The sequence below is a fragment of the Solenopsis invicta genome, chromosome 8 (genome assembly GCF_016802725.1).
Source record: "Solenopsis invicta isolate M01_SB chromosome 8, UNIL_Sinv_3.0, whole genome shotgun sequence".
NCBI lineage: Eukaryota > Metazoa > Arthropoda > Insecta > Hymenoptera > Formicidae > Solenopsis > Solenopsis invicta.
The window spans coordinates 19,525,217-19,597,305 of NC_052671.1; the positions used below are offsets into that span (position 1 = coordinate 19,525,217).

Genomic DNA, 72,089 nt, shown 5'->3' on the forward strand with positions numbered 1-72,089 from the left:
GACCAAGACATAAAAAAAGTTTGAATCTCCTCTTTTAATTGATATAGCTGATCAACTTTTTTAGTCAACTAGAATTCGAACGGCATGGCAGCAAAGTTTTGTTAGGGTCAATGTGATCCATATAGTGTGTAAGTGAAACTTTTTTTGTGAGTATTTTACATAAAAAAACTGGACAAAATACGTTTGAGCAAGTCAATTTGCAGATGTTACTCGCATATATTCTGTCTAAAGTTGGAATACTATAAAATGTTGTAGAAAAGAGTTTTTCCGAAATATATCATGAAACACATCAATTTTCAATTTTAGACACGATTTAATCAAAAATTCCTCATATTCGCCTTGTTACATAAATACATTTTTTAATAGAAATGACAATAATATAATTTTTTTTTTGAAAGTATGAATCTTTAGCTTTAAAACGCCGTATTGTAAAGTTCTTCAAAGTTTTTTGTTGCAAAGATATGATTTTTTTTTAAATTGGATTTTTAGATGCCCAAAAATACCTCATATTCTCTATGTTACATAATTATACTTTTTAAAAGAAATGACTTTGCCAAATTTTATTTTGAAAGTGTGACTCTTTAGCTTTAAAACGCCATATTTGAAAGTTCTTAAACGTTTGTTGTTGCGAAGATATGATTTTTTGAAGGAAAAGTGGATTTTTGACCAATTTCTCATTTTTGCTTAATGGTTTTGCTTTTATAACTTCACAATAAATTATTTGTCTGCAATGCCAATTATGCAGTCACACTCCTGAGATTTTGAACTTTTGTTTAAAAAAAAAAATCGAAGAAAATTGAATGTAATCAGAATTATAGTTTCTCAAAGTTGAAAAAGTCTCCCAGACCCAAAAATGTGTTTCCGTATTTTACATACCCGGTAAGCGAAAAAATTACTGATTGTATATTTAAAGTTCTAGTTAAAGAAGAAATTACCAACATTTCGGTGAACTGACTTAAACCGGCGTTTATAGAGGCAATACCAGAGAAGGAAAACGGATCATCACCCATGCAAGCAGAGTAGGCTAACAACTCGAGAGTATATCCAGACAAACGTGTTAGGTTTGTGATATAGTAGAAACCATGTCACTTGAGGGAAAGTATGTGGCAACTTTCCATTACGCCAACAGCCGACTAGACAAGTTCCACTAGACAAGCGAGACGGCTAATCAGTAAGTTACACGCATTATGGGGAAGTTCGCGCATGTTTTTTGGCGCCTTGCAGAGAGACGCTTCCCGGCGCGACTCACTCCGCTAGAGTCCTCGAAAGAATAAAGATTTAATCTGTGTTAGAAATATTTTGTTCCTATTATGTACGCCGTAGACTATTAAGCAGTGGGAAAGTTCCTTTATATTACGCTAACGCGCTCTAGCCCATGCAATCCTTTTTTTTGTCAAGCGTTGAGCCTAAAGACTGGCCTACGCTTATTGTTAGTTCGCCATGAGCGCTGTACTAGCTAATACGCATTCTTAAATAAATCTTTGATACGTAGACTTTGTTCCATTACTGCGCATATCCCAACAATGTATACCATTGAATAAACCCAAAGAAGAAAATTGATACTGTTGTGGGGGCGACATGCGGCGCTGCGGGCACGCTCGCGGAATCGCTAGAGATGCTACCGATCCCGAGAGGGAGCCAGGGGGACTCGCGGCGCAAGATGGCGACACGATGCCCGAGGTAAAGTACGTGTTTATTTCTCTCGCGACCCGATCCCATTATATGGTGCCAGCGTGGGGTACGGAAAAAGACTATTCGTGAAAAATGCTGAACAATGGGGATGTTAGTGGAGTTGCGGGAGTACAACCTCCGGGCGAGCTGGACTTTTCGAGGCCCGAAATGTGGCCAAAATGGCTCAAGCAATTCGAGAGGTATCTATCGGTGTCAAACGCGGTATCCAGAGGAGATAAAGAGAAGAACGACTTACTTTGTTATGTGATGGGGGAGAAATCAGAGGAAATTTTGTCTCAAATCATGCCCAATTTGAACGCAGAAACGTCATACAAAGCCGTCAAAGCCAAATTTAATGGATATTTCGCCCCAAAAAAGAACATAGTGTTCAAAAGGTACAAATTTAACTCAAGAGTGCAACAGGCCGACGAGAGCGTAGACTCTTTTGTCACGGCGCTATATGTCACGCTAGCAGAAACCTGTGAGTTTGGAGAATTGAAGGAGGACCTTATCCGCGACAGAGTAGTCATAGGAATTCGCGACACACGGGTCTCGGAACGAATGCAACTTGCAGCAGACCTAAAGATAAGCAAGGCTTTAAAAATGGCTCGTCAGGCCGAGATTCAAGCAAAAGGCAGAAAAATAAGAGAGGAGTTAGCAAGTTTACAACTAGCGGAAGTGAACAGAATCACCAATAAGAGAAGAGAGCATGCCAACGCCGACGTGAGAGGAAGTCGCGAAGGCGGGAAGTGCGGAAAGTGCGGGCTGCCGAGGCACATGGAGGCCCAGAGGTGTCCGGCAGTCGGCTCCAGATGTCGCAAATGTAGCAGGACAGGACACTGGGAACGTGCATGCAAGACAAAGCCGACTAGCAAAGTAGACAGAGTGGAAGAAGGAGAAGACGAGGAGGAAAACGAAGAAGAGGCAGCCTTCATCGGTGCAGTGAGTGGAAAAGACAGCGGAAGCAAGTTTATGTTTAAGATCTATGTACATGAGTTAGAAAAAAGCTTCAATTTTGTAATCGACTCAGGCGCGGACGTAACATGCATCCCTTTAAACGACGTGCCGGGAAACTGTAAAAACAAAATACCCAACAAAATGCCCAAGTAAGAAAATAATTCTGGGACCGGACGGAAAGAGGTTAGCATTGTTAGGTTATGTAGATACAAACATAAAAGCCAAAGCCGATAAAGCTAAAGCAAGAGTTTACGTTATAAAGAATTTAAAAAGCTGCTTGCTAGGTAAACCAGAAATAAGAAGGCTGGATTTGATAAAGATTATAAACAGTCTGAGCAAAATAAACGATCAAGGGGCAGAGGAATTTACCGAGAGATTTCCGAAGGTATTTAAAGGTATAGGTCAGTTCGATAAGCCGTTAGAGATTCAATTAAAAGAAAATGCAAGCCCCTATTTTCAGTCCGTTCCCAGAACCGTGGCGATTCCGTTGCGTAACAAAGTCAAAGAGAAATTAGACCGCTTAAAGAAAGCAGGCATTATAACTCCAGTCGATTTTCCGACGGATTGGTGTAGCCCGATTGTAGTTGTACTGAAAAAAAACGGCACGAGCGTCCGTGTGTGCGGGGACTACACAAAATTAAATAATAGCGTAAAACGTTCAAACTTTCCTATACAAAAAGTCGATGTAGCACTAGCTAATCTGAAAAGAAAAAAATATTTCTCAAAATTAGACGCGGAATCCGGGTTTTATCAAATAAAATTGGATGAAAAAAGTAAAAAACTAAACACATTTATTACGCCGTTCGGACGATTCATGTTTACGCGCCTACCGTTCGGTATAAACTGTGCTCCGGACTATTTTTCACGATTTAAAAGATGTTACAATACACATGGACGACGTGTTGATTCACACAGAGACCAAAGTAAAACACCTAGAATTACTAAACACTATTTTCAAAAGGCTCGAAAAAGCAGGTATAACCCTTAACAAAAACAAATGCGTGTTTTGCGTGAAATAGAATTTTTAGGGCATATAATTTCACAAAAGGGGATTAAGGTTCATCCAAGTCGAGTTTCCGCGATTTTAAACTACACGCCCCCTAATAATAAAAAATCACTAATGCAATTTCTGGGCATGGTTAACTACGTTAATAAATTCATTCCAAAGAAATCAGAGATCTTAGAACCGTTAAACGCTCTTTTGAAAGAGGACGTGCCATTTACGTGGAGACATTCAGCAGCGAGCTTTTCAGAAAATAAAAAAATTATTAACGCAAGCGCCAACGTTAGCATTCTTCGATTACAAAAAAAAAAAATCTTAATTCAAGCCGATGCATCGAGTTACGGATAGGAGCGGCACTAATTCAAACGGATAATAATGAAAATCGTGAAATCGTGGCTTATGCTTCAAAATCACTCACAGAGTGAGAGAAAAAATTTAGTCAAATCGAGAAAGAAGCACTAGCGTTAACATACGCGTGTGATCATTTTAGGGAATATATTCTCGGCATAAAAATAATACTTGAGACAGACCATAAACCCCTATTGCAAATTTTACAAACAAAGCCGGTCGACGATCTTACCCCTAGACTCCAAAGAATGCGTTTGCGGCTTATGAAATACAATTATAAAATAGAATATGTTAGAGGTAAGCAATTAGTTTTAGCAGATTGTCTATCAAGAACACCGGAAGTTCTCGCGGAGGACCACGGAAATGATCTCTCAGAAGAGATAGAAGGATATATCAGATTTGTAACAAGCAACCTTCTTGCATCAAAGGATATGCTGAGTAGAATTAAATAGGGACAACAGAGTGATCGCATCTGTCAAATTCTAATTAAGTATTGTTTAAAAGGATGGCCGGAGAAAAACAATCTAGCAGAGAGATTACTATCCTACTTCGCTTATAAAGATAATATATCGTATACCGAAAACTATCTGTTGTACAATTCTAGACTAGTAATACCACCAGCGTTACAAAAAGAAATACTTAACAGAATACATGGGGGCCACTTAGGAATAAGCAAATGTAGAGATAGAGCAAGCCAATCAGTATGGTGGATTGGTTTAAGCACTTAGTTGAAAAATACAGTACAATATTGCCAGAAATGTATAGAACAAAGAGCGAATCACAAAGAACCTTTTATGCGGGAAGATTTTCCTTCAAGACCATGGCAAAAAATAAGGTTAGATCTCTTCAAATGTGAAAAATGGTACCTGATAATAGTCGACTACTACAGTAGATTTATTGAGATACACGCCTTAAATTATTTAACGCAGAGGGAAATTATAGGAAAGTGTCGCGAAAACTTTGCGCGTTTCGGCATTCCCGAAGTTGTTAGGTCGGATTGCGGGAAACAGTTTGAATCCGAATTTCAAAAATTTGCAAAGGAATAGGAATTCCAGCACATAACAAGCTCACCCAAGTACCAACAAAGCAATGGTTTAGCAGAAGCCGCAATAAAAATAGCTAAGGGCATTATAAAAAAATGCGATGATGTACACGAGGGGTTGTTGGCGTACAGGACGACACCGCTTGAGAATGGGTATAGCCCAGCAGAGTTAATATTTAATCGGAAAATACGGTCTACACTTCCGATTCTTCCGTCTAATCTAAAGTCATTCAAAAACCACAGGGAAATAATTCAGCGGGAAAAAAGAAACAAGCAGAAACAAATCGAAGCATACAACAAGCGTCACCGGGCGAGTAAATTATCAGATTTAAATCCTTCAGACGCGGTCTGGATCATAGACCTACGTGTATACGGAGTTGTCCTGCGACGTTTGGAAACACCTCGTTTCTAATAAAAACGGAAACTGGTTCAACGGTAAAAAGAAATAGATGGCATCTAGTGCCGACGCCCTATAAATCGGAATCAGGGAAGGAAAAGCGTTTGATGTCGGAGCGCCGACATTTTTCGAGGAGGAGAGTGAAGACGCAATACCGGGTGACGACCAAATAGCGGAAGAACGGAGTGCGAATGATATAGGAGCCAATGCGTTAGCCGAAAATAACGAAGGGGGCAATAGTCACACGGAAAATGACGAGCGTATTTACAGACCTAGGAGAAACTGCGGACCTCCAAAGTTTTACGGCAAAGTGGTCTCATATGGACCTTGATAACTGTATTGAAACTTATAAGAAACTTATTAATAAAAGGGAGATGTTGTGGGGGCGACATGCGGCGCTGCGGGCACGCTCGCGGAATCGCTAGAGATGCTACCGATCCCGAGAGGGAACCAGGGGCACTCGCGGCGCAACATGGCGACACGACGCCCGAGGTAAAGCACGTGTTTATTCCTCTCGCGACCCGGTCCCATTACAGATACATTCTCTAATAAAGGTGTTATATAGCATAATCGCGTATTATGTATATATGTATGTTTGGAAACCCTCACCCCTCTACAGAACAAAAATAGATGATATATTCATAAGTGCGTTAACCAAAAAGCACTAGCCTGCTCAGTTGCCCTTAGAGATATTCCTCTTATCCTTCGTCTCATGCGCGACCGCGTGCCGCTCAACTTTCGCTCAAAAAAAGAATGTATAACGTCGAGTGAGTTCAGGTACCACTTCAGCATCCCCTTAAATACCGTCTTAAAAAATATTAATATAAATCTGTGATTGATTAAGGACATTTTAAAATTGTACTTGAGATGATTTTAAATTTAAAAACGGATTATGAATACCAACATTAATTAAGTTATTCTTAAATTTCTTAAGAATAGTAGAAAGCGTGATAGAAGACATAGATTGTTTAAATGAAAACTTTCAGAAAAGTTGTAAGGTAAAACTTACAAGTTTCAACTTTAACTCGTCCAATCCCGTTAATTCTTTTAATCCTAATCTGTTGTACTTTTGATTAAGCTATCGATACGTAGCTGGAACAAATAATTAAAATAAACTTATTGCCTTTTTTTAAAAGAAAAGTTGTTTAATGTTCTTACATTGCTTATAATCAAGATTCCTTTTAAAAATTATTATCCAGTTAGATTTTTAAAGAGAAAAATTATCAAAACTAATCAGAAACCAATTTACGCTTGTCGTTAAAAGCTTGATAAAGTTTCTTCTTACATTTTGACAGTTTAATTTTATCAGCAATTTTCCGCATAAATTTATTATTGACATACTATCAAGAATGGATTCTGTCTCTCTTAAATAAACTAACTCAAGCACAAATTAATTTAAAGCTAAATTCAAAACTTTATTTTTAACTAAATTTACTTTAAAATTTTAAAAATTTATACTTACAAGCTTGACTATTTCCATTTATTATTCTCTTGAGTGTATTCATCCTTATATCATTACGTTTTCAACAGTTACGAAGACAAATATTTGACATTGTTCATCATTTAGTTAACTTCATTTAACAAAAATTTATTTAAAATCTCTTCTGAAAAAATATCTTCTGAAAAATATAACATTTTTGGAAAACATTACACTAAAATAAAAAATAACATTGTATCGGCTATTAATACTTTCACGCTGTTTTTCATATGCGCATACGTTTTAAATAGGATACGTGCATTATATGAAATGTATGTGAATATAGAATGCAAATATTAAATCGCAATATTACTTTTTAAAGAACGATGGATAAAGTAATCCAATTTTGATTCGTAAAGTGGCAAGTAAAAGCAATGTTGTATTTTTTAGTTTTCGAACTGCTGAATTCGATTTTGATTTTTAAAACGTAATACTGTGCTTTTATTTTAAAACATTTTAATTTATCAAAAAAGTATTAAAATAAACATATGAGGCTTATTATTAAATCTGTGACAAAAGCTGTTATGAGAACGTTATGTTAATGAAACTATAACATTGTACTGTATAAAGCTATAACATTATACTGTATTACAGTTAATTATATTATACTAAAATAAACTATAGTATTAAGTAAAAATCGACTGATGTGTAAATAATATATAAATTAGTAAGTAAAAAAAGTTTATTCAATCAAAGCAAATCTTGGTGCTTAAAAATAATATAAAAATTACATAAATCTAACAATTTCCAGCAATAAAATACAGTACTTAAAATATAAAATATTCTGGAAATTGACAAGATTTTATCTTAATTTTTTGGACTACAACATTATCAAATTGTTTCAAGAGATGACATCATTAAGGGCCAGTTTCACAACTTAGTTTAACCGGAGTTTAAACCTTTAAACTTGGTTTACGGTAAATATCGTGTCTCACAACTGTCTTAAACCTCGGTTAACGTTGTTAAACTGCGATTAAAGTTGAACGGCGAAATTTGGGCGTTTAAGGTAGATAACCGAGGTTTAATACTGCAGCGCCACTGCTTTCAGTAATCTTTCGAGTATTGTACTTTATGGCTGATATCTCCACGGAATTGTAAAAAGGTTATGTTGCGAGATATGGCTCTAGAATATATGTTATCGTCATCTGACGATGAAGATTTTGTGCAAATAATAAATCGACGCCAGAGAATAATTAGAAGACTACCGTCATATTTTGAAGAATTTGATGACATTGATTTTTATGCTCGATTTCGCTTAACCAAGGAATCTGTTACTGCAGTCTTAAGAGAAATCAAAGAAGAAATTTCTCATAAAACAGAACAGTAAAAATAGTTTTGTAATATTATTAAATTAGTACTTATAGATTACATACTATAATTACGATGACCATATATGTGTTTTTCCAAAGAACAGTTTTTTTTTATTTCGAGTGGCTGTCTTTTAGATTTATTTATTTTTTTCAAAACTCAATTTTGTCTCTCATTTTAATCTGTTGTTCTTTATTTTATGAGAAATTTTTTTCTAATTAGTGTTCCAATGTTTAATGTACTTAATAAAGTGTAAATTTTTACAGTAACAATTGAATTTAATTGTTTAGTTCAAACTGATTTGGAAACATGTAAGAAGAAAACTTTAAAACTTTTAAATTTGTTCATTATTTTTTGCCTTGGTGTAGAACCTGTAATATCTCATTCCCTACTCTTCGGTAACAACCAATCACACTACTTGTTCTAGAAGAAAAATAAGTCTGTTGAAGTTTCTTCGCATAGATTATAGGTTTACGTAACCTAGAGTTAAAATCTGGTTGTGAAACGCGATAGAAGTTTAACCGTGGCGTTAAACTTGACGGTAGTTCAACTAAGCTCGGGTTAAACCCAAAGTTGTGAAACTGGGCCTAAAGAAAACATTTCACCAATATTGCAATTATACATAAGAAATTTGACATGCACCCAATGACTTCAATATTCAGTATTTTCATATTTATATTACGTTCAAGTTTTTGTAAATTACTGTTATTAGGCTGAGGATAATTTAGTAAAGTTAAAACATTCCTTTCATTATATAGTTTAATACTGTTTCATAAAATTATAATATAATGTTAAATCCTTTTAATTGCTCGCTTGTTGACCTATTTCTCTATACTGTTCTATTGTTTAAAAATAACGAGCGTATAAGAGTGTTATATATTTATATACTAATATAATAATTTACAAATTTATATAGGATGTCCCAGATCAAACGCATTATCTCTCGTGAAAAAATAGAAGGGATTAAAATAAGTCAAAATATCTTCATTTTGCAATATTTGCAATCATTTTCGAGTCATTAAATATTAAAGTCGAACAAATAAGAGCGCACGGAGAAAAAGTATTCTTATTCGTTCAATTTTAATATTTAATAACTCAAAAATTATTATGAATATCGCAAAATGGTATGACATTTTGGCTTATCTCGATCCCTTCTACCTCCTCACTAATACGTTTAGTTTGGGACACCATGTATACTAATATTATATTACACTTATTTGCAAATTTAATGAAGAAATAACATTATCAATAAAATCAAAATTTTTACACACTAATAAAACTAATAATTGTGCAAAAATTCATTTAAATGCACGTACTCATTTAAAAGTTATTTATTTAAAACTTCAATAAAATATAGTAATTTTTGTTGCAAAAAACATTAATCAAAGTTTTCATTTTTTTTCTTTGAAGCTAGTTTTAAAGTTTTAAATTCGGGCATGCAACAAAAATTTTTTATTATTGATTAGAAAAAAAAAGAAATCTAGAGCAGTCTATACTTTTTAAATTTCGATAGCTTTTAGCTCGTATAGCTTATATAGGATTTTATAGCCAAAATATTCCAGTACTACAATTATAAGAAGGTAAAGGAAAAGTCAAGCCGATTCAAATAAAGTAAATCTATAATAATAATTTAAAAGACGGGATCCGATAGCGCACGGTGCAATAGCCCACCAACCAATCATCTTGACTTATCTAACCTAACCAACGGAAAAACTCGAGGCATCGGCCGCTGTGAATAGTGGTGTGCTATCGGTCCCATGTGCTATCGGAATCCACCCTAACTTAAGCATTACAATTTATTTTTAAGTTTTTACAGTCCAAAATTTAAAATAACTGATGGCCAGATTTTTCGAGGAGAGGGATGATTTATAGATGCTAGTTAGTATCAATGTTATTAGGTACCAAATTAAATTGATTGTCAATTTGATTCAATGATATTATTTTTCTTCAATTTAAGACTCTTGATTCCATGTGCCATATTAAAGTTGTGACGTCATAAACGAGAAATAACATGTAAAAGTTTCCGCCGTGGCATTTGTAAATAAAGAGAATTTGGATAAAACAGAATAATAAGATCGCTTTAAAATGCTTATGAAAATAGACCTTGATTATTCCTTTTCCGCCTAACGGTCAATAAATAGTCGTAAAAAGCACGTAAAATAAAGCCTATTCAGATAAGAAAATACATAGAAATATACTTTTATGTATAAAATTCAAAAAAACTGTACTTGTGGTTTATTTTTACAAATTTGGTAAATCCGAGACAAGTTACTTTATCACAATGAAACATAATAACAAACAAGACATACAAGACAAAAATTCATCGTCAACCTATCACGTTTTACACCTATTAGGTTCTAATTTTTTCCGCGATGATACATATATCTCTATCGTTAACATAGAATTCTCGGCTAGAAAATTTAAGGCTCGGTTTTTCATTATCTGATTAACTGATGGTTAAAATTTTACCTCATGTTTTACTTAGTGGGTTTCATCCGTGATGATGCCATGAGTGAAGCTCATTGGCTAAAACTTCAAGTTAAGTTTAACCATAAGTTAACTAGATAATAAAAAACCGGGCCTAAAAGTTATGCTTGAAACAGAAAGTAACAAAAAAAAAATTCGGAAAATTGAAAATTTTTTTAATCATACAAGAAACATTCATTCAGCACTAAGATTTTACTGTGACTATTTATGGACCTGCCCCAATTTGAACTGAAATCATTTAATATTTGTGCACTAAGAAAAGTGGTCAGGAAAGATGAAGAGGAACAATTATATACCCATCTAGACTGATAAATTTCTATAAAAATCACATGGGAAGCGCTTGAGTAAAAAGAAATTTATAAAAATAACATTTTTTGCATCAAATTGCAGAGGAAATCAAGTTACATAATATTTTATATTTTAATTCAAGTTATTGTTAATATACCTGCTTAATGCACAATTCTTGAATTTTATAAGTTTAATTAATATTAATTTTTTTATTAAGCAGAAGATAAATTATTAAAAATGAAAAAATTATGTTTTATTAGCAAAAAAAAAACACAAATTAATATTGTAACGACCTGACTTCCGCGTACGGACGGTGTTGTATCAGTGGACGAGGACGCGGGTAGGCCGAGAGAACTAGACGGATATTACAGATGACAAATAAAGCAGTTTATTGTAAAAGAGAGAAGTGTACAAATAGATGTTTGCAAAAGCGGCGCGCGGACGGACAAGATGAATATGATGCTCGGACGGACAAACAGATAATCTATAAGTACGCACGGACGGACGGAACATATAATTCGCAATTAATGCGCAAACGGACGGATGACGGAAAGTAAACGCAAACGCTCAGACGAACGGAATAGATAAGTAACGCGCGGACGGACGAATACAGAAAATAATCGCAGCGCTCGGACAGACGGAAAATAATACAGGGTTGCCACAAATTTTTCATCCTAAAATTCCCTGACTTTTCCCTGATTTCCAGACAAAATTTTATGATTTTCCCTGACTTTCAATAATACATATTTTTTTGTTTTTATCAAAACTAAATTCTATTATTAATCGTTTATTGAAACCCCAATCTGCTATTATAAAGGTTCACATATTTGAAAGAAGTCACAAAAATATAAAATTATCATTTATTTTATTCGCTTGTTCATAAGTGACAGAGAACTTTCTTATAACAAGACTATCTTATAATACAAAAGAACAGACAACTTAAAATTTTTGATGTTCTTGGTAAAGCATTTTTAATCACAACAAGTTCACGTTAGCTTTTTAACATAAAAACTAAAATTTTAAATCTTTACAAAAACTTCAATACATAGTAATGTACATTACAAGTTAATATAAAAAATATTGCACAAGACTTTTACTCAAATGTCTTTGATCTTAATAACGCTATTTCATCATCGAGAGCACTTAGCTCATTAGTTTTATCTGTTAAAAGTTTTACCTTCTTAGCCTTCAATTCTGAAATTTTTGTAAACAAAGATCTTTTTTCAGCAATTTTTGCATTTTCTTGTTCTTTCTCAGAGCGCTGCTTTTCCAATGCTTTACCATACATATCCCTCGCATTTCGGTAAGATAAAATCATCTTTTTATCTATTGTAAGTTTGGTGAGACCACCAGCAGCTTTAAGACCATCATAAACTTGTCTCTGAGATATTAGAGATCTAGGTAGTTGATTTTCAACAATGCATTCCTTGTTTATTGAAAAACCTCTTTCCACAAATGCTTGACCATGACTCAGAATAAAGATCTTTTTCAAAAAGACATACAAATTCTGGAAATTATCTCGACCCTGAAGCAAGTTTCTCCAAAAATGATCAATTCTGTTATTTTCCCTAACAAACTGCTTGCATAAATCAATTACTTCTTTATTATTGCAAAGAACGTTAAATTCTTTCTCAATTTTATCACAAATCTGACTAGTAATCCAGTTTCTTGCGGAAAACAATTCTAGAGCATTAGAAAGCCTATTCTTACTGATACTTAAATTACTAGAAATTAACATAGGATCACAAAAACAAATTGCTTTACAGATACTATATTGCAAAGGAGACTTTTTCAACAAATGTATGCACATTTTGACTAAAAATTCTCTGCATTCAGTCTTGAATAACATCATCTCCTTGTCACTTATTTTCAGTTTTTTTAATTCAGCTCTGACTGCATGACCTAATTTCAAATTTTTTGATGGAATTAAGTTACTTTCTGTTCTTAAATCAATATTATAAATTGCCTTTTGTTTATCTAAAACTTCCTCTTTGACAATAAGAGACATCAAATCATGTAGTATAACGTATAGGTCATTATATAAAAATGGTGACATAGGAGCTTCACATTGATATTCTTTCAGGAAAGGAGTGACTTGGTGAGCAACATAACCAAAAAAAGAAAGTTTAGCAGTTAACAGTTTGTCCTCAAGACATGATTTCATAGTTCCAAAGCTCTTAGATATAATTTTAATTTTTTCTTCTTTAACTCCATTAATAAAATTCTTTAGATTGGGAATTATTTTAATTGTTGTTTCAATTATTTTCTCATTCTCTAACCAGCAAACAGAACAAAACTTTGCAGGGAGAGGTAATGGTTGTGACTTATTAAACCTCAGATAGTCACTCCTCCTAGAAGGAATATCCTTGAAAACATAATATGCTGATCTGAGAAAGGCAATCACATTCCAGCCAGTAGACTTAGCTGCCTCCTTGTAACTGTTATTGACAATGTGTAATCCACAGGAACCCATATTGATAAAAATTGGACTGTTTTCACCGTAGGTAGATCGAATATCACATTCAAGTTCTTTCAAAAAGGCCCAATTTACATTGGGGCCGTCCATGGATACTTGTAACAAATTTTGTAAATTCAAATCTTTTAGTTCTTCTTTAAAAGTTCTTAATAATTCTTAGCACGAGCGTGGTAAGCCAAAAAAAGCAGAAGAAAAATAGTGTGTTTCTACTTGATTACTATTATTATTCCAGAATCTCAAAGCAATATCCATTTGTTGAGTTTGTGTCATTTTATTTAAGCTTTCATCAAAAGAAACTACAAATGGACCACAGTTACAAACAGCGTCAAGAACTTTTCTATTAAAATAGGGCGCCAGAAACTATCCCATATGATAGCTTTCTACGAGCTAGACACAAGGAGGATGCTATTCTACTATCTGGGAACATAAGTGGAAACAGAGAGGATTGTTTTCCTGCCGATGAAATAGATGCATGATTTTCGACAGTTTGGAGACACCACAAAATTTCAACTCTAGTAACATCATCTTTAAAGAAATATTTGTCAATGCAACTATTAGCAAGAGAAGTCGTTTCTGAGTGCGAGGCAGTGCCAGCAAGACCCGATATGAATTGCGTCTCTGAATGAGTTGGAACAGACTGTTCATTCGTTTTTTGCTTCAAAACCGAGTTATCAGTATCTACATGTAATGTAGAAGAACAAGAATCCTGAAAAGCCAAAAAATAACATTCTCGTCATATAACAATGTAACAAACACATCTCACTTGATTTATGCTTATTATTTTTATTAGTTTTAATGAAATATTTTTCAAGAATCAAATTGCAAAATATGGCTTTGTACATGACTTCGTAACTTCTTAATTATAAAAAAGATGCTGAAAAGGTTTCGTAGCGAAATATTGTTTCTACAAAACAAAATATTTCAAGGTTATATTCACACCATGAGTAAGAAATATATCATTTTACTTATTATAATATTTTTAAAAGCAAAAATGCAAAATTTAGTTCTTTCGGAGACTTCATAAAACATGTCAAAGTTTCATGTCAAAATATTTCTCTCATAAGACAATATACTGGAGTGCAGATATTGTATCTGCATGGCCAATGAGGTGTAAATGTATTCTTGTTGCTCCTGCCAGCTCTTAAAACCTAACTCAATACTTCAAATATCAACTAAATGACGTACAAGACACAATTTCAAAAAACTTGGACACAAAGAGGATAGGCCTACCTTCGCTGTTGTAAAGAAATGCATGTTTGCAGATTTTTTTACATCCAACATTAGCTTGTTATGTTTGGTTCCCGACTTTACGTGACTTTTTAAAGACATTATACCCATATTACTTAATTGTAGAACCTTTTTACATATAGTACAGTAAGCCTCTGTCTTCACTTTGCCTTTTTGAATCCCAATAAATTCGGGTTTCAGTGTCCACTCGTCACGAAAAACAGTTTTCTTTAATCCACTCATTATTACAATATCTGTGAATAGAAAGCAAGAAATATTACACCAAAAAGAAAATCAAACGACAAGAATAATGACGAGGCTAATGATGTCTCCATATCATTTAAAAAATCTCAGGTCAATCAAATCAGCAACATATCACATAATTTATCATCAAACGATTATCAGTTTACCTTTGATGTGAATTTCCTTTCTTCAAAACAGGAAGGACATGCTCAGAGCTCAATGGCCAAACACTATAATATACGCAATGCACTATCTTTACAACGTAAATAACATTAGCAACATGTCCTAACACACGAAAGGCTTACCAGCGAGTAACACGCATGGTAACACGTCCAAATAAAACGAGTCAAAACAAAACATACACGCACACACAAGACAATGGTGCAAGCGCCACAAAGATTACGGCAAATTATAAAGCAAAAAATTATCGGCCGAGCCGTCTTAAAGAACGAAGGATAATGATTTTATCGACTGTCTGTGGCGCCCTGATATAAATGAAACAAGACACCGAGCTGAACAGATGTGAACGCGTATTTTAAACTTCTTTACAGTCATTTTATTTTTCCAGAAATTTTTGTTAAATCCCTGACTTTTCCCTGACCATTTTCAAATTCCATGACTTTTCCCTGACTTCCCTGACTTGTGGCAACCCTGTAATACGCGGGTACGAAACGAAAAGCAAATCGTGTCTATTTACAAGAACAAGTAATTCCGAGACAAATTTCTCCGAACTCAAAATCCCTGTTTACGTGTTTGCACGGCCTGTTATTTGCGCGGCTTTGCCGAAGGCCGTGGCTAAGACAATGGACGCGCGACCCGGCAACAAGATAGACGCACGCGGTACAGCTGTACTGTGATTCGATACGCGATCGCGGTGTATACAGTGTTACCGTTCGGGACACATTTTCTCGCACTTGGTCGTACACGTGACTTCTGTGAAGTATCAAATTCAGAGAAATAAAAGTACATTTAGACCCCGTCACAATCAGATGAGATAAAATTCTTTCTTTTTTAATGGCTCCTTTACCAATTTCGGAATTAATTTTTAATTATATTAAAAAAATAAAAATAAATTAATAAGTATTAATAATAAAATAACACACTTACCTAATCTAACCTATTCCTACTGCCTATATCCTACATCGGCTGCGTTCTGAAATTCACTGTCAGTACTGCAAATCTATAATTTACGTAACGTAAACTATATATTTTTAGTACTGATAGTGAATTTCAAAACGTAGCCATCGACGGAGCTGGACACCAAAAGAACTCATCATCACAAATGGCTAGACATGACTGGTTTACCGCGTATACGCAAGAAAACGCGTCCCGAACGGTAACACTGAGCGTATGGCGGTTAATACCGCGGTGTTGTTACGGCGGTGGCAACGACTCACGCCAAGATCTTTTGGTGGAGGCGCGGAACTCCACACCTCAGGTTGTGAGTCGGTGCCGACGGAGAAGAGAAAGGATAATGAATTCTCCGACTACCGAGATCTCTCGGTTGAGCCCAATATTTATTTGAGCCCGTAAATCAACGGTCTAGGAAGCGGAGGGCTAGTCGCCAAGATCGCTTGGCAGAGCTAAGATCTCTTAACTTTCAGGCTAGCTTAGGAGGCACTTCTTCACGGACGGAAATTCAGACGAAAAGAAGCCCTGTTTGCAGAAGCGGCGTCGCTTATATACCTGCATCTCAAGAGAAAGCGGTCAGTACATCGGCACAAAAGGGATCTCCGCCATTCAAGATCGGCAGCGACCGCCACTTCTATCGTTCTTATGGCACGTGCTCGACGCACGGATGCGAGTTCGCGCCAAAGTGTGTAATAGACATAGGGCTCCTGTAAGTGGAAGCGTTTAGCTAATAGTAAGAAAAAGAAAATGAGGTGATCCCCACTGTCCTTGTCTAATGTTGTGCGCGCGCATCAAGCTGAGTGGTGCTGAGTGGGTATGGTGTACTTTGTCTCAAATCCTTCCCACTTGACTGCAAAAATCAACAGCGCATGCGTGATTGAACAAGGATGATGAGGATCATTTCGTTTCTTGTCTCTATTAGCTTACGCATTCGTAGCTAGCTCTTCCCCTCTATAGTATAATCTCTTTGGTTTGCGCGCCATGCGTGTACTTGAATTTCTAATTGGCGCTATGCGCCTCTTCTTTGCTGTCCGGCGGGTGGTCGGCTGGACAGCACGGAGCAGTGGACGGTCCGAGAGGAAACGGAAAGGCGGTTCGTTACAATATGTTTGTCAAGTTTAACAATAATAATTTAAATCAATGAAAAGAAGGTCAATAACGAGTGACGCACTACGATGTCATTTGTCTATAATTGATAATTTATTTAAAAACAATTTGGACGTTTCAGTTTAACTTAACCCTCCTCAGCTGAAATTATTAAATAAACCTTTACATTATTTAAACAAAACCTTTATATTATTTGAATGAATAAAACTTTGAATAATTCTTAAATTACATTACATTATTTTGACAATTAATTAAATATCAAGCATAACAAGTCACATCACAAGTTCGACACAATTAGTACATAGAAAATCAAAAAATAAAGTCAAGTGAATAGAAGTCCTCAATATCAAAAATCCCCGAATAAATTCATCTAAATGTTTCATCATTTTGGCGAGAAAAAGTATCAGTACAAAATTACCTTTTTTAACCCTTAAACACGTAAGTGGATCTGAGAGACCCCATATAAAGTTTTGAACGCTTGCTATGTAAAGACGGAATGAGATAAGAGGTTCGGACCAAGACGTAAAAAAAGTTTGAAATCTCCTTTTTTAATTGATATAGTTGATCAACTTTTTTGGTCAACTAGAATTCGAACGGCACAACAGCAAAGTTTTGTTAGGGTTAATGCGACCCATATAGTGTGTAAGTAAAACTTTTTTTGTATTTTACATAAAAAAACTGGGTAAAATACGTTCGAACAGGTCGATTTGCAGATGTCACTCGCATATACTCTGTCTAAAGTTGGAATACTATAAAATGTTGTAGAAAAAAAGAGTTTTTCCGAAATATATCATGAAACACATCAATTTTCAATTTTAGACACGATTTAATCAAAAATTCCTCATATTCGCCTTGTTACGGTAAGTACATTTTTTAATAGAAATGACAATATAATTTTTTTTGAAAGTATGAATCTTTAGCTTTAAAACGCCGTATTGTAAAGTTCTTTAAAGTTTTTTTGTTGCAGATATGATTTTTTTTTTAAAGTGGATTTTTAGATGCCCAAAAATACTTCATATTCTCCATGTTACATAATTCTACTTTTTAAAAGAAATTACTTTGCCAAATTTTATTTTGAAAGTGTGATTCTTTAGCTTTAAAACGCCGTATTTAAAAGTCCTTAAACGTTTGTTATTGCAAAGATATGATTTTTTGAAGAAAAAGTGGATTTTTGACCAATTTCTCATTTTTGCTTAATGGTTTTGCTTTTATAACTTCACAATAAATTATTTGTCGGCAATGCCGATTATGCAGTCACACTCCTGAGATTTTAAACTTTTGTTTAAAAAAAAAATCGTAGAAAAATATTGATTGTAATCAAAATTATAGCTTCTCAAGTTGAAAAAGTCTCCCAGATCCAAAAATGTGTTTCCGTATTTTACAGGATCGGTGTGTTTAAGGGTTAAAAAAAATAAAAAAAGTGTGCGCGCCTAAAAATCTTTACTTTTTAATCAAAATAATATGTAATAATATCTTCTACAAAATCTTTTATTCAAACCTAAGTGGTATTTACTTAAAATAAATGTCAAAAAATGATATGCGTTTATTCAAAAAAATATATGAAATCTTTAAAGTGCACTTATTTAAAAGAATCAAAGAGAAAACACTACAAAATGAGAAAATTTTATTAAAATAAATAATTTTTAATGCAAAAAATATGGTGCTGCTAAAGATAGTAGCAATTAGGTTTTGTATAAAAATTATTCAATTTTTCTCATTGCTTTTCCCATCTAGCAGCGCCATGTTTTTGTGCATTAAAAATTATTTATTTCAATAAAAATTTTCTCATTTTGTATTGTTTCCTCCGAGGGGTCAACCACTAGTGGGAATCATTATACATTTCTCTATAAATATATTGCGGCAGTACAGAAATAGAACAAGCAATACTAGTAATACGTGCAATACATTAACAATACGTAGCAATAAATGGCAATACATAATAGCAATACATTAATAATACGTAACAATACGTTAGCAATAACTTCGCAATAAATGACAATATTTGAGTAAATTGTATAAATATCAGTTTAATGCAGTATTTCTACAGTAGTGTACGGTAATAAAAGAAGTGCAAAGAATGCCAAGAAGATAAACAATAACCTAAAAAACACGAACGTCTGCAAACACGAATGCGCACACACACGAGTGACGAGTTTTCTTTGGAAATAAAAATTACTATCTATATTTTGTAACAAAAATGTGAGTATTTATCAGCCAGACAGACCTATATTGCAAATGATTATCTACGAAAAAATACGTTCGTTTCTTTAACACACAATTAAGTAAGATTTATTTAAAAAATTCTATCTACTTTTTTCGATCTCCAATGAAATATACATTTGTAATAAAAAATAATTTTTATTATCAAGATTATATATTTCAGATTTAAAATGGAAGCTGAAGACTTTATTGATAAACTATTAAATAATTATCACACAAAATTACCAAGTTATATAAAATTACTTTTAAATTATGCAGGCTATGATAATATTATATCGATTTCGAAAATAGATGATGCTTCTATAGCGGAATTAGAAAAGTTTGCAAAAGAAGATTTAACTAAATTTTTAAATGAAAATAAATTAGTGGAATTATTTGGCAAAATATATCATCAAAATCCGTCATTTTTCAAGATTCTTGATGATTACAAGAAACTATTGTTACATAGGAAATCTGTGTCAAGGAACTATTGTTACAAAGGAAATCTGTGTCAAGGAAGTTGAAAATATTTCAAATAAATTGTATAAAATGTAATGAGAAAAATAGTACTCGTGAAGGAAAAAAAGAAAAGAGCCAAAAGAAAAGAAACTTTCATGACATGCAAAGAGAAGCAGAAGAAGTAATAATTGAAAATGACAAAGAAAATAAAACAGATAATGCTAAAGAACACGTAGAAAATTTAGCTAAAAAATATGTTAAAAGATGTATTGATGAGTACTGTGAAGAACACATTGAAAACTTTATTAAAAAAATTGATAATTTAAAGGTCATAATGGATACTAATAAAAATTATTGTGCAAAAATTAAATGCTGCTTCTGCGATTTTATTTCCACGGGATATTCGGTAAAAAATTCTGGAATTAAAAGAAAATGGATATTATCTAATTTTAATAAGCACATTTTAATTCATATGAAAAATAAAAAAAAACAAAAAACAGAGAAAAGAAAACAAACCTAACAGTACTTCACTTTCATTTATAAAAGTACAAAATAACAATTCTTTTGCGAGTTCACTTCCAAGTTCACTTCCGAGTTCAAATCAAAGCAAAAGTAAAATTCAAAATAACATAAATATTTCATTTAAAATTACTGATACTAATAGTTTGGCCAACACTAATACCAATACTATTCAAAATGCGGAAATTTATATTTTGCCAAATATAAATCCCATAGAATTAAATGCATTTTCTTTGACAAACAGCTCGATAAATTTACAACCTGAGTTACAACCATTATGTCCAAGTGTAACCGATTGCAGTGAAACTTCTAATTTATTAGAATTATCGGATTTTTACGAACGCAGAATTATTGAAGAGGCTAATAATTCTGCAACATTAAATAATGAGCCTCAACTACAAATGGAAAAAAATGCAAAAGTAGATGTCATGAGTAGACAACAACAAAAACTAAAAAAATTTGAAGCATTTGATGAATCCCAGACTAAAATTACAGATTATTTTCTTAAAACTATTACAAAAATTATTAAAGACCATCCTGATATACAAAATACTTTGTTAAGTATCGCTAATACAGAAAGTACAAGCAATTTTGCAAATATAAGTTCATTCTTAGAATGTTTAAAAGATACGGCAATGAAGACTATCAAACGCAAGAAACATGGAAACAAATTTACTAGCCCTTTAAAACTTTTTAGTTTATATATTTTCATTGTTGGTGGTCGTATGCTCTATGAACTTTTACATGCAAATCTACAAAATATATTATCATCAATTACAACAATTAACAGATTAATAGATAAGAAAAGTAATATATGGAATAGTTCGATTAAAAGAATTAAAGTTTTTCTTAATAAAACAAAATTATCCTTTAAATGTATTTATTTCTGAAGATCAAACCGCAATAATTAAGAACATAGCATATGATTCTAAAAGTAATCAAATGATTGGCTTTGTGTCTTCATGTAAAAAGAATGGATTTCCCAAAAATAATTTTTATGTAAATTCTGTAAAAGACCTTGAAAATGCCTTTTCAAAATATGTTGTTGGCTGTAACGCCTATGTGTACATGACTCAACCGCTTATTGATAACGCAACAGCATTTTGTTTAACAGTTTTTGCAAGTGATAATAGATTTAATCATAATAACGTCTTAGCTAGATGGACGTTCTTAAAATATGAACTTGAAAAACTTGATATATAAATAACTGGATTTTCAAGTGACGGTGATACAAGGTGCTTAAAAGCCATGAGAATATGGTCTAAAATTCCTTTATCGTCTAAAAATCCATATTCTCCTTACTTTCAGGGGAGTAATTCATTCATTTCTATTTTTTTAAAGCAAGTTGTTAAATTAACAATGTTGTCAATTAGAATCAATCAAATTTCTGTTTCAAATTGCAAATATAGAACAATAGAATAATTTTTTATATTAATAATATTACTATTTAACTATACTAATATATAACTAATTTAACAATTTTAATTAAAAAATAATGTAACAACCTGTGCAAATTATTTTAATTATTTATTTTAGATAGAATTTAATATAAAAAAACCAGTATGTATTCAAGATACAGTTCATATTGGAACAAAAATAAAAACAAAATTTTTAAAACATAATGTATTTTTACCGATGGGCTCAAAAATTGTCTCCAGAACATGTAAAAAAATTAATAAAGCAATTTTCTAAAGATAAATATTTATTATGTGACAGTAATCTTGAACGTATGTTTAATTTAATTTAATTAATATATGAAATATTGTATTAGGAGTATAAATAAGTTTCCGCCGTTTCACAAAAAATGGCGCCACTAGTATGTTATGGTTGAAATTGTCTGTTGTAAAACGTTATATCGTAAGGTTGGACATCTGCCAACAACATAACCTTAAAATATTAGCGATTTTGTATCAGCATCACATATCTTTTTTCGTACGAAAATGTCGAGTTTTGAGCCGAATAAGCGTCATTTGCGGGAGCTTTTGATTTATTTCTTAAATTTGAAGAAATCTGCAGCCGAGGCGCATCGATTGCTTGTAGAAGCTTGGTGAAGCTGCCTTAAGTGAGAGAAGTTGCCGTGAGTGGTTTCACAAGTTTAAAAACGGTGAATTTGACGTCGAAGACAAAGAACGTAGCGGAAGGCCGAAAGTGTACGAAGACGCGGAATTGGAAACATTATTAGATGAAGATTCGTGCCAAACGCAAGAAGCACTTGCACTTATATTAGGAGTGACTCAACCAGCAATTTCACATCGCTTAAAATCATTGGGAATGATTCAAAAACAAGGAAACTGGGTTCCATATGAACTGAAGCCGAGAAACGTTGAACGCCGATTTTTCACATGTGAAATGCTGCTTGCCAGGCATAAACAAAAGGGTTTTTTGCATCGTATAGTCACTGGTGATGAAAAATGGATCCACTACGATAACCCAAAGAAGAAGAAATCATAGGGACCACCTGGCCATGCTTCAACATCGACAGCCAAGCCGAACATTCATGGAAAAAAGCTCAAGTTGTGTATTTGGTGGGATCAGCTTGGTGTCGTGTATTATGAGTTGCTCAAACCGAATGAAACCATTACTGGGGCTCTCTACCGAACACAATTGATGAGATTGAGCCGAGTACTCAAGGAAAAACGTGCCCACTACTACTCCAGACACGACAAAGTTATTCTTCTGCATAATGCTCGTCCACATGTTGCGGCGCCGGTCAAAACCTGGAAACACTCAATTGGGAAGTTTTACCCCACCCGCCATATTCACCAGACATTGCTCCTTCTGATTACTACCTGTTTCAATCGATGGCGCATGGCCTGTCTGAGCAACACTTCACATCATATGAAGATACAAAAAATTGGGTCGATTTGTGGATAGCTTCAAAAGATGAAGCATTCTTCCGACGCGGTATCCGTATGCTGCCAGAAAGATGGGAAAAAGTAATGGCTAGTGATAAACAATACTTCAAATAAAACATTAGGTACCGTTCTTTCACAATAAATGCCCAATTTTTGATAAAAAACGGCGGAAACTTATTTATACTCCTAATATTATTTATCTAAAACTCTAAAAATTATTTTTCAGCAAAAGATAAGATAAATTTTGATGCAGTTAAAAATTTATGTGCGCCTCGAGTTACGGAATTATTATCTGCTATTCCAGATAGCAAGAGTACTAAACAATTTCTTATTTTAATTAAACACATATTAAATTCTTTTTTAAATAAAAAATTAAAAATTGAAGAGCGCATATATTCCATATGGCACGTAACATTTTTTTTAAGATTCTAGAGAAACTGGTTATAAGAAAATAACTACAGTATTGATAAAAATTTTATAACTTCTAATGCTTACACGTCCATAGAATTAAATGCACATGGTTTATTAATATTGATTGAAAAATTACGAGAAAATAATCAGTTTACACCTTGATTATGTAGTAATCAACCATGTGAAAAAATTTTCAGACAAATAAGATCCATGACATCTACTTTCTCAACAATAACTAATTTTAATTTATTGAGCATTTTGAGACGTTTAAATCGAGTGCAAATTTTAAACGACATAAGTACTAACTTAAATAAGTTTAATTCATAATACTTTAATTAAATTTATACATAATTATAAAAATTCAATTTAATAATATATTCTTATTTCAAGGCGATACATTTCTATTTCCACGAGAAGAAAATAATAGATTAGGAATTTCTTCAGAAAGAACTTTATATTCTGATGCAATTCCATCTACAGAAAAAATTTTACATATTTTGGACACCGTTAAAAATGATGCACTAAATATTGCAATAAAATTAGAAATAAATATGAATGAAAAAATAATAAAGTTTTGAAGAGATCAACATTCGACATTTAATTGCCAAAAAGGAAAATAAAGAAAAAGAGGAAAATAATGATGATATTATAGAACAACAAAATGAAGATATTGTACTTGCTAGTGAAGATTTTGGAAATTTTAAAGATTTGGAAAATTTGCCAAATAATATTTTAATATTTAAAAATCAAACAGAATTAAACTTAAGAGATTATATAACTAACTGTACAGAAAGTAATAAAGGTTTATTTTTAGATGTGAACGTTAATAGAAAAAAATATGTTGTCAGAAAATCTTCACTCTGTTGGCTATATCAAAATAAAAATAGATTGTCTAATGACATTATATCGAGTTCGTGGTATTAACATTGCAAATACAAATGAAAAGTCGAGTGAAAAATTGAGGATAGAATGTGAAAAATATTACTGTGTTTATTATGATGCAGGATGGTACATAGGAAGGATGTTACATGTAGAACAATATACATGTAAAATGAAATTTTTATGTGCTAATTTAGATGAATTTAAATGGTCAAAGAAAAATAATGTTCAAGAAGTAGATAAAAAATTTATAATGTATGGGCCGATAACTTTAAATGGCATAAATCCTTTTACAATTAATAAAGAAGTGCGTACAAAAATCCAAAGAAAATTAAAAAAATTAAAAAATACATAAATTATTTGCATTGTTAACAATCATTATTAACATTGTATAATGTTTATAAACAAACAAACAAAATAAACAAAATTTAAATAAACAAAATAAATATAATTTTATACATATACATACCAACCAATATTAGCAATATAAGAAAAAAAAGCAATATATTAGAAATACTTGACAATACCGGCAATACCAAAGGCAATACAATAAAATAAAATAAAAATACTGGGAATAATCAGCATTACCAGTAATACGAGAGTAATACAATAGCAATACAGCAATAAAATCTAATGCATTGTCAGAAACGGCAATCACTGTACGTTTTCCTTATTGTTAGTAGTGGTTGACCTCTCGGTTTCCTCTTTAATTCTTTTAAATAGGCGCACTTTAAAGATTTCATACATTTTTTTGAATAAACGCATATCATTTTTAGACATTTATTTTACATTCAAGTAAATACAATTTAGGTTTGAATAAAAGATTTTGTAGAAAGTATTAATACATATCATTTTGATTAAAAAGCAAAGATTTTTAGGCGCGCGCACACACATAGGCGCCTTTTTTTACCTTTTTTGAAAAGGTAATTTTGTACTTGTTAAGATGTCCCTGTGGGCTCATTGTCGATGCGTTGCGATACGCGCGTTTCACTGTCGTGCGCCCCCTGTCGTATTGGCTCGCGTCTGACTGTTGAGTCTACCGATCTAGCTTCGCCACACACTCTCTCTCTTGTTCTGCTCGCCCGCTTGTACGTGTCGTCCTGTCCATCCGCAAATAAAGATCTCCATTTTTTCTGTGAATACGCTGTGTACGAATTCATCAAATCTGCCTTCACCCAGCGTGCTCTAACAGGTTATGGGCCCAGAGCATTATGGAACAAGCGCAGGGAATAAATAAAAAGTACACGCTAGCAAAACGAGACGAGACCCACACACGCTTCTCGACATAAAAAAAAATGGCGTCTCATCACACCGTGCGGATCGAGCCTCTAAATAAAGACAACTTCGACACGTGGAAAGTTCAGATGGAAGCGTTGCTCGTTAAGAACAACTCGTGGGGATACGTAAGTGGAGAACACGTAAAACCCGAGGTTGTTGCGACGAATGTGGAATCGGTCGCGGCCGGCGCTGCATGGGACGCAGCAGATCGAAAGGCGAGATCGGACATCATCCTTGGAATCTCCCCGTCCGAGTTGAAACAAGTCAAAGGGTGCGAGACGTCGAACGCTATGTGGCGAAAACTATAGTCAATCGACGGAACCGGCGAGGAAAGCGACTCTACTGAAGCAACTAACTCTGCATCGAATGGACGACGGAGGCGACATCCGAGAGCACTTGCGCAAGTTCTTCGATACGGTAGATAAACTTAGCGAAATGGAAATCGAGGTAAATCCGGACTTGTTAACATGTTGCTGTATAGCCTACCGCCGAGTTTCGAAAATTTTAGATGCGCGATCGAGTCCCGCAACGAATTACCAAGTCCCGAAGCGTTACGCGTGAAAATCGTCGAAGAGAACGACGCACGGAAGGGCGATGCGCGAGCGACAATGCCGAACGCCCTAATTGCGAAAGGGCCTCGCGGTAGAAAACCGAAGCCGAAGTTGAAACAAAACGACGCGCGCAAAACAAAAAGTGCCGAAACGTTTAAATATAAGTGTCACCGTTGTCGTAAAGTCGGGCACAAAACAGCTGACTGCCGGGAAACGCTCGACAACGCCGTCGCTCAGAAAACAAACGACGTAAGCCTATACGTTCGATCGGAAAATACACACGTTGGACGTGCGTTCAGTACCGGAAGCGAGAAGCAGCGCGTGGGCTGGTGCTTAGATAGCGGTTGTTCGACCCATTTGTGTAACGATAGGCGCAATTTTGTAGAAATATTGGACAAAGCGGTAGAGAAATTGAACCTCGCGAGCAACGCGTCGACCGAGATCAAGGCAAAAGGAAAAGTCTCGATAGCGATTGAAACAAATGGTTACGCCAGAAACGTGAATATACATGATGTATCGTATGTACCGGATTTGCGAATAAATCTCCTTTCGGTCGGAAAAATCGCTGACAGGAGGTACACAGTGATCTTCGATAAAAATGTCGGAAAGGTAGTTGATAGACATAAGCGCACTGTATTAGTAGCCGATCGCGTCGACGACTTGTATTACTTGCGTGATAGAGAGCTGGCTTGTTATAACGCGACAAAAAGCGGAAACAAACGCGAATCGTTCGAGAGATGGCACCGTAGGATGGGCCACTTAAATGCGCGCGACTTAATGTTAGGCGTCCGAGACGGAAAGATACGCGGCATAGATCTAATCGCTCCCCTCGAAAAAGTAGACTGTGAAGTTTGCATTCTCGGTAAAATGACGCGCGCTCCGTTCACAAAAACCACTAATAGGAAGTCGGAACTCCTCGAAATTATACATTCCGACGTGTGCGGACCGATACGTATAGAATCTAACGGTCACGCTAGATATTTTGTAACATTCATTGACGATTACTCGAAGTGGTGCAAAGTTCGATTGTTAAAGGGAAAAGACAAAATTTTCAAGGCCTTCAAGGAATACAAGGCGTCCGTGGACACGAACCGGCAAGAGCATAAAGTACTTTCAGTCCAATAACGGAAAGGAATTCAAAAACGAAAGATTCGACGCCTTTTTGAAGGAGCATGAAATCGGACGGCGGCTAACTGTCACCAATACTCCCGAGCAGCTCGGGGTGGCCAAGAGACGAAACCGCACGCTCATTGAAATGGCCAGATGTCTCCTGATACAGTCAGCATTACCACCGTTTTTCTGGGGAGAAGCCGTAAATACGGCGAACTACATCAGGAATCGATGCCCGTCGAACAGTTTAAGCGGCGAGATCGCTTATCAAAGATGGACCGGAAACGTACCCAACGTTCGCCATCTAAGGGAATTTGGCTGCAATGTCTACACCTTGAACCGATCTTCGAACAAGGGGAAGTTCGCCGATCAATCTAAGAAGGGAGTTCTTGTTGGATATTCCGACGAGTCCAAGGCCTATCGAGTCTGGATCCCCGACGAAAGGAAAATAGATATAACTCGCGACGTGAAATTTTTGGAGAGAGACCGAATTTCACCCGCCGAATTTGAAGACTTCAGCGCACACGAGGATGGCCGCGTCGAGGGCCTTGACGCCGGCAACACGGATATACCCCGATCGCGACGGAAACAGAGATCGAATTAGACGTAGAGCTAACAAACGCACCAAATGGGGACGAAGAAAACGCGCCCAGAGATGATGCTAGAGACGCGGATCCGCCAAGAAGAGACCCAGGAAGACCAAAGTTTATACGGACTGGACTCAGGGGAAGACCGAGGAAGCAGTATCACGAGGCTGCACTCGCAAGTGAGAAGACGGAGTTTGCTTGCTCGACCGAAATTCCGATCGACACGGCGCTACAAGGACCAAACGTGGACGAATGGCTCGAAGCCATAGTATCGGAGGTCAAGTCGCTGCTGAAAAACGATACGTGGACCGTAGTCAAGCGTCCAAAGGATAGAGAGATCATCGGCTGTCGCTTCGTTCTTCGAAACAAGCACAACAGCGACGGGACATTGGAGCGAAGGAAGGCTCGACTTGTAGCAAAGGGTTACGCGCAACGCCCTGGAGTAGATTTTTGCGACACTTTTGCGCCAGTGGCCAGGATGAGCTCTATACGTGCCGTGTCGGCACTCGCAGCTCAGTTCGGATTAACGCTGCATCATTTTGACGTCACCACTGCTTACCTGAATGGCAAGTTGGAAGATATCTTCATGAAGGTTCCCGAGAATATTGAGGACTGCCTGGAAGAAATTATTCGCTCTGGTAAGAAAAACTGCGTCATTCGAAAGAGGGTGGTGAAGATGCTCGAAGAATTGGCCGACGAGGAAAACGTGCTTCTTCTACGCAAATCCCTATATGGACTACGTCAGGCGGGAAGGCGATGACACGTGAAATTGAGCGGAGTACTCAAGGAATTTGGATTTTCCCAATCGATCTCGGATCCGTGCGTGTTCCATCTTGGGCAGGGGGAAGATTCCCTCTTAGCCGTAGTGTATGTGGACGACATTTTATTGGTCTCCAAGGAAGAGCAGACCCTAGCGAATCTGTTCCAACACTTGACGCGTTTCGACATTAAAAATCTGGGTCCCGTGAAGCACTGCCTCGACATAGAATTCTCGCAGGGCCGAGGCTTCGTGGCCATGAATCGGAAAGGCTAGATAAATGACATTCTGAATCGTTTTGGTATGTCCGAGTCAAAGCCTGTTGGAACGCCTGTGGAGCTTGGAACTCAACTGCGACGAAACAAGAAAGTCAGCTCGGAAATAAAGGCCTTACCTTACAGAGAGCTTGTAGGAGCTCTGATGTACCTGTCCGTATGCACTAGACCTGATATCGCTCACGTCATCAGCTACTTGAGTCAATTCAACTGCTATAGTAGTATCATTGGACGGCGGCTAAACGCGTATTAAGGTACTTGAAAGGTACAAATAACACCGGCCTTTTCTTTAGAAAAACTTCGGATCCGCTCATCGGATTTGCTGACGCCGACTGGGCAAACTGCGTGGACGACAGGAAATCATACACCGGGTACGCATTTGTGTTTGGAGGATGTCCCATTTCGTGGGAGTCGCGGAAGCAGAAGACGACCGTTCTCTCATCCATGGAAGCTGAATACATGGCTTTAAGCGAAGCTACAAAGGAGGCTGTGCATCTCCGGAGTCTCCTAAGCGAATTAGGTTTTCCGTATCCCAAGATTAAACTGTGGAGCGATAATTGCGGCGCCATCAAACTGGCAGAGAATCCGGTGTTCCATAACCGATCAAAGCATATCGACGTGCGACACCATTTCGTCCGAGAGATGTTGGAAATCGGCGTGATCGATATCGACCACAGACCAACGGAATACATGGCCGCAGATGTTCTTACGAAGGGATTATCGGGCCCCAAGCATCGGAAATGCTAAGAGCTCCTGGGCGTAAAAATTAACGAGGAGCGCTCACAGAATCTCTCGCGTATCAAGGGGAAGTGTTAAGATGTCCCTGTGGGCTCATTGTCGATGCATTGCGATACCCGCGTTTCACTGTCGTGCGCCCCCTGTCATATTGGCTCGCGTCTGACTGTCGAGTCTACCGATCTAGCTTCGCCACACTCTCTCTCTTGTTCTGCTCGCCCGCTTGTACGTGTCGTTCTGTCCATCCGCAAATAAAGATCTCCATTTTTCCTGTGAATACGCTGTGTACGAATTCATCAAATCTGCCTCCACCCAGCGTGCTCTAACAGTACTGATATCACGCATTTTGTAGTGTTAAGCAATATGTTTTTTTTTTTTTTTTTGTAGGAAGACATAATATACACTATCAATTAGGTTTTATGGAATTAAATTAACATAAAAAATTAAGTACAACCACTTGGGTTAAAACTAAAAGATTTTTCAATGACAATACAAAGTACACTTTAATATAACATATAAATTAAATATTAATGTTTATTTAATTAAATATTAAATAAACGTTAAATATTTTCCCAAATCACTATTTTAAATATTTAATTAATGTTAAATAAATGTTAAGTAAATGTTAAATAAATATTAAATATTTTTTCTAAATCATTATTTTAAATATTTAATTAATGTTAAATAAATATTTAATAAACGTTTATAATAAATATTTTTGTTATAATAAATTGTACAATAAAAAATATTAAATAAATATTAGAAAAATATTTAAAAAATATTGTGTACTAATTGGGTTAACCTTATGTACCACAAAATTAATAGTATATAGGGGACCGGGGCAAATCGTTAGACCTTTTTTTCTTTTGTGTCTCCTGAGTCCTATATTAATTAAAAAAACATAAGCCGGTTTGAAAGGTTGAACCTTCCCCTTCACAATGCCGATATTAATAGAACATGCAAATGTACTTGCTTTAAAGTACATATAAAAATTTCGACCAATGTCAAGAATTAAAAATAGCCCCAAGCCCGGGGTAATTCGTAACTAATCCGGAATATTCCAAAATTTATATTTTAACTTGAAAGTCTGTAAAAAAGCTGTTATTAAGACTTTCTTTCATTTAAAAAAGGATATAGGTATACAAAAAACAAATGCAAACATACACGTTCGCATGTTCTTTTATGCCATCGGTGTGACAGATTTCCTAACCTCACAAGTGTCAATCTTTAACGCTTTATAACTTTTTACCTGCTTAAGAGCGACGATTTTATATTCATATTCATGTTCTATGTACTAAAAGACACAATATTATTATGTTTGAACTAAATCAATGAAGAACTTTACCTCAATGTTTAACTCTGCGTAGCGCAGACGTTCGTAACACAGCCGAAAGGTTAAGGTTACCCAACTTAGGTTAGGCGCTGCAATCAGTATTAACGAATCGCCCCGGTGCTCGGTATTACAAATAGCCCAAACATCAACTGTGCGCATTATTGCGTATGATCGACAAAAATAGACATCACACAGCAAAAAGTAAACACGAAATGTTTCAAATACGTTCAACTGGACACGATACATTCAAAGTTTTCAAAAAAACCTTATTATCTTATTTAAATTTCGAAGAAATGCCGATTATCAAAAATTACTTCAACTGTCGCAAAACACATTTTTCACTACTACAACTTCAATATGACGCCGTTACCAACAAATCTTTGTTAGCAACATCGTTACATTAGGACGTATTTACAGTGTTTAAAGTAAATTATTAATATGTACCCATAAAAAGATATTTCCAATTATCGAATTACCCCGTCTAACGATTTGCCCCGGTCTCCCCTATAGTTTAGTATTACATATACATATTTTTACATTAATTTCATTATTATTAAAGACATTCATTCCATAAAACTGTAGCCTAAGAAAAATGCGTGCACTTAATACAAGCGTATTAACTATTAACTTTTTTATTAAATTAACATATTAAGGCTTCTGAGTACTCGCCGCGGCCATATTGAAGTCGTGACGTCAGAAACAAGAAATTGCGTGAAATGACACGTAATTTTGTCAAACATACCATTTGTAAATAAAACCAATTTGGATAAAATAGCCTAATTAGATGGCTTTAAAACACTTCTAAATATCGGTCACGACTATCCTTTTTTCGCTTAGCAGTCAGTAAATAGTCATAAAAAGCACGTAAAATAACGCCTATTCAGACAGGAAAACACACGGATAGCTATTAAAAGGAGTGAAAAATGTACTTTTATGTATAAAATTCAAAGAAACTTTACTCGCGGTCTCTTTTTACAAATTTGGTAAATACAAGACAAGTCATATTTTCACAATAAAACACATAATAACAAAATAACATGCACGACAACATCTCATCGTCAATCTGTCACGTTTCACATGTATTAGTTCTAATTTTGTCCGCGACGGAATGTCGCTACCATCAACGCGGAGTTCTTGGCTGAGGAATCAGGAGCCTTAAAAAACGATGCGTGTACATATGACACGTATATTTAATTATCTTGATTCATATTGTAGCAGTTTAATATAGTACTGTTTAAATTAATTTCCAAAATTAAGATAATTTAATAGAAAATTTCTATTAGTACGCGTATCAAACGCACGATGTAAACTAGACTAATCCTCCGATAAATGACTTTTCCCCAGAAAAAAAAATCTTATAAAAATAATCCCGCGAAACAAGATATCAATCGTTATAGTTCACAAACAGATTTAGGTATTCTTGCTGTAAATCAAATATATAATCACCTTATGTTGAAGCATCTTCCTTGTTTCTTGGCCATTACCAGATGCGTTTTAAATAATCCCACGTTCTCCGCGTTCGTACTGTTCACACCGAAATTTTGACAACCGTTTAGGTTAATAACAGTTAATAAGAAACCGTCGTTAGTACTGCCATAAATAATACATCATATGTCACATAAAAATATAGCTATGCGAGCGACACTGTGTCAAAAAGATGTACTGGATAACATTCGCTTGGCGACGATAACGACTTTTCTCAAATGTAAAACAATGAGATTTGGACTTTGCGTCACGATATCTCTGCACGTAGGGCACGGAGAAAAAAATAAAAACCCTTTTATTATGCAATTTTCCCCAAGCTATCAATTGAGCCTACTCAGAACTTGATCTGTTACTGAAATCTGAGAACCTCGTTCGCTTGGAAGTTACTTGCTCGCGTAAAAGAGGTTCGGTCTGCGATTTTTTTTCTACATAGGCGCAAGTCGCGACCGCGCCTCTTGATAGTTGGTTGATCAATCGACTAACTATACTTTTTCTCGCTAAAATGATGAAACACTTAGACAAATTTATTCGGGGAATTTTGACATGGAGGACGATTTCTATTCACTTGATTTCATTTTTCGATTTTCTATATACTAATTGTGTCAAATTTGTGATATGACTTGTTATGTTTGATATTTAATTGATTGTCAAAATAATGTAATGTAATTTGAGAATTATTCAAAGTTTCATTCATTCAAACAATGTAAAGGTTTTGTTTAAATAATGTAAAGGTTTATTTAATAATTTCGGCTGAGGAGGATTAAGTTAAACCAAAACGTACTAATTGTTTTCAAATAAATTATCAATTATAAACAAATAACATCGTGGTGCGTCGCTCGTTATTGATCTCCTCTTTATTGATTTGCTTTCGCTAAATCGAGTTAGACATAAGAATTGTTCTAATAATAATTTAACCTTCATACGCTAATTTTAATACTTTCCTGACATTAAAACTTTATAAAAATCAGAGTCAGATTCGGCTAATCAAAAACTACAAAAGTTTTTAAGGTACCCAAGCCAAATAAGGCCCACTTAACTTATTTTATTTTTTATAAATTTTATTTACAAAGATATTGAAATAAACTAAATAAGAATAAAATGTTTATTTCAATCACTCGCCAAAATAAAATTATCTTCTATATAAAACATTTTTAAATAAACAGAAAAAAAAATGTTTTTAAACTCTGACATTAGACCTTATTAAATTCTTGTGCTTTTAATAAGGCCCGAATTAAAAATAAATTGAAAAAATAACAAAGGAATTAAATATTATTTTCCAACTCACTGTTAAAATAATTATTAATCACCAATACAAAATCTTTTAAGATCTATTTTACTAGTAAAACATCACAATTATTTTTAATTTTGTCTATAATTAATACTTTAACTTTAAGAAATTCTGGCTATTTTAGTACAAATTTAGTTTATGGAAAGTTAGCATCATTGAAAATCGTTATTCTCTGTTGCAAGCCGCACACCACATAATAAACAAATGGCAATGGCTACAATAAATGTATAAGTGGGCCTTATTTAATAATACATTATTTATAAAAAAGTACACTTATTCCAAAAAATTGATATATACAGGGTATCCCGTAACGCTTCATAAATATTTCAGGAAGCAAAAGAGGATGATATTTTGAAGTAAAAGTTTCTTTGCCAATTTTGACTCATATCATTATTTACCGAGTTATTAACAGTTAAAGTTGATCAATCAGATTGCATGCAGCCGAAGCGCCCAGAAGCGTAGCGTGCCGTGGGACTCCTCGCGCTTACTGTAAACATTCTTCCAATTAAAATGTCATTCTAATTCTTCATATTAATAAATCAATCAATCAATCAATAAATGAGTAGATAAATAATTAAATAAATAGGTAAATAAGAATAAATTACAATTAAAAACTTATCTAACTTTTGATTATTTTTGATTGTAATTTATTATTTATTTATTTGTTTAATTCAATTATTTAATCCATTTGCTCATTCAGTTACTTAATGTCCATAGCTAACCTCGTAGCGATCGCTAATTTTTCCCCATCGATGGGGAAAAATTAACTATGAGATGTTTGGCATAGGTATAAAAAAAGATTATTGGAAAAAAAACATTATCAAAATAAATTATATAATAAATAATTTGTTAAACACCTTCAAAAAATGTTTTGACATGTATCACGCATGATTATTTCGCTTTATTGTCATTAAAACCGATAAAGCTATCCGTTTTTATTTAAAATCAATTTTTTAAAAAACTGTTTAATTGTTTGAAGAGAAACTGTTTAACAAATTGTTTATAAACAATTTATTTCAATTATTTCTTGTTAGCATCCTAATATTAGTATGTAACGTACAATTCTATCTTTTTCCTTACAATTCGATCACGTTATTAACGTACAATTCTGTCTTTTTTCCTCACGTTATTATTTTAAATCAAATTACGTTATTAATTTAAATCAAAAATTAAAATTTACATATATGTAATTAATTAAATTCTCAATTGTCACTTTCATCTTTTCGTTACACAATAAACAATGTTTTGTTAAATTTAACATATATATTTTATTATGTACCAAACCAGTTCACTCAAATTTTTTCGTTAATTAAATTCAAGATAAATACATATATTAAAAAATAACACAAATATTATGTAAAAAATTAACACAAAGAAAATATAGCAATGACATAATTTGGAAACAAATTGTGAAAACACATTTCTTCAGTAAAATTGAACAAATGGGTGAAATAATTGAATTAAACAAAGAAATAAATAATTACCTAATAAATAAAAATAAAAAATTATAAAAAATTAGATAAATTTTCAATTGTAATTTATTCTTATTCATTTACCTATTTATTCAATTATTTATCTACCCATTGATTGATTGATTGATTGATTGATTTAATTAATTTATTTATTAATATGAAGAATTAGAATAACATTTTAATCGGGAGAATGTTTACAGTAAGCGCGAGGCGTCCCACGGCACGCCAGGCTTCTGGGCGCTCCGGCTGCGTGCAATCTGATTGATCAACTTTAACCGTTAATAACTTGGTAAATAATGATTTTAGCCAAAATTGGCAAAGAAACTTTTAGTTCAAAATTTCATCCTATATCGCTCCCTGAAATATTTATGAAGCGTTACGGGACACCCTGTATATTTGTTTTCTGATAGTTAGAAAGTTAAATAATATTATAATATGTTGTGGGACTTGGTTAGGTGGCGTGCGAGTGAGTGGATGTGTGGCGAGAGCGTGCAAGATTCGGTAGGCGTTGCGTAGTTAAAGCGGAGGGTATTAGGAGAGGAGAGAAACAGGAGAGGGGTAGTTTTAGTGAAAGCAGAGGGGAGGAAGAGGTGAGTAAGAAGCTAGAAGGGTAGATAGGTAACGGCGAAAAGAGGTTAGGATGACGAGCAAGGCGGGAGATAAAGTCGGTAAGGTAGGGAGCAGAGATTTGAGACAGTAAAAGTTGGTAACTGAGGAGAAATCGAATGGTAAAAAAGTCTCTTAGAAAAGTCGGGAGGGACGAGGACAGTAGATTGAAAAAGAGAGCGAGAGAAGATGAGAAGAAAATGGAAAGAAGAGGTGAAGGAACTAAAGGAGGAGATAAAAAAGTTAAAGGAGGAATTATATAAAACAAAGAACAAAGAAAAAATTTGGGACGAAAGATTCTGCGATGTGGTAAAGAGAATGGGAAATGTTGAAAGATGGAAGGAGGAGGTCAGGAAGGAGTTCATAGGAGAAAAGGAGGAAGAGGAACTGAGAAACAGCGAAGGAGAAAGTGAAAGAGGAGGAAGCAGCAGAGCGTCTAGAATAAGTAAATGGGGGAGTATAAGATCAATAGGTAGTAATGACAGATTCAGCGACAGAAAAGTGAACAAACTGAAAAGATGGATGCACGAGAAGGAAAGAGAGGAAAAAAGCAGCAATATAGTCATCAGAGGACTGGGTAGAAGAGAAAAATTAGAAAAAGAAAAGGATAAGAACACATGGATAGAGAAGTTTTTGAAGAATGAAATCGGAGTAGAATGCAAAATAAGAATGTGTAGAATAAGCAGAACAGTAGTTATAGCAAAAGTGGACGAAGATAAAAAGAAAGAGATCAGGATAAACAAGAGTAAATTAAGAGGAGGCAAAATTTTCATAGTAAATGATTTATCATAGGAGGAGAGAAAGACTCAAGAGAAGATTCACAAATGGAGAAGAGAACAGAGAGAGAAGGGAATAGAAATAAAAATAGGGACAGAAAGAGTAAAGATAGGAGATAGATGGAGAAACTGGGAAGAGATAGAGGAGGAAAGAGAGAGAGAGAGAAGGAAGAAGAGCAGAAGAGGAAAAAGAGAGGGAAAGGGAAAGGAAGAAAGTGGAAGACGGAGAAGATAAGAGACGGGAGGATTTCAACTAAGCCAGGAAGAGGAAGGGGAAGAAAAAGGAAGGAGGAGAATGAAGAGAGGAGACTGACCTTTTGGAATATAGCAGGTATCTGGAGACAAGATGTAGAGTTTTGGAAATTTATAGAAGAAATGAATTATGTATGCTTAATGGAAACATGGTTGGAGGAGAAAGGATGGAAAAGAATTAAGAAGAGACTACCAACGACACATTCATGGGATTGCAGCTTTGCGATTAGAGAGAAGAGGGGTAGAGCAAAAGGAAGTTTTATTGTAGGAGTAAGTAAAGAGTGGGGAAAAGAGCACCTAAAAGTAAAATGGTTAGAAGAAGAAAGGTTGTTAGTAACAAAAATCAAGAACAAAGAAGATAAACGATGTTTTATAATAATAGGGATATACGCAACCAGAAACTGGGATACAACAAGCAACATAATAGAGAGGATAGTGGAAGAAAACAAAGGAGAATATATAATAATAGGAGACTTTAATGCAAGAACTGGTACGGAAGGAAGAAATGATGAAGAAGGATGGGGAGTAGTACGCAAAAGCAAAGACAAAGTAGTTAACAATAGAGGGAGGGAATTCATAGATTTAGTAGGGGAAATAGGGGGAAACATTATGAATGGAACAATGAAAGGGGATAAAGAAAGGGAATTCACATATGTAGGAGAGAGGGGTAGCTCAGTAATAGACTACGTAGTAATAAGCGAATATTGTAGAAAAATTATAAACGATTTTAAAATCGTAGGCCGATCGGACTCGGATCATATGCCCCTGGTCTTGGAGATGAAGAGGAACACAGGAAGAAAGAAGAAGAAGAAAACAAGAGAGAAGAAAGATGCAGATGTAGATGGAAAGAAAAGGATATAAAGGAATATAAGGAAAGGACAAATGAGACGGAACCGAAAGAAGAGAAAATAGAGGAGGTAACAATAGAAGAAAAATAGAAGGCGCTAAAGGAGTTGGTTCTCGAAGCTATGACAAAAATAAAGGTAAAAGGAGGAAAGAAAAAGAGATTAGGATACAAGGAATGGTTGGACAAAAGTTGCACAAGGAGGAAAAAGATAGCCCACAGAGTTTACAGAGGTTGGAGAGCGGGAAAACTAAACAGAGAGAGATTTGTACAGGAAAGAAAAAAGTATAGAGAACACATGGAAGAAAAGAAGAGAAGGTGGAAAGCGAAAGAAAAAGAACTGAGGAAGTTGAAGAATAAGGCGGAAGTATGGAAAGTAATAAATAAGAGGAAAAGGAAATTAGATAGGAAATGAGATAAGTAAAGAAGCTTGGACAGAACATTTTAGAAAACTAATAGAAGGGGAAGAAGAGGTGCCAGAAGAGGAAAAGAAAAGAAGAGGAGCAGAAGAGAAGAAACAAGCAAAAAAACAAGAAGTAAAGGAAACGGACAAAGAAGAGCTGAAAAAGGCAGAAATAATTACGGTAATAAATAGATTGAAGAAAGGAAAAGCAGCAGGTATTGATGGGATTCCGATGGAAGCTTGGAAATACGGAGGATCAAAAGTAAGGAAAAGATTTGTGAATTTAGTAAAGGAAATCTGAAAGGAGAAAGAGATTCCGGAAGACTGGAAGAAAAGTGTAATTGTGACAATTCATAAGAAAGGGGACACGGAGAAGGCAGAAAATTATAGAGGAGTAGCGCTGTTATGTACGGCCTACAAGGTATATGCAGAAGTTATAAGGAGAAGATTGAAAAAGAAAGTAGAGGAGAGAGAGCTAATACCGGAGAGTCAAGCAGGCTTTAAGAAAGGAAGAAAGACAGTAGACAACATATTCATACTGAGCCATGTTGTCCAAAGAGAGAGAGAGAAAGAGAGGAAGATGGAAATAAAAGAAAGGTGTTCGCCTTCTTCGTGGACCTAAGAGCAACAACGTAAACAGAGAAAAGCTTTGGGAACTGATGGAGGAGTGGAACATAAACGGAAACATAATAGACAGGTTGAAGAAAATATACAAAAAAACAATGGCAACAATCAGGACGGAAGATGGACTAACAGAGGAGATTAAAACAAGAAAAAGAGTAAGACAGGGGTGTGTTCTGAGTCCGATACGATTCAACATGTATATCGCGGATATTGATAAGTATTTAGATGTAAGGAGGGTAGGGGGAGGGGGTAAAGATAGGGAAAAAAAGAATTTGGTCCTTGGCATATACAGACGACTTGATTTTACTAGCAAAGAATAAAGAAGCCATGGTGAATATGATGGGAATGCTAAGAAGATTTCTAAAAGACAGAAAACTAGATTTAAATGTAGAAAAATCGAAAGTTATGGTTTTCAATAGTGGAGGGAGAGAGAAGAAAAGAAAATAGACATGAGAAGGAAAGGAAATAGAAGAAGTACAAAAATTTAAGTATCTAGGTTTCACGTTTAACAAAAGAGGGGATTATGCGAGTCACATAAAAGAGCTAAAGAGAAAGAGAAAGATGGCGGCGAATATAGTATGGGGTATAGGCGAAAGGATGTACAAAAACGATTTTTCGAGGCGATGGATTTTATTTAGATACTTGGTAGAAAGCGTGATGGTATACGGAGTAGAGATATGAGGATGGGAAGAAAGGAAAGAGTTAGAAAAGATACTTTTGGATTATATGAGATGGATGTTCAAACTAGATTTTTGTACACCAAGATATTTAATAACGAAAGAATTAGGTTTAAGAAAGTTAAAAGTAGAATTAGAGAGCAAAAAAATACGAAGAAAAGATTGAGGAAATGGAGAAAGAGAGATGAGTACAGATATGCTGGAGAGAAAAAAGAAAGGACGGATGGAAAGAATTATATGGTAAAGAAAGAGAAAAGTATTATAATAGAAATGGCTGGGGAGTAATAGCGATTGATAACATACCAAAGTCGGAGAGAAATCTAATAGAGGAGCTAAGAGAAAGAGAAAGGGATGTACAAGCGCAAGAAGAAGAAAGCAGAATAAAAGAAGCGAGGTATAATAAAAGACACAAGAAGTTCGGAAAAGAAAATGTCCCAGGATACATAGAAAAAGGAATAGTAAGAGGAAGTAAAAGAGGGGAAGGAATAAGGGCTTTAATTAGATTAAAATGCGGAAACATGGAAAATGATAATAAATACTGGTTGGAGGAGAAAAATAGGATTTGTATATTTTGTAAGGAGGGGAAAGACAATATGAAGCATTTTACAGGCAAATGTAAGGTAATAGGTGATTGTTTTGTAGAATTAGGAGAGAATGTAAGAGATAGAATAAGAAAATTAGAAAATGAGGAGTTAAACGAAAAGAAAAAAGAGTTATTAAATTTTAGAAAGAAAAAGAGAAGCTTAAGTGTAAAGAGGAAGAGAAAAGGAAAAGGAGAAATAAAATTTTCAAATAACAAAGAAAAGTAAGAAAAAGAAGAAAAATTAGAAATAATAGAAATTGGAGTAGGGTTTGCATTTTAGAAAAATTTCACACGAGTAGTCATATAAGCTCTCTGTATAATTGTATAGTGTATATTGTAAAGGGAGTACTAACACGTTGTATTAGAAGGGGAGGGTATCAGAAGATATTTTATTTATTTAAGTATTCGTACTGTATCATAGTGTAACATCTGTATTATATTGTATATTGTATATTTGTTAGTTTGTAGTAGGGTAGGATACAAGGCCAAGGGCGTAATGTATATAATGCATATAAAGAAAAAGATAAAGAAATAGGAAAAGACCATCTAATAATAGTTTAGTAATGGTTTTAGTATTAGTTTATAGAATAAGTAGACTTTACAAGCAAAGTACAAACGGAAACGTCAGTACAAAGAAAGATCTCACATAGCTATTTATATTTTAGATTTAAGTAGGAGAAGGTAAGACAAGGGAAGAAAAGAAAGAGTTAAACAGAGAAAGGAGGAAAAGAGAAAGGAATTTCGGAGAGCGTAGGGAGGGGGGGGGAGGAAGGAACTCGCACGCATGCATGCATAGTATGAAAAGATGTGTGAGATAAGGTCTTTTGTAAACCAAGTCCCTCTTCCTGGCTGTATGTAGTTAAAGAAAATAAACATTCATTCATTCATTCATTCATTCATTCATTCATTCATTCATTATAATATGTTGTAATAAATCATAAAATAATGTATACTTATTAAATTTACAACAAATTTTTATAAAAACAGCTGATTTACCCATTTTGTTACAAGCTTTTGTCGCATTAAATAAACATATTGCTAACGGTATTAATTTCCTAATCAGTCTTTATCTACTTCCTATGACATATCTTTTAAACATATATTTCAAACATAAAGCGCGTTTTTAAATGGTAAGTTTAAAAGTGGACCTTATATAGTACTGGGCCTTATTCGGCTCAAGTATCTTATTTGTCACTCCAAAGACCAAAATCCATTCTATCTACCGTTCTTTAGATTTTTTCCAATAATTTAAAATCTAATTTTACACATTTTGAATTTTTTAACAATGTAATGTACATAGATAATCTCATCTTCCTATCCTTTCTGAAAAAAAGCATGTAAAGAATATATCAAATGTATCAAAATTATTGTTGTTGCTTTTCCGTGATGCCGATTGGTTCTCTCGTTGCGCTAACTTCGTGAGCGGCTGTCATCGCGGAGATCACGTATTTTAACTATGTGTATTGAGAAGTTAATAGTGTAACATTCAATTTATAATTTGTATGAAATTATGTAATATTAGAAGCTTTGTAGTGCGCGCCTGTTTTGTCTAGTATATATAAAATCTACATTGCATATACATCAAATAAATATTGAATTAACATAGAATATTTCTGATTATGAATTCTGATTTATTCTATGAACATTAGACGTTTCTATAACGTCTTTTTAATATTAAATCTACTTGAAATGTTAATTCAATATTCGCAATTTTGTAATTCAACATTTCTAAAATGTTAATTCAACGTTACTGTATAGGTGTTTTATTATGACTTCATACCTGCTTTAAATAAGATTTGAAATCATATCCAGTCGAAATTCTCTACTGGCTGTACAAATTACATGAGAATTTTTCTTGAAGAATATCCACATTTCTTGAAACATTTCTAAAAAAACATAGTTACTTATAGCACATCATTGTAATAAGACTCTCTTTTATCATAAAAATTTATTTAAGTGCTCACATGTTATCAGAGAAGATGTAGTTTGTAGAATCTCTTCAATCATCGTATTTTGGGCTGTTTCGTATGATTAATGAAATCAATAATCATTTATTTACTACTAGTAGCAATAGTAGTGATATTTATCGATTTCATTCTGTTTTACGCAAGATGTTAATTGAGAGAGATAGATGTCCCGCAAATGCACTTCCTCTATCAGTGATACATTGCTCACTTCCCACACAGGATTGATGTACAATTCTTTGGGCCTAGCAAACTTACGGATTCGATTTCGACTTCGAATTGTGCATTACTATAAGACATTGGCCGTGTTGCCTTTCGCAAGAAAGCAGGCATTATTGCAGAAATGATTCCACGTCCACAATTAAATATCAGTAAGCATTAAAGACTCGCATATCAAATGCGACAAATAAAAAAAGGATGTAAACTGCAAATTTTCGGAATCATTCCCACCATAGTAAAAGCATAGGAAAATGTCTGATATAAATATATAATCACTATTTGGAACATAGATATTAACAATAGACATTTAGCGATCGAAGTGCCCATCTATATAAATAAAATGCAATCTCTACAATACAGCGTTAACAGTCGTTTATGTTCCTGGAATTTTCGTAAATTTTTGGAACTATCAAAATCTGCTATCATATTTACAAGCTCTCCTTGGTTTAATCTATTAAGTATATCAGGTTTACCAACTACGAATTGTTAAAAATAGTAAAAAAACGCGTTTTCCGAATATTTTTGGAAAATAAGAGTAAAAAAACAAAACAAATAGTTGTGCGAAAAAAAGAGTAAATGTTTATTAACTCTTTCTAGCAATAATTCTTTTAAATTAAAATTTTAAAAATAAAATCAAACTGAAAAATCACAATATTAACTTTATCTGAAATATCTCGCTAGGAAAGTAAATATTTATTTAGTCTTGTTGATCGCTCTTGTTTCTATAATTCCACTATGGCAAGACCAGGGATGGCACGCAAAACAGAACTCGCGGTTCAAATGTGTGAAAAACGATTAGTTTTGCTTCAGAGAACAAAATTCAGGAGCAGAGCTATATTCAAATTTTGAATATAGAAACAAAACTAAAAGCAAATGTTATACATTTAGTTTCGCGACTAGTGCAAAACAAAAATAAAATTAAAGTTTTGTACTAAGAATCAAAATTATATTAATAAGTATTTTGTTTTCGCATCTAGTATGAAATTAAATGCATCAGCAAAACATAGTTTTGTCACCAGATCAACAAGGTAAGAGAAAAAAAATAACAAGTATCATTATAACTCATTTGTGTGTATGCGTCCTTAATAATGTGTGAGAAGTTGCGCAATTGAGCAGTTGTTTTTGCGTACGTAAATTGTTTCATGTTCAAATTTTTTTCTCAATTCTTCTCGACATTTATGACAGGTTATGTTAAGCTACAATGTCTAAAGTAACAGGAAGACGTCCTTTAGATTTTATTCGAAAATATTTTGAATTTAATTCAAATACGGATTACTCCATGTGCAATGTCTTGGTAAAAGATCCAAAGACAGGAAAAGAGAAACAATGCGGAAAGTTGTTGAAGGTAAGTATTTATCCAGTTTGAAATATAGGGAATTTAGACTATTAACATTTATATTAATATTTAAATAATATATGCAAAAATAATAAATGGACCGTTCTGGATTATAGTAATTCTGGATTATAGAAATATTGTATCTTCAACTCTGTCTCAAATTTAGAGATTTACTTTTTCTTAATAGGGACAACATTCGGGAAAATTAAAAAAGCATATTATCAGGATGCATCCTGAAAGTGTTGCATGTATAAATATTACTGCTGAAAGAATTCGAAGAGCCCAGATGAAAAGAAAAATAAATAGTGAGTACTGTAATCCCCCGCACACACATGCACATTAAAAATAGTATGTGTTATTGTTATCTGCGCAAATTATATTTTATATCGTAAGAAGAAAAGTTACACTTTTTTTCAAAATAGATTTTTTCATTCCCATACAGCACCAAAATTTTTCAAAGATGTAAAATAATTCAACTAAAAAAATAAAAGGTTTCAAAATACATCTGTAACGTTTCGCAGATGTTTCTGGAATGGCAAAATGTCCGTGATTTTTGCAATAAAACCTGGCAAAAATATTATTGAAAAAGTATTGAAATCTTTTTGAAATGTTCTTGATCGCATTCTTCTAAATATAATAGATTTAAACATTATTTTATATTATCTTCTGAATATAATAAATTTAAATATTATTTTACAAGGATTTTAAATTTGGACTACTTCAAAATAATGTTTTATTGTTATTCAGATTATAAGTATTAAAAAGTTATAATGAAAATTATGTATAAAATATAATTAATGTTTTCATTCTATGTTTTTATTTACTATTTGCAATCTAATTAATATAATAAATATATGATTTTTGAAACATTTAATAAAAAGAATGAATAGTATATATATAATACAATATTTTATTTGCGTAACATTCATGTATTCTGATTACTCACGTACATGAGCACGGGCACACACGCAGACATAAACTTAATAATAATGAAGATATGTGATTATATATAAATGTACAAAACAAACTGTACAAGTTTTTCAAACCACCAAACCAACCAAACAAAATGAGACTAAAAATAGCAATTTTCAAATAGTGCTACAGCAAAATCTGTCCATTTTTTTATGTTTTTACTTATAATAACTTTTGATCAGCATTTCAGAATCTATAAAATATCACAATACAACTTAAATATTACACGATTTTTACAACTTTTCTGTTACAATATTTTATACAGGATGACCCATTTTAACTTAGGCAGCCAAATAACTCGAAAAATAAGCACACAAAAAAATATTTAGAATCAAAATTTCGTCATTTCGAGGGAGACGTACAATGACGTTAAAATCAGCCCCCCCCCCTACTCCTCCCCCTGGGCGATGAGAGGGGGCAAGTTTGAAATCTTAAATGGAAACCCCTATTTTTTATTGCATATTCGGAATCTTTGGCTAAAAATACATACAATTTGTCTGAAACATTTTTCTCGATTCATGATAGATGGCACTGTAATCGACAAAATTCAATTTCTTCGATTTCTTTTACTGAGAACCCATGCTTACGATTCTGCAATAAATTAACAATAAAAATACCACGTTTTCATTGTTCATACTCGATTTTCTTCATACTCGAAATTAGTCTTAAAACAAACTTCTCATTATTTTTTATTACTCATTAATTACTTTCTCAAAAAACTGCTTTTAGCGTAACCCGGGTGCCACCACACGACCTTGCCTTCACTGGCTGGGTTACCACACGTTCAAGCACCCCGAATTGTGAGAGGCGAGGGGACTCACGTTAATCAAGCACCCCGAATTGTGAGAGGCGAGGGGACTCACGTTAATCAAGCACCCCGAAGGGAACAGAAAACTGCTACGTCCACGTCGTTGTTCCTGGGTTACGCTAAAAGCAGATTCTTGAGAAGTAATTAATGAGTAATAAAAAATAATAAGAAGTTTGTTTTAAGACTAATTTCGAGTATTAACAATGAAAACGTAGTACTTTTATTGTTAATTTATTGCAGAATCGTAAGCATGGGTTCTCAGTAAAAGAAATCGAAGAAATTGAATTTTGTCGATTACAGTGCCATCTATCATGAATCGAGAAAAATGTTTCAGACAAATTGTATGTGTTTTTAGCCAAAGATTTCGAATATGCAATAAAAAATAAGGGTTTCTATTTAAGATTTCAAACTTGTCCCCCCTCACCGCCCAGGGGGAGGGGTGGAGGGGGCTGATTTTAACGTCATTGTACGTCCCCCTCGAAATGACAAAATTTTGATTCTAAACATTTTTTCGTAGTGTGTTTATTTTTCGAGTTATTTGGCTGCCTAAGTTAAAATGGGTCACCCTGTATATTTTATAGAATCCTTTCAAAAATGTTGCACATAAAAAGTAAAAGGTTGAAACATTTCTAGAAGCTCTTTGCAACAATCAGTTCTGTATGGGTTATTTTTTTATTACGTGATAATGATTTACGTAGTTTAAAAGATTTGTGCTTCTCTTAGTAGAAATAAAAAGTGTTTATATTCTTATGCAATAGGTGAATCAAGTAATGCTGAAACTGATAATGAGATTCTTTCTCATGAAGATGTGATAGATTCCTTTGCTTCGAGTTCATCTTTATCTCTTTCACAAACGTCTCAGTCTACAGAACAACATCAAGACATTTCTCGAAAAAAACGCATTCGTGCATCGAAGATAAGCATTACAATGACTGATAGAACTCTTCGTGCAGCATGTGTTGTATTAACGACAACCAACGGTCGTCCATTTACTTTGTTGGAAGATTCAGGAATAAAAATGATTTTAGATCCAATTATTATTGCTCTAAAAGAACAAGCTCTTTTCACATTAAATAGAAAAATTGTACGTTCCTGGGTGATAGAAGAGGCTGCACAATTGAGATACAAGATCCAAAAGGAAGTAACAGGAAAAATGATATGCTTAAAATTTGACACAGCTATTCGATTGGATCGTTCAGTTATTGGTATTAATATTCAGTTTTGTCAAGAAAACAAATTAATTCTTCGATGCTTATGTGTGAAACAACTGCATAAACGCTATACTGCTAAAAATTTAAAGAATAAAATCCTTCAAGTCTTATTATCATATGGCATATTACCAAAACAAATTTATGCAATCACTACTGATAATGCTATGAATGTCGTAAAAACTGTCACTTTTTTAGGAAAAGAAGTAATGAATCATACTCGCAATTGTAAGAGCAAAAATAATGAGGATGATCCTGACTCAAGCGATCATGAGGATAATTGTACTGATAACGATTGCGCAAAATTCGTTTATATCGACACTGACAGTGAGATAAACGCAGAAAATATATTGAATATTAATAAAAAAAATAATTCTACACCCGATATTAAATATTTTCAGTGGCCTCAACAAGTAGAGGATGTAAAAAACAGCTTGACAGAAGATGGTATTATGAGAACGAGATGTGCTGCACATACGTTGCAACTTGCAGTTTGGGATGCGCTTCGATCTCCGCAAATTGTCACATTGATTGATAAAATTCGCACTATGTGCAGAGCTTAGATCACCAATTGCTAGTGAATATTTACGCGCCTTAAACTTGACGAAACCTTCGCTTGACAATGAAACTCGATGGCACTCAACTGAAGACATGATACTCAGTCTTCTTCGTCTCAAGGATGTGTGCTACGAAGCTATGAAGCATTGTAAGAAAAAAATTCATTTATCTAATGCAGAATGGGAAACTGCTACCAAAATTTCAGATGCACTGCTTCCTGCTAAGATAGCTACGAAACAATTACAATCTGAGCAACTCACTGTAAGAGATTTTCTTGCAACTTGATTGAGATATAAACTAGATACTGCATCCAAGACAAGTAATCTAGCACAAGACATTGCAGCAGCTATGGAAAAACGTGAAAAGCGTTTATTAGATTCAGATGCCATTGTGGCTGCTATCTATATGGATCCAAGATATCAAGTGCTTCTAGACGAAGAGCATCAGCGAAAAGCACAAAATCATTTGTTATTACTGTGGTACCAAATGCAAGATGTTAAAAATGTTCCTGAATCATTTAACTGTAGCGAACCTAAACATGATGTGGACAATAAAACGGATGCAATTGACATAGATGATGACCCACTAGAGAAGCTCCTCAAACAACAAGAAAAGAATAAGAATCATCTCACACAACTTCAGCGTTCCAAACATATTTCAATCGAATGATTGCTTCGCGATTTTGCTGGTAGCCCTCGATTAAAACTGAATGAAAATGTATTACAATATTGGGAAGCAAGACGCGACAGCCCCTAGCTTAGAGAATTAGCATTTGTCATTACCAATGACACAAGTTAGTGTAGAACAAGTGTTCTCGAACCTAAAATATATTCTTTCCGTTTTAAGAGGTAACCTAGATTCACATGTGACGGATGATATTTTAGTTTTGAGATGTAACAATTTATTCGTGCGACGGGAGTAAGCTAGTTTAATTAATGTAATATTTAATGTAAATGTTAAACCTTTCCTTTCTCTCTCTTTTTCTATCCGGGAAAAAATTTTATAAATTATTTATACATATATATATATATATATATATATATATATATATATATACATATATATTATATATAAAATGTCTATAAACAATTATATATAATTAATACAATTTTATAATTAATATAATTATATATATGAACATATTGAATATAAAATTATATACAAAAAATTTTTCCCAGGTGATTTTTATGAGAACTTGAGTTACACTCGTAGCATTGTATATTTTTCATAAACTGTCATTAGAGTATACTTAGTATGGTTTTGATGTTATTGTTCTACTAGTGATAATACTTATAGTTATGCTTGAAATGTCGTGTCCAAATTTCTCAATAAAATTGCAGGAACGCAATTATAGTTTACGCTAAAAACTTCGCGGATTAATAAATAATTGTTAATATATGTTAAATAAATAAATTTAATAAACTTTTTAATATCTATGTTAAACTGAAAAACTACAATTACTGATATAATAACAGCGACCAGAACGTATTCTGGAGTGTTTTCTAGCTTAATGACTGTTTTCGTTTTTTGATATAGAATATAAACTATATATACGTTTCGGTGTTGGACATATATATACAGGGTAGTCAAAAAGTATCGGACCCCCCCCCAATATTTCCGTTCCCTTGCATTTTACAAGAAAATGTTTCAGACAAAAGTTGTAGGGTTTAAAAAGATCTATTTACTGATCTTATCAGTTTGACCTTGGATAGCGTCGCCAAGGTCAGATCGAAATTACATTAACTTTTTTAAATGGAACACCTAACTTTTTATTGCATATTCTTGTAGCTTATCTCGAGACCTTTCCAAAACACTACAAGAAAGTTTATTTTCGTTGAGTACTTTCCGAGTTGTGAGGCTTGAAAGCTACAGTGTACTGTAGTGTGGGTCCAGCCAGTTAAGGCAAGAGTGGCGTGTGGGTCCGGCCAGTTAAGGCAAGAGTGGCGTGTGGGTCCGGCCAGTTAAGGCAAGTGTGGCGTGTGTCCGGCCAGTTAAGGCAAGTGTGGCGTGTGTCCGGCCAGTTAAGGCAAGAGTGGCCTTAACTGGCTGGACCCACACTACAGTACACTGTAGCTTTCAAGCCTCACAACTCGGAAAGTACTCAACGAAAATAAACTTTCTTGTAGTGTTTTGGAAAGGTCTCGAGATAAGCTACAAGAATATGCAATAAAAAGTTAGGTGTTCCATTTAAAAAAGTTAATGTAATTTCGATCTGACCTTGGCGACGCTATCCAAGGTCAAACTGATAAGATCAGTAAATAGATCTTTTTAAACCCTACAACTTTTGTCTGAAACATTTTCTTGTAAAATGCAAGGGAACGGAAATATTGGGGGGGTCCGATACTTTTTGACTACCCTGTATATATATACGTACGGTTTTTAGTTGTGTGCGTTGTCTCTTTACTACAATTTGCTGAAGCAAATCGACAACTTCCAACAAATTTATAATCAAATCATCTTATTTTTACAAGTTTTTACAGGTTTATATTATAAATAAGTTAAATCTAGTTTTTGCTATATAATTCTTATTGTCTAAATAAAAGATAGGTATGCAATTTTGGGTTTATATTATTAGGATTTTAACTATGGCCGCCTCTATAAGAATATTCCACGTCTATGTTTATACTACACTTTCAAATATGAGTGTGTAGCATGAACATAGACGTGGGATATCTTTATTGAGACGGCCATAGTTAAGATCCCAATAGACTATAAGTATAGACTATAGACAAATGAGTTACACACATAACGTGTGCTTCTTTTTTTCTCCTATTTGTCTCGTAACAAAATTATGTTTTGTTGCTGACGTATTTAGTTTCATAATAAATGCAAAAACAAAATACTTATTAATATAATTTTAATTCTTAATATAAAACTTTAATTATTTATTTTTGTTTCGCACCGGTCGCAAAACTAAATGTGTAGCATTTACTTTTAATTTTGTTTCTAAGTCGAAACTTTTCTCAAGTTTTGTTTTGCATGCCATCCCTGGGCAAGACTTAAAAAATTTCTATCGAATAATAGCAGTAATGACACATAAATATTTGAAAAAAAAAGCACACGTATTGAATATGCGCTGATACGCACGCAATTTTGAATGGCTAGACCATCTTGTCTCCATGTGTACTTCAAATAAAATAAATATATATTTAAAGTTTAGGGAAAGTGAGATAGAAAGTTATAGTGTAGTCCAGTGTGATAACAAAAACAGGCCTATTAAAACATCTTTGAAACAAGCAAGTTTAAAAAAAATGTCTTAATGACATCTTCAAAGTTGGTAACACATAGAAAATAGTGAACAGTAAAACATAAACAACAAATAAATCGACGAATTATAATCAATAGAGTGTTTACTCAAATTTTATAAAAGAATTTCCTCAGAATTGTATTCAAAATTCCTATTAGGTTTAGAGAATATTTTAATATAAATTTAAAAAAATGATAAAAATAGAGATGTACAAATCAAGCATTTGCAAAGTAAAATCAAACCTTTTAACAAATTCAAAATCAAACATATATCAAAATACAGTACATTCAATTAAATTTTATCAAATCTGAAATTTTTAAGTCAAACTGACAAATCGAATCTGTTCAATTCAATACGAACCAAATATAAATCAAATTTTCGCGGTTTTATATTATAACGTATTCAATCATGATAAAATATTTCCAATAACGTTGCAGATGTTCTATTTAATAAACAATAAAAATTATTGCAAAAATTTTAAAAAATAATTATAAGAAATGATATGCTAAATGACAATTTTGTAATAGGTAGATAATACGTGAGCAAGTATTGTGTTGATAAATTCATATAAATAAACACTTTTTATAAGTTAGTAAGTATATTAGTTAGTATATACAAACGGAATTTTTTTTTATTTTTGATGTAAGGTATCTATGAATGATTTCAAGTTGTATGTATATCTACATTTCAAACAATTATGCACAATAATTGGTACACGCTGATATGTAAAATTGGTCGCGCGGAAAATATAAATAAAGAAAAAAGCAAAGAAAATAGATTGATTCAAAATCGAATCATTAATGATCCCAAATTTGGAACTATCCGAATTTTAATTTTCTACATTTGAATTCTAGAAATAAATTTGAATTAAATCCACTGTTTTGATTCATTTCAAATTCAAGTTACTTGCATATTTCTAAATAAAAAAAAATTTTGTCCACAAAAAAGAAAAACAGAATTTAAATTTAAAAGTAACATTTCAAAAATTTCCTTGAGTTCAATAAAATTCCTTGATTTTTAAGGATAAAAATAAACTTTCCTGAAAATGTCTAATTTTCCCTGTTTTTCTCATTGTAGTCCATTTCCACCAATGTAGATTAACTTTGACCTCAGTTTAACTTACTCTTTATTTTTTTTCAATTCTTAGAACTAGAAAGAAAGATAAAGAGTGACTTAAACTGAGATCAAAATTGGTGAAAATAGACATAAGTCAAGCAGACTTGATTAGTTATTAGCAGAATTTATTTCCCTGTCATTTATGTCTTATTACTACTTATGCTTTTCTATGTGCCATTAGCCTAAGACGTCTTATGCTCCGCCTTGGACATACGTGCTGTTTGAGTTATTGTGCATTGTTATTTGAGGAGGGACCAGCAATATCATCATTATTGTTATCATCACCATCACCATTATCATCAACATAATCATCATCATCATCATCATCCACATGACGATTACATTTTTGTCCAACCTTTTTTTTATGTACATTAGCATACAATTTATCTGATGACATGAGAGAAAAATAATCCTCATTAATTTTCATGCTTAAAACGGTTTCTCCTCTCGTTTCCAATGCCGATTGTAATACACAAATCGCGTTTACAGCGGCCGATGACAGTTTATTTCGTTTCTTCGTTTTAACATTCGATAGAAAAGAGTATATCCTTTCCGGATCAGCATTCGAGTTTGGTATCGATCTAATGGAATTCAAAAGAGTTGTAAGATGTGGATATTTAATTTCATTATTTGGATATCGACTTTGTAAAATTTGCTTCCACATATCGTCAAAATTTAATTGTAGTAGATTCTTCTTCTCCGTTATAGTGAAATCTACATTCAATGCAAACCATTCCCTCTTTAAACCGATTTTGTCGAAACCGCCAATGGTCGTGGCGATGAAAGCGATATCATTATACGATACTTTTCTATCTGTATTTAACAAGGCTATTTGCGGTAGCAAAACTTTTAACTTCATTAAAAATATATCGTCAACCGGTAGTTTTCTACAAATCTCCTCGGCCGCTGTCACGTAGAATTGCAGACAGTTCTTCTGAACGATTGGAACCATGTTTGTGTATCCTTCAACCATCAATTGACAGAGGTATTCCTCGCATTCTTTTCCTAAAGTAATGTCGTCAAGTGCTTTATAATTCTCAACCTTGCGAAATGCTACATTAGGTAAATCATTTAAGAGTTCAGGCTTTAAAAACTTTTTACAAATTTCAGTCAGAAAATCTAATGATTTTAGTTGTAGCAAGTGAATTCTCGTTTCCACAACATTGAAAAAGGTGTTAAATTCATTGAAAAAATGCAATATGTATTTTAAAAACAACAAGTATGCTTTTATGTCTACGTTCTGCATGATGTACAATAAATTTTCACCATTCTTTGTCTTTTCAATCATGATTATCTCTTCTAAAATATGCTTTATATTGTCCCAAAATTCGAGAAGTTTTTCGACACATGTATAGTGAGAAAGCCACCGTGTCTCGGATAATTTTAAAATCGCATGATTTTTTTCCCGAAAACATTCGCAAAAGTCACGAAAAGTGGCTGATCGCTTGTGACCTGACTTAACATTCGACTTAATATAATTGGCAACTTTCTTCAAAAAGTCCTCGCAGACCTGAGGTATTTTGGCGCACGCGGCATGCGCGATTAATGCAACAGATTGACACGGGCATGATAATATCAGTACATTTTCACATAATTCTTTCAATCTTTTCTTAAATTGTTTCCCAGTGACGATAGAAGCATTATCGTCGCGCAACAAAGAAACAGTATTTGACAAAGGTATTTGGAGCTTCAATATCTCGTGCTTAAATTCATTAAATAATTTTTCCGCGGTACATTCCGTTATGTCAATGTCAATTAGTTTCATTAATTGTGAATGTACTTCGAAGGTCTCGGGATCAACATATCGAACAAAAAAATGAAACAGCCTCCTATTATCATTTGAAATATCCGCCGTCTCGTCGATAAAAATAGAAAATCTTGGATTTTTATTTTGATTAATGTTTTTTATGAGACGATCCGTTTCAATTGGGCACAGAACATTTGTAATGATGTTCGTACATTTCGTTCGACCCAAGCTCATGCATTTCAATACATTGGGTTCTTTCCCCACGTCTTTAAAGAAATCGAGCAATTCCTTTGCCGTTTCATGTGGAATATTTTTATCAGCGATTAGAGCAGCGTAACGGATTTCCGCCGACTTTTTTCGCTCTTCAAATTTTAGATACGTTTCATCAATTGGTACATCTAATTCTTTATTCGAATCATTTGGTACATATTTTTCACAATTTTCTTTATGTATTTTGGATTCTCCGTGACGATGGATTTGTGACAAACCTCCGGAAATAGCTTTGTCACAATATGTACAATAAAACATGGTTGGATTATGCTGTACTTCACGCAGCCACAGCCTGAATTCTTCAATCTCCAACCATTGTTGTCTAAATGCTTTCTTACGAAATGGCTTCTTTTTACAATTTTCATTATCTCTCTCTGATGGATCCTTCCCAACATTTTCTTTATGATGCGCAGATTCTGCGTGTCTTGAGATATGCGACAACGAGCTACAGGAAAAATTTTTGTTGCATATGACACAGTGAAAAAGGGTGTTGTCATGGGTCACTCTGCGTATCCAGGTTTTAAAACGATTGTCATTAAGCCAAGCTTCAAGAAAGCCTCGCTTACTTTTTCTCTTTAGTTCATCACCCGTTTCCATACTAAACTAGACATATAAGAATATGAAATGATTGTGATAAATAGAATTAACAAAGAAAATTGAAATTAATAGAAACGTGAAATATCTGAATATTAAGGCCGCTGCAACAAACTGCACTAGAACCTCCTATTTCGTTTTCGCCAAATTTCAAATGTATATCTATTTCATTTTACGTACAAGTGTATACTTGTTTGGTTATGAAAAATAAATCTATTTCAAGATATGCAAATAGTATCTTGCACAGTTCGAGACTACCCCGTGTGTTTACGTCAGCCGGCTAGTTACAAGTAATCGCACAACTTGCATATGATTTTTACATCAACTGACCTTTGCAGAAATGAAGATTTCTCAATTGACTAAAAGCACAATTTTCTTCTTTTTATCATACCTTTATCTTGGATGACCGACCTTACATAATTAAAGCTTCGTAACAGTCAAATTATGGCGGAGTCTTTAGGGTTAAGGAAGCACGTTTGATGCCTCGCAGAATACGCAAAGTTTCTGTCAGAAAATCTTCAAAGGCGCAAAAATACAACTCAAGAAACACACTTGCAAGTCACAGGATCGTAAGACATTTGAATAATGTGCATCCATCCATAACCGTTAGATTTTGAGACACGAGATCTCCATGTGATGCAAAAGTCTATCATGATATATCGTATTTACCATGATGTAAGGGTGCCGTCACATGGGGCGTAACTACCTCAGTGAACAGCCGGGCAACTTCAACGTATCGAACTTTAATTAATTGCATTCGTTTGGTGGTCGTTTGGTGGTCGTTTGGTGGTCTTTGGTAGTCTAGTCCGATCGTTTGGTGGTTAGTCGTTTTCCTGTAAAATAAAAAAGTAATTTTCGGTGTGAAGTTAGCCGGACAATTTTTATTTTTCAACCGATTTAATTCAAACAGGGCTCATTCGACGCGGAATCGTTTGGTGGTCACGAATATCGCGATGAAAACGTTTGGTGGTCAATCGTTTTCCCGGAAAATAGAAAAAACCGTACGCTCACGCCATGGGTTGCATGAAAACGTGACCTAAGCTGTGTAATTTGGTGGATAAATATTATTTTTCAACCGATTTAACTCAAACGGGGCTCATTCGACGCGGAATCGTTTGGTGGTCAACTGTTTTGTTGAAAAATATATGTACACCCAAGGACTTTGATTCTGTCCATGGGGAAATTTTCCAAACTGAGAAGTTAACACTTTCTACATACTCGCAGTTCATGATTAATGAAACAACTAGAGCTTATTGGTTGTTACGTTAATCATGAACTGTAAGTATGTAGAAAGATAGCTACTTTTCAGTTTGAAAAATTTCCCCATGGACAGAATCAAAGTCCTTGGGTGTACACCCAAGCATGATGTAAGAAGAAAGGTGAAACAAGTAACCAGATGCGCAGTAGACCATACTCTAGACCAATCAGAACTGGGTCCAAATTTTGAGATTCAATATGGCTACGGCTGCGGTACTGGGACGTATGCATACTTGTATTTATACGTGAATCTGAGACAATTGGTGAATCGAAGAAATTCAAAGCTACTTAAAAAAAGAAGAACGTGAAGGTAAGGTTGAGACTTTGTACATTAATGAAAATTGTGATTTCAAATTTTTTAAACTTGGATTAGAAGAAATTTGGAAAGTTATAAGAATGAGCTTATGTGTATGGCTAAATTGTTATATTTCATGTTTATAACAACAGTGTTTATTGCAACAGTGATTTGTGTTAAAGATAATAAATTTCAAGTATTTTTACATTTATATATATATATTTTTTTAACAACTTCTACATTTTAAGTACGTGTGACTACATATGATTGTTCGTATTTAAATTGCGCGGATATATTTGGACCCAAATTTCATTGGCGCATCACATTGAGCCACGCCTCTTACCGCGCATCGAGCCGCCGACGATGCGCGTTGTTTCACCTTGTTTTTTACATCATGCACCCAAGGACTTTGATTCTGTCAATGGGGAAATTTTTCAAACTGAGAAGTCGCTATCTTTCTACATACTTACAGTTCATGATTAACGTAACGACCAATAAGCTCTAGTCGTTTTATTAATCATGAACTGCGAGTATGTAGAAAGTCGTGACTTCTCAGTTTGGAAAATTTCCCCATGGACAGAATCAAAGTCCTTGGGTGTACAAAACCCATATGTCCACTTTTTTGTTCATAAACGATTTGAACAAAAAAGTGGGCATATGGGTTTTGTACATATATTTTTCAACAAAACAGTTGACCACCAAACGATTCCGCGTCGAATGAGCCCTGTTTGAATTAAATCGGTTGAAAAATAATATTTATCCACCAAATTACACAGCTTAGGTCACGTTTTCATGCAACCCATGGCGTGAGCGTGCAGTTTTTTCTATTTTCCGGAAAAACGATTGACCACCAAACGTTTTCATCGCGATATTCGTGACCACCAAACTATTCCGCGTCGAATGAGCCCTGTTTGAGTTAAATCGGTTAAAAAATAAAAATTGTCCGGCTAACTTCACACCGAAAATTACTTCTTTATTTTACAGGAAAACGACTAACCACCAAACGATCGGACTAGACTACCAAAGACCACCAAACGACCATCAAACGAATGCAATTAATTAAAGTTCGATACGTTGAAGTTGCCCGGCTAACTTCACTGAGATGGCGTAACTTGCGTAGCGTAATGCCTCGTGCCCACAGGACGCGGCAAGGCTTGCCGCGCGGCAGAAGTTGGCTGAGGAATATTTCGATAGCCAATCAACGTCTCGTTCGCCTGGATGTAATTTCCGCCTCGCGGCAAAAGTTGGATCGAGTTCAACTTCATGATTGGCTACCATGCCAACTTCCGCCGCGCGGCAAGCCTTGCCGCGTCCTGTGGGCACGAGGCATAATTTGCGTATTCTAGTAACTTACTAAAATATGTTACGCCATTTAAAAGCCTTCTTTCACATGAAGCGTATTTCGCGGATTTTCAAGAAATGCGTATCTAATAGCGTTTTTCATTGGGAAAACTAGTGCGCACTGAGTGTGCACTTGCCGCTGGCAATTGGACGTTTCTGTTTGCGCGATGACGGTGCCAACGGAAACGCCCAATTACCTGTAGCAAGTGCACATTCAGTGCGCACTAGTTTTCCCAATGAAAAACGCTATAAGGGTGCCGTCACATGGGACGTAACTTGCGTAAGCGTAACTTGCGCCGACCAATGATATCGTTTTACTGGAACATTAGCTTCCGCCTAGTTACTTTACGCTTTTTACGTTATTAACGTTACGTCGAATCCAATTTCCTGCGTAAGAAATGCTGTGTATACATGTATTGGTAACACATGTATTACTTAAATAAGCAGAACAAAATTGAAAGATAGATAATGATATCAGGGTAAATTAAGAAATAGTTTTATGTCAAATTTATTATTTATAATAGCTATTCTGTAATAACATTCTGTCATATCCAATCTTCTTGCGATATGTTGATACAAAATTTTAAGGTTATAGTTGTAAATTAATAGATAAGTCCGTATTGTTTGAATTTCTTGCATGTAAAATGCTTTCTTTTTCTTAAATGCCTAACATATATTTATTTTGTTTTAAATATATAAATTTTTGAAAATTACAAAGAACAGGAATATATGCCCGCACAGGTTAGATTTGCACATAGATGATTCACACATACTAGTGTGCAGAGTATCAGTTCCACATGAGACGTATTTTCCGAGACGCGTAAATTACAAAAACCAATTGCAAATTTGTTTAGCATTTCTGTTAGAGAGTACAAGAGAAACCCTAATCAGCAATTGGTTGCATTAGGGTGCCGTCACATGGGGCGTAACTTGCGTAGCGTAATTTGTGTATTCTAGTGGGTGCTTGCGATAACCCAACCGTTTGTTTTCTGTTCCTGAACTCCCTGAATTAGTGTGCACTTAAAATGAAATAGATATATATTTGAAAGCTAGTGAAAGCAAGATGGAACGTTCCAGTGCAGTCTAGTGCATGATGTAATAGCGTTTTTCATTGGGAAAACTAGTGCGCACTGAGTGTGCACTCGCCGCTGGCAATTAGACGTTTCGGTTCGCGCGATGACGGTGCCAACGGAAACACCCAATTACCTGCAGTAAGTGCACGTTCAGTGCGCACTAGTTTTCCCAATGAAAAACGCTATAAGAAACAAGGTGAAACAACGCGCATCGTCGGCGGCTCGATGCGCGGTAAGAGGCGTGGCTCGATGTGGTGAACCAATGAAATTTGAGTCCATATATATCCGCGCAATTTGAATACGAAACAATCATATGTAGTCACACGTACTTAAAATGTAGATATTGTTAAAAAAAATAAATATAAAAATGTCAAAATACTTGAAATTTATTATCTTTAACACAAATTACTGTTTCAATAAACATTGTTGTTATAAACATGAAATACAACAATTTAGCCATACACATAAGCTCATTCTTATAACTTTCCAAATTTCTTCTAATTCAAGTTTAAAAAATTTGAAATAACAATTATCACAATTTTCATTAATGTACAAAGTCTTAACTTTACCTTCACGTTCTTCCTTTTTTAAGTAGCTTTGAATTTCTCCGATTCACCGATTATTTCCGATTCATGTATAAATACAAGTATAAATACGCTCCAGTACCGAAGCCGTAGCTATATTGAATCTCAAAATTTGGACCCACTTCTGATTGGTCTAGAGTATGGTCTACTGCGCATCTGGTTACTTGTTTCACCTTTCTTCTTACATCATGATTAATGCTACGAATGCTCTGTAGCGTTTGAAGCGCTAAGTGGACCGCAGCCTATGTCTATTTTCCATTATTGGCGGTTTTATTTACTGTCGTAATTAAATTTAATTAAGAAGTAAAATATATTTATATTTAATAATAAAATACAGTTTCTAGACGAATCTTCTTTTAATTCTATATAAAGCAAAATTTTTTTTATTGCACTTTAAAATTGCTGTCTTATAATACTAAACATAAGTTCTAAATGATCTTGACTTAATTTGAAAGTGCAAATATATTACAACAAAGAATTTGGTTTTTCGAAAAGCATAATCCCATTAAACATTTAATTGAAATACAAGAATCTAAAAATCTGGCGTTTCTACGAGAATTAATGAGCATGTTTCCATATGGAGTTTCTTTTAAATTGGAAATATATTCAAAACATTTATTTAATTTTGTATACATGATGTTTTTATTTCTAAAATTAATTCGTGCCTTATAATCGTATTGTTTCATATTTTGACTATTCTACGCAGTCCACCGGTTGAGCACGAGGTTTAACTTAACTCAGGCAATACGATACAACCACGGGGGTGTGGGTGACACTGCTTATACTTCACTACATGGTGGAAGTAACAAGGTGTGCTATCTTCTCGGACGAATTTTCGTCACATTCTGCGCAGCACCAAGTTTCCGCCATCTTGCAAAATCACCATTGCCAACCAATAGCAACGCGACGATAAAAGTAAACGAAATAGTATCACGGTATACACAGGTTATACACAATTTTATAATGCCGTCGTGTTCTTTCAAAAACTGTAAAAATACGTCGCGAAATAAAAAAAATGTAAGCTATTTTTCATTTCCAAAAAATCAAGAAATGATTGCGAAATGGAAAATACTTTGCAAAGAAAACGTCAACCCAAACAACGGTATGTATATAATACTGACAGGTGATAAATGGAATTTAACAAATTAAAAATTATAAAATATAACAAAATTGATGAAATACATTATTTAAAATTTGTTTATCTAGCTCGGGTTTGTTCCCAACATTTCCATTCTTCACAATTCAAAGATCGATCGTGGCTACTTGGGCTACTACCTAACTATAGCCCTGTGAAATCTCGGAAATTGAAACTTGATGCAATTCCAATGGAATTTGTAGAGGACAATGCAACAACTGTGGTGGAGAAGGATTTGAGTATGTATATAGACATTACTTCTATTGATGTGAATAGATTTATGTTTTAAGTGATTATATATTAATAATGTATAAATAATACTCCTGTCTTCCATACAATATATTAAATATACTTTCAGGAACAGAAGTAAGAGAATGTACACACGTTGCTACAGACTGTGTTGCATCGAGCTCTGAGAGTTTTGTGATATCAACGCTTGCAAATGAAGTCACATTAAGCTTCACAAATGAAGAAGCATCATGCTCTCTGACTCAAGTCGCATCGAGCTCTGAGACTCCAGATACACCAAGCTCTGCGAATCCAGTTGCATCATGCTCTACAAGTACAAGCAGTGATAACTTTAGTACGTCCTTCTATTATGATTTTTTTGTTGGTTAGATTTCTATAACTTAACTTAACTAAATTTTTAGCAAAGTTATATTTATTTATTTTTATATTTCCTTATCGTGAAGGTTCAATACAAATTCCTTTCAATCAAGATGATATACAAAAACTGATACGGGAAAATGCAGACTTGGTTCGCCAAAATAAAATTCTTCAAAATAAAGTTCTTCAATTGGATCAGATTAATAAACTACATGAGAAAGAGATGAAGAATATTAATAAAGGACACGAGCAATAGATGAAAAACAAATTGCAAGAGATGCTAAGTCTTTTTTTTACACCTGGACAAGTTAAACGCTTAATGAATCCCATGCAGAAGTTAACCCGTTGGTCTTCAGAGGATATTGCAGCTGCAATATCATTAAGAAGCGTAAGCCCGAAAGCTTACAGATATTTGCGAAAAAACAAAAAGATTCCTCTTCCAGCACTGTCAACCCTCCGAAAGTGGGTAGCATCATTCAACCTTGATGAAGGAATTCTTACTGACGTCTTGCTGATTATGAAATATAAAGGTGAAAACATGACAGAGTTCGAGAAGGCAACAGTGATCTGTTTTGACAAAATTCATTTGTCAAATCAAATGGCAATTGAAAGAAGGAGAGAGTTATTGGCCCTCATAAAAAATGCCAAGTCGTTATGGCTCGTGGGTTATTCAAAAAATGGAAACAGCCTGTCTTCTACAATTTTGACCAAGATCTCACCAAAGAATTATTATTTAAAATAATTGTCCAATTGTATAACAGTGGCTATACTGTGTTCGGAATGACTTGTGATCTGGGACCATCAAATCAAAATTTAATAAAACAATTAAAAAGTAATATAATGGAAAATGAGGATGAAACATACTTTGAGCATCCGTGCGATGAAAATGTAAAGATCCACGTTTTTGTCGATGCTCCTCATTTAATGAAATTACTTCGAAATCATTTTTTGGATTCCGGATTACATGTAGATGGGCATTTTGTGACTTCGGTAGCCTTGGAAAGGTTACTTCAAATTAACAGTGGGGATTTGAAAATTGCATTCAAGCTGTCGCGTAGTCATTTAGACGTCAAAGGAACGCAACGACAAAATGTGAAACTCGCAACCCAAATTTTCTCTGCGACAAATGCATCTGCAATTGAATGGTGCGGTTCGCGAGGATTCATGGATAATTGTCCAGAATGGGTTGCAACTGCTACATTATTAAAAATGTATAACGATTGGTTCGATATTTTTAATAGCGTTTCTAAATACGGAAATAATCCTGGACAAAATGGATATGGTGTTGATCTTGTGCAGCAAAATAATATTCTTGCCAAAGTCACGTCAACAACTAAACATATGAAAGTTGGTAATCGACAGGCTTTGCTTCCTTTTCAAAAAAGAATTCTCATATGTATTTCGTCATTACGAAACCTGTACTATGATTTAAAGAAGAAATTCAATTCAGAAATGTCATATGTAATTACAAGTCGATTGAACCAAGACGTAGTGGAAAATCTTTTCTCGTACATACGATCAATGGGAGCAACAAATAATAGGCCCACGGCATTAGATATTCGCTACAGACTGCGGTGGTATATATTGGGAAAGCATTCAACGGACTTCTTCACACAAGGAAGCAATACCATCGCTCATGACTCAAGCATGGACGAAACGTGTCTTACTAGTGGCATTGATTTTGACTCGAACGTAATGTCACCGACCGACGATGATGTTGAGGGTAACATTGGTAGTATTGCTAATTTTCAAAACGATTTACCTGATGATTGTGAATCATATACTTTTAATGAAGAAAATGCTGATTGTGGTAAGTTTGTATCTTAATGATAATTATTACACTTTCATTGTTAAGTATTAAGTACGAGTATGTTATGTAATATTGTGGTAAGACGATTGTAGATTAATTTTTAGCATAATATATATCATTCTAATTAATTCATAGTTTAAGGTAATGTAATATTTTATTCTAAGTAAATTGTACTTTAAATTAGAATAGTAGTTTAATTACATTATTGTAAGCATACTCTGATGTACTATTATAAAAGAATTTCAATTATATATAATTTGCCTTACTTTGTAATTATTACAATTATTAATTGTGATCGTATTATTAATTAGTGACGTGGGCAATCGAGTTTCATTCATATAAGTGAATGAAATCATTGTAAATAAATTGAAATTTGAAATTGTCAAAGTGTTTTACCGATATAATATATATGCATGTTTTGCTTCACACCTTTTCTTTCAGATCCAAGTAGTAGTAGTACATTTATTTATTCTCCTACTTCTGAAGAACTGAAATTATTAAGTCAAGTCGAAAATTTAGAAGTTGTGGACGTCATAGAAGAAGAAGGCTTAAAATATATTGCGGGTTATGCCGCTTTTAAATTTATAAATAAATATAAAAATTTAGGTAATCCTACTGAGGTGTTGGTTAATCCAGAAAATGACTGGATTAACTACATCTCTAGAGGAAAAATTATAAGTCCTTCTTCAGACTTATTAAAAGTAGGAAAAATAATGAACCAAGAATTCCAAAATTACCATGGATCCTTCATGCGAAAGGATCCGTCGATATTTGAAACAATCGCAAATAGGGTTAAAAAAAAATGAAAAATATAACAATCCCGCGCGAGGTTCTACTTTGTTTAATTAGAACAAGAACATATATAAGACTTCGAGTAATCAATAAAAAAATTTCGGTAGAAAATGCTACAATAAAACAAAAAAGAAAAATGAAAAAATTTACAAATAAAAAGTAATTTTATTTTTATTATATTTTTCATATATTTATTATCTTTTTATTGTTTTTTTTGTGTCTGTTATATTTGTTTATTTATATTTATGAGTTTATATTTACTATATTTTTTAAATATATTCACCAGAATTATATTTATACACGAAAGATCTTTCATTAAAACCCTTTCTTGCCCGAGTCTTCGTTTTAATATCCATTTAAATTATACAAGATGGCGGAATCTTGTCACGTTCTCTTAATGGTCAGTAGAAATGCCTGATGCGCAAGAGCACACCTTGTTACTTCCACCATGCTTCGCTATGCTTTTACGCGTCCCTCGAATGTCTCCCTACGATCAAAAAATCCGCAAGAGGCGCTAGTTCCTACCTGCATCCTTTGATTTGACCGATTTGGCTGACGCATAGACCTGCTAAACATTAAAACGATTAAAACTGTTAGAAAGCTTTATTCGGTCTTATAAGATTAAATTGTGTTTTTTGAACCTGCATTTTCTAGTAAAACAATAACTTTCAAATCGGTTGTAAGTGTTGTAAGGATGCAGGTCGATGCGCAGGCCCCCTTTAAGGGCCTCGCACATGAAATGCATAACATAACATAAGCACAACATAAAACCGACGGACCAATGAAAATGTTATGTAAATCAATATGGCGACTTTATGCTGAATGCTCATTGGCCCATCGGTCTTATGTTGTGCTTATGTTATGTTATGCATTTTATGTGCGAGGCCCTTTACCCCCGTGGATACAGCGTTGAGTTGTCATGAATCATAAAGGTATTAGAGAAAGTCACGCTTAATATTTTTTGGCCCTAGTAGAAACCAACTCAACTTAGGTTATCATAAATACTCAGAATCTTACAAATAGCGAATTCGGTTAGGTGCACTAATGTGCATCAGGGTTGAGCAATTTAGCATTTCGAGAGGTTTCTTATAGCGTTTTTCATTGGGAAAATTAGTGCGCATTGAATGTGCACTTGCTGCAGGTAATTGGGCGTTTCCGTTGGCACCGTCATCGCGCGAACCGAAACGTCCAATTGCCAGCGGCAAGTGCACACTCAGTGCGCACTATTTTTCCCAATGAAAAACGCTATTACATTAGGTTTGTTCGAGTTGCTTGAAATTCCCAAAAATTTTTCACTCGAGATGAGATAAATATATATTTGTTCGTAAGAAAGAGAGAGACGACAAAGAAATTAATTCAAAAAGGGCAGCAACACGAACAGGCCTATTTCCTACGTATAAAACGTATAATGACTCTGGCAGACCAGCGCGATTTGCGACACGCGACGCGCGATTATCCAATAGGCGTTTACAAATTTTTGAAAAGACGTACGCCTATTGGATAATCGCGCGTCGCGTGTCGCAAATCGCGCTGGTCTGCCAGAGCTATAAGGGTGCTATTACACATGTCGTACAACAAATGTTTTAAACGTGTTGATTGGCTGCAGAATAGAAAATTTTCTCTAGAATTCTATCCTGCAGCCAATCAACATGCTTAAAAAATTTGTCGTACGACACGTGTAATATTGGCCTAATACGTAGAAAACCTGTATAAAACGGATTATACACGTTAAATATTCAAAAATCCATCGTACATGATATTCAATACATCATAAATATAATTTGTTTTGCACTTTTATATAATATACGATACGATATACTGATGAGCGTTTTTGTCCTTTTTTAATATTTAAGAAACCAAATAAAATTAAGTCTGTTCGTGTTGCTTGCACTTAGAATCTTCGCGATACGCGACAAATCGACAGTCCAATAAGCGTATAGCTTTGTTTAATTTGTCGATAAAAACTGCATACTCATTAGATTATTGCGAGTCGCATGTCACATCATTACAATAAGCTGCAGCCTTAGGTTTGTTCGTATCGTATGCTCCAACAGACTCCAAACTCCAATACGGGAGGGTTCCGATAGCGCACATCTCGATTAGAGTCCTATATAAAGAGAGAAGCGACATCAAACCCCCACCACAACCTTCAGTATCCATTTGAGTCCTCCATCGCCATTTTGGGACAGCTTTAACGTCATCAAACGCCATTCGTATCATTCTACAAACAGCTGTGGACACAATATGGCTGCTCGTTTAGCCAATCAAGTATCAATCAGATTACCAATCAGAGCTTCGGACATCAATGTCGCTTCTCTCTTTATATAGGACTCTAATACCGATCATGATGTAAAAAGAAAGGTGAAACAAGTAACCAGTTGCGCAGTAGACCATACTCTAGACCAATCAGAACTGGGTCCAAATTTTGAGATTCAATATGGCTACGGCTCCGGTACTGGGACGTATGTATACTTGTATTTATACGTGAATCTGAGATAATTGGTGAATCGAAGAAATTCAAAGCTACTTAAAAAAAGAAGAACGTGAAGGTAAGGTTGAGACTTTGTACATTAATGAAAATTGTGATTTCAAATTTTTTAAACTTGGATTAGAAGAAATTTGGAAAGTTATAAGAATGAGCTTATGTGTATGGCTAAATTGTTGTATTTCATGTTTATAACAACAGTGTTTATTGCAACAGTGATTTGTGTTAAAGATAATAAATTTCAAGTATTTTTACATTTTTATATATTCTTTTTTAACAACTTCTACATTTTAAGTACGTGTGACTACATATAATTGTTTCGTATTTAAATTGCGCGGATATATTTGGACCCAAATTTCATTGGCGCATCACATTGAGCCACGCCTCTTACCGCGCATCGAGCCGCCGACGATGCGCGTTGTTTCATCTTGTTTTTTACATCATGATACCGATAGCCCACCAACCAATCATCTTGACTTATCTAACCCAACCTACGGAAAATCTCTAGGCATCTGCCATTGTGAGTGGTTTATGTGCTATCGGGATGTGCGCTATCGGGACCCGCCGATTATATATACCCATTATAAGATCTCAACAGGCGAAGCAGTGGTTTGAATCTTGAGGTGATAAGAGATAAAGCAATTGGGCTAGAAAGCCCTCTTTTATAAAATGAGTCATATTCCCCCGGTCGGATGGGGGAATGGAAGCGAAATGCCAAAGAAGGATCAAGCTAAGGAGAGTATTAGAGGAAGAAGAAAGAGAATAATGGATATACAGGAGGTTACGAGTATAGAAAAGAAAAGAATCTTGGAATTGGAAAAGATACTGGAGAGGACAAAGGATATCTTGAAGGAAGAGATAGACCTAGAAATCATGGACGTGGATAACCAGGAACAAACAGCAGATAGCAAAATTCAGCCGATAACCACACAGGCAGAAATAGAATGCGTAGCAGGTAACAACAACCAACCGTTAAACGAGGTGAGTAAGAAAGCACATGTCTATTCAAGACCAAAGAATTGCCGGCTCCCATCAACAAAGGATTCAATAATAGTTATTCAGAATAAAGAAAATACCAGTAATATGAACATTAACCGAGAAATTTATTATATAATAAAAGGACAATTAGTTAACAAATGTGATATAACAGATAATGACCTTAAACAATTAAACTCAAGTAAGAATAGATTCGATAAGGATTATAAAGGTCCCCCGTAGGGGTCTGGAGTCGTTTTGGGGCCTCCCGAGGCTCTGCAACGACTCCGGATACAGGAATTGGCGTTCCTGCGGTTCCCGAGCTCGCTAGGGGGTCTGCGGTCTCTCGTAGGCCGTAGATTCAGGGATCTCAGCGACCCTGGCGCCCGAGCTGGTATACCATAATCCGTCACGTGCTGAAATTACGTGCTGGACGGGCCGGTGGCCTGGGTCTCACCGCTCGGGCTGCGAGGAGTAAACCTCTATAAAAAAATCCAAGGGTGGCGTCCGTGGCGCGGGTGTCGTTCCGTGTAACAGCGGGGCGGTGCCTTGTGTCTCGGACGCCAACGTATTTAGTCGGTTGGCAGCGCTGCTGCTGGGGTGGGGGTGCCGGTCCGGGGTGGCTCCGGGCGGGTGCTTGCGCCTGTCTGTGGCCTCCCCGGGCTGTCTCCCCCGCCTTGGTGGATCCGTCTGCCCATGGTGCCTCGGGCCGATGGTCCCCGGACATCGGCCTGAGTAGGCTCCGGGGCGAGGATGGGGTTCCCCTCGTTAAATAAGACCCCACTTATGGATTACATGGGCAGACGACGTAAAAAGAAGATACCGCCCAGGGGTGAACGGACACCCCAGGGCCGGCACGGGGGGGCTATTGTCCCGGGTCCCCCCCTGTCGTCATCGAACGACGGGCGGTCGAGCGGAGTGCCCGCAGGCTCCGCCGACCACAGCGCGACTGTGGAATATGATAAGTACGAGCCCGACTCTGCTTGGTGGAGACGGGTAAAAGGGGCTGAAAGAGAATTTGGCCCGATGGACTGGGATCGCCTGGACCGTATGCTAAGGCGCCGTGGGACTGACCCCAAGGGGGCGTCGAAAAAGGATTGGGTCGACATGATGGTCATCCATGTACGAGGAGAGTGATTCTGATTCTGGGAAGTTCGCTACTTCCTCCTCGGAGGACGAGGACGGGGTTGAGCCGGCTCAACGAGCCGTGGCCCCGGCCCGATCTCCGAGAGTGGGACGATTCCGCTCTCCTCCGGGCGGCCCGGGGTAGAGCCGGCCGAAATGGCCGTGGCCCCCGTGCCTACCGCTGGGGAGCCCTCGACTCGGTCACCCGATGGAAGCCGCGAGGCGGAAGTCGGTGGACGGGGTCCTGTTTGCGGGGCGCGTCGATCGCGCTCCCTGTCTCCGGGCCGGTTGCTCGGCGGACGCCGCGAGGCGGATGCCGATCAGCCTAGCGGAGGCGGGGGGCGACGTCGGTCGCGCTCACGCTCGCCGATCCGCATCCGCGGGGGTGGCCGGGGGAGCGAGGGTGAGCCTAGCTCATCCGATGAGTCTCCTCCGGGCACCATCGTGGATGTGGACCGGCCGGGGGATGTGGAGGTTTCGACCTCCAGGGGCCCGATGGAGACAGTCGCCCCTCCGCCTGAGCCTCCGGAGGAGGTCGTGGTTACCCCGGATGTTCAGGGCGTGCCCTCCGAATTCGGGACTCAGCGCGGGAGGAAGCGTGGCCGTCCCCGGCTCGACGGGAGCGGACCTTTCAGGTCTCCGTCTCCCCCGTCGGACGGGGCGGACATCGAAGACCGCCTCCACGGAGTGCCCATGGAGGGCTTTAGAGCGCGGCGACTCAGAGCCAACGTTATACGTGACTCTGAGTCGTCCGACGAGACGGCACAGGGGGGGGGTCTGATGCGCAGCCTAGGCAGCGCATCAAGATCCCCCCCACCCTGTTCACTTCTGAACAAAGGCGGGAGCTGGACAGGGAGTTGGGGGTCATCTCCCGCAGCACAACAACCGACTTGGCCGGTCTGGCCGACGGTTGGGTGCGGGAGGTGGAAAATGCCCGGACAAAGTGCACCAAGCTTGGGATGCATGGTGCCTTGTCCGGGCAAATAAAGAAGAATACGCATCTCGGGAGGCTGTCATGACCCTTGCGTATCGGGCCATGGGGCGTCTCGGGCGGGATGACGGCTACGAGGAGGTCAGGGCCGCGGCGCGCGAGAAGGAGATCAGAATCCTCCGCGCCGAGGTCGAAGAGCTGCGGGGGCAGTTGGGGGTGGCGAGAAGAGCACTCGTGCTCGGATCGGGGCCCTCGGCTGCGTCCCAGAGCGATGGGGGAGGATCGTCTCGCCCCCCGCCGACTCCGGCGGCTGTCCCTGTCCCCGACCCCTCTTCTTACGAGGAGAGGGTGATCGGGCTGCTGAGGCGGCTGGCGGGCTCGATGGGGGGGTTGGAGAGGCGCCTGGCGCGGGTCGAGGAAGGGGGCCGTTTCGGCCTCCTCCCTGGCCGGCGCCGGGGCTAAACGGGTGAGAGGGGGACGTCGGGGGGATCGGGCTCCGCGGGAGGAGCCCCCTGCCTCCGAACCCTCAGCGGCCCCGCGGATTCGCCCGCTCGAGCTCCGTCCACGGACGGACCGAGTTGGGCGACCGTGGTGGGCCGCAAAGAGAAGAGGAGGGCTGCGGCGGGGGGCTCCGACGAAGAAGTCGGCTCCCGCCCCCGTGCCCTCGAAAACCGGCCGCGGGCGCTCCCTTCCACGACCGGGCGTTGCCGGTGTTGGTGCCTCGGCGGGGGTGGGCGCGGCACTGTCGCCCCCTCCTCCTCCGGGGTCGCAGCCCGGCAAAAAGAAGAAAAAGAAAGGAGCAAAGGGGGGAAAACCGGGAAGGGGTCGTCGTCGTCACGGGCGGCCTCCGCTGCCCCGGGTGCGGTGGGGAGGCGGATCCCGAAGTCCTCCGTGGTTTCGATCACGGTGGAGCCGGGGTGTGCCTCCTACACCGACATCATTAGGAAGTCCAGGGCGGCGATCAATCTGAGGGATATCCTCCCTCAGCCCGCTCTGGGCTTCAAGTTCAGGGTCTCGCAATCCAGGGGTGTCCTTCTGGAGATCCCCGGCGCCGAGAGTCGGCCCGCGGCGGAGCGCCTCGCGGCCGAGATGCGGCGGATGGCTGGGGGCCCGGGGATCCGGATCACCTGCCCTATGCGTAGGGTGGGGGTCCGGGTGTCCGGGTTCCTGGACTCAACCCAGCCGGAGGAAGTGGCGGCGGCGCTGGCAGGCGCAGGAACCTGCAGTGCCGCCGAGATCAAAGTCGGGCGAGTTACTCGCGGCCGCCGGGGCATGGGCTCTGTGATAGCACAGTGCCCGGTCGCGGCGGCGGCGAGGCTCGCCAAAGTGGGGAAAGTGGCCCTGGGCTGGGCGGCTGCGCGCGTGGAGGCGCTTAAGGCGCCTCCACAGCGATGCTATCGCTGCCTGGCTCAGGGCCACATGCAGCACCGGTGCCCCGGTTACTTTGACCGGTCCCGGTACTGCTTCAACTGCGGCGGGGAGGGTCACACTCGGGCTCAGTGCGCTAATCAGCCATTCTGTCCCGAGTGTGCCTCCCGCAACAGGGCAGCCGGCCACCGACCGGGTGGCGCGGGCTGCCCCAAGATACCCCCCATGCCTCGGAGGGCCGGGGGCCTCCTCCCTCCTCCCCGAAACCGGGGAAGGATGAGGAGATGGAAATGGGGCGGCCTCCGTCACCGCCGGACGCTGGCGCTGCCCGCGGCGCTCAGGCCGCTGGAGGCGACGGTCCGGCGGGGGCCGTGGTCGCCAAGGGGGTGCGTCTCCCGCGGGCGGAGTCCCAGTCGATGGGCCCCCGGCTGCGGGGATGCTCGGCTGCCGGGGTCCACCTCGGACACTTCGGAGTCCGGGGAGGAGCCCCCGCCGCCCAAATCGCGCGCGGTCGACGAGACCGGCGCGCTCGATGCGATCAGCGTGACCAGTCACGCGTCTGGGGATAACCTCCCCGTGGCCAGGGTGATTCTCTCACCCCTCCCCCCCCAACTCCCGCAGAGGGAGCGGAGGGGGAGTAAGGCCACGAGGGAGGCGAGGCCCAAGGGAGGCGCGCCCAGTGCGCCCTCCCCGGGGCCGCCCGTCCTCGGCAAGGGGAAGCGGCGTTAAGTGCCGCTCCTCGGATGCCCGCCCCTAGCTGCCCCTAGCGCTCGGGGGATGCGACGGGACGGGGCCCAGGCCGATGGGACCCGGCGCCAGGCGAGATGTCTTCCCTCCCCTGGTGCTCCGGCCCGGCCACGCGAGCGCCGTGGACGGGAGGAGGTGGGGCGGGCGGCGGCGACCGCTTGTCCCTGGGCGTGGGGATTGCACCGGCGATATATCGGGAGCGGCCCCACGACCCTAAATGGGCGCGGGGGTGCGTGATGCCTCGCTCCGCATCCCCGGGGTCGGGCTAGGCCCTACTGGTTGATGTATCTCGGCTGGGCCAGCAAAACCCGACTCCCAACTCGACGAACTGGCGCGTCGGGGAGCTCCATGCTCCAACCCCCGGTGGAGGGATCTGAGTGTATGCCTTAGCAATCCCGATCCCTCCACGCAATGGGGTGAGATGGGCTCGGTGGGTTTTTAGTGGGTAGGCCGGGCCTCGCCAACTTTCTGCCGCGCAAGCGGTCTGTGCCGGCGAGGGGTACCGCGTCCCGAGTCCCACACTCCCGTGGTCTAGCCAACCCGGGGTGCAATGAGCATTTTCGCCCCGTTAAAAAAAAAAAGGATTATAAAGATTTGTTTAAAGTGTTCTGTTTCCGTAGGGGTCTGGAGTCGTTTCGGGGCCTTCCGAGGCTGCGGAACGACTCCAGATACAGGAATTGGCGTTCCTGCGGTTTCCCGAGCTCGCTAGGGGTGTGCGGTCTCTCGTAGGCCGTAGATTCAGGGATCTCAGCGACCCTGGCGCCCGAGCTGACACACCGTAATCCATCACGCGCTGAAATTACGTGCGGGATGGACCGGGGATCTTGGTTTCACCGCCCGGGTCGCGAGGAGTCAACCTCTATAAAAAATCAAGGAGGCGGCGCCTGAGTGTCGTGTTTTCGCGCCTCAGACGCCATGGTGGTGTGTACTTGTTCAATGTACGGTGTTCGTCGCGGCAGGGGGTCGGGTCGCCTTCTCCTTGCGGAATCTTGGAGCTATCTTCTTGTCGATGGTTAAATCCCGCGCGTTGACCCGCTGGTTGTCGATGTCTCCGGCTAGCCCGGGCGCATCGGCGCCGGGCCCTCGGGCCTAGGATCAGCCCGTATACAGGTGCGACTGGCGCTTCCTCTCGGGGATGTTCCTCGTTAGCGCGGGGGCATCGCCGTGGGGAGTGTTAGCTCTTGCCGAGGCCTCTAGTCGGGGGATCGCTCTGGGTGCCTGTCGGGACCGGGGGTCCCGTCTGCCCGCGGCAGTCCATTGTCTGACACGCGTCGATCGTGGGTTATCACGGGTGTGCGCTTAACTGCGTGCACTCGGTTTTCGTTTTGTGTTCTTCCCTGGTCGGCGCGTGTGATATTTTGTGTTGTCCATTAGGTTCGCCTCGGGTCGGTGGTCCCCGAACGCCG

General features: G+C 36.6%; 3 protein-coding genes across 13 annotated transcripts; 2 read left to right on the forward strand and 1 right to left on the reverse strand.

Annotated features, from left to right (window-relative positions):
* Positions 1–10,564: 10,564 nt before the first annotated feature.
* LOC120358543 lies at positions 10,565–55,105 on the reverse strand. Of its 11 annotated transcripts, none has more exons than XM_039453107.1 (4): positions 54,551–55,105; positions 42,085–42,138; positions 41,901–42,006; positions 10,565–17,101 (listed from the first exon to the last, which is right to left on the reverse strand). In XM_039453107.1, exon 4 carries the CDS (start codon positions 13,542–13,544, stop codon positions 12,072–12,074), a length of 1,473 nt encoding a protein of 490 aa, XP_039309041.1. In that variant the 5' UTR covers positions 13,545–17,101; positions 41,901–42,006; positions 42,085–42,138; positions 54,551–55,105; the 3' UTR covers positions 10,565–12,071. The 11 variants fall into 11 exon arrangements, with proteins under 11 accessions (XP_039309041.1, XP_039309038.1, XP_039309040.1 ...); XM_039453104.1 differs by having other exon boundaries at positions 42,085–42,329; XM_039453106.1 differs by having other exon boundaries at positions 54,490–55,105.
* On the forward strand, positions 29,071–29,789 carry LOC120358564 (secreted RxLR effector protein 161-like). Its single transcript, XM_039453146.1, has 2 exons — positions 29,071–29,288; positions 29,336–29,789. Exons 1-2 carry the CDS (start codon positions 29,071–29,073, stop codon positions 29,787–29,789), a joined length of 672 nt encoding a protein of 223 aa, XP_039309080.1.
* A 3,981-nt stretch (positions 55,106–59,086) lies between the features above and the next one.
* Positions 59,087–60,706, forward strand: LOC120358565. The gene is made up of 3 exons (XM_039453148.1): positions 59,087–60,083; positions 60,203–60,427; positions 60,537–60,706. The coding sequence occupies exons 1-3, from the start codon at positions 59,840–59,842 to the stop codon at positions 60,704–60,706; spliced, it is 639 nt and encodes a 212-aa protein (XP_039309082.1). The 5' UTR covers positions 59,087–59,839.
* The last annotated feature ends 11,383 nt before the right edge of the window (positions 60,707–72,089 follow it).

What these genes read in the sequence shown, in the direction of transcription:
- LOC120358543 (XM_039453107.1), bottom strand. Translation starts at nt 13,544, where the DNA reads ATGGACGGCCCCAATGTAAATTGGGCCTTTTTGAAAGAACTTGAATGT.
- LOC120358565 (XM_039453148.1), top strand. Translation starts at nt 59,840, where the DNA reads ATGGAATTTAACAAATTAAAAATTATAAAATATAACAAAATTGATGAA. An exon ending in TGTGGTGGAGAAGGATTTGA is followed by an intron (nt 60,084 to 60,202) that starts GTATGTATATAG and finishes ATATACTTTCAG; the next exon opens with GAACAGAAGTAAGAGAATGT. An exon ending in TACAAGCAGTGATAACTTTA is followed by an intron (nt 60,428 to 60,536) that starts GTACGTCCTTCT and finishes CTTATCGTGAAG; the next exon opens with GTTCAATACAAATTCCTTTC.
- LOC120358564 (XM_039453146.1), top strand. Translation starts at nt 29,071, where the DNA reads ATGTCCGAGTCAAAGCCTGTTGGAACGCCTGTGGAGCTTGGAACTCAA. An exon ending in ATTGGACGGCGGCTAAACGC is followed by an intron (nt 29,289 to 29,335) that starts GTATTAAGGTAC and finishes CCTTTTCTTTAG; the next exon opens with AAAAACTTCGGATCCGCTCA.